The sequence below is a fragment of the Lutra lutra genome, chromosome 5 (assembly GCF_902655055.1).
Source record: "Lutra lutra chromosome 5, mLutLut1.2, whole genome shotgun sequence".
NCBI lineage: Eukaryota > Metazoa > Chordata > Mammalia > Carnivora > Mustelidae > Lutra > Lutra lutra.
Window position 1 is genome coordinate 33,122,587 of NC_062282.1, and position 72,089 is coordinate 33,194,675.

At 38.6% G+C, this 72,089-nt stretch overlaps 1 protein-coding gene across 1 annotated transcript; it reads right to left on the reverse strand.

Annotated features, from left to right (window-relative positions):
* Positions 1-267: 267 nt before the first annotated feature.
* On the reverse strand, positions 268-60,434 carry C6 (complement C6). Its single transcript, XM_047731130.1, has 19 exons — positions 60,286-60,434; positions 59,162-59,227; positions 55,580-55,742; positions 53,478-53,634; positions 51,702-51,846; positions 47,195-47,342; positions 43,110-43,248; positions 37,815-38,015; positions 33,343-33,583; positions 27,765-27,887; positions 22,481-22,647; positions 20,411-20,636; positions 19,160-19,331; positions 18,797-18,908; positions 15,597-15,729; positions 14,468-14,656; positions 8,547-8,637; positions 5,477-5,718; positions 268-814 (listed from the first exon to the last, which is right to left on the reverse strand). The coding sequence occupies exons 2-19, from the start codon at positions 59,187-59,189 to the stop codon at positions 633-635; spliced, it is 2,859 nt and encodes a 952-aa protein (XP_047587086.1). The 5' UTR covers positions 59,190-59,227; positions 60,286-60,434; the 3' UTR covers positions 268-632.
* Between the last annotated feature and the right edge of the window lie 11,655 nt (positions 60,435-72,089).

The window sequence follows — 72,089 nt, forward strand, 5'->3', positions numbered from 1 at the left end:
GGCACAAGATGGTGGAACTCTATCTTCTCTCCTTGCCTTATTTTCTCCATGACAATTGTCATCATCAAAAATACTATATATTTATATGCTTATTTTATTTTTTGTATGTCTTCCTCCACATGACTGTGAGCTTCATGAAGGCAAGGGATTTTGTCTTTTTATTCACTGTTAATTCCCCGGCATCTTAAACAGTACTTGGCACATTGTAGACATTCAGAATTATCTGCTGAATGAGTGCATGAAGGAAGGTTGGGTTTCAAGAATGTGTTTTACAAGTTGTAGGTTTCTGTTTATTTATTAATTGAAGACAATTATGGCTTTTGTTCTCAATTCTATTTCTGAGAATGTTTAATACTACAGGCTTCATAAGGTCCTCAGAAGTCCCATCATTTTAGTGCAACAAGAACAGAAGAATTTACTGGATTAATGTGAAAGCTATTATCTGGGTGTAACTACAGAACATCATGGATTGAAACTGGATGGGAAAGGCTAAGGCAAGGTGAATAATTGTATGAAAATAACACAAAAGAATTTATGTCTAACTTCTGGGTGCACCAGTCTGCTGTTTTGTAGGAGGATGCCCTTTTGTAGGAATTATTTTTAGAGAGTAAATCTGTTTATCAGTAATTGCTTTAGGCTGAACATCTCCCAGGATACAGTATTTCCATTTTCCTGTTGGCACATCGTACAGCTCCTACTTCACAGATGTTCACTGTTTTCTCATTCGTTGATGATCCTATTCTGACACAGTAGAGGTGGCTTCCACCCTTGAAGCATTGAGCAGGCAACAGGCAGACACATTTGGAAATGGAAGCTGAAATGAGAGGGAGACAGTGTGACTGACCACAGACTTCGGGGTTTAATTTTACCTTGTTTGTTCCCAGAGCAGCAAGCACTTTGGTGACAATGTATTAGAAAGCTGGAAAAAAGGCAATGACCCAAAAGACCCAACTGTGCTCGAATGGAGTCATCTGGTTGGAAGAGACCAGAATGCACTAGTAAGCCAGAAAGATTCAGGAGTTGGGCTGTTTCTGGCACCTCCTTCTCACTCAATGCCCACATCCAATTGGTCGCTACATCCTGTCAATCCATTTCGACAATGTCTTCTGTCTCTCCTTGCTGTTATTTCTCATTGGCACCACCCAAGAACATTTAGTTAACTTCTGTTGAGAAGGTGCTATGAACCACATAATAAGCCGAGAGATTTACATTCTTTATTTCATTTAATCCTCACAAAAAACATATGGACTCTATGTTATCATGCTAATTCTACACACAAGCTTGCCACAATTAGTAAATGGTAGAGGCAGGTTTTAGATCATAAATGACCCATAGGCCTTAATTCTTTAACATAACTCTACATCACAGTTACTGATTTCTTTCTAGAATATTTCTGGGTGGATGATTCTTTCATGAGGTCTGGTTTCAAAACTACCCAGTCACTTCATAATTCATATAGATCTTGCATTCATGAAATCATTTAAAAATAATTACTTAAGATAAACTTACCAAAGCCAAGAATATTACAAAAATTTTGAGTAAAGGGATATAGGCTCATTTATATACATGCATATTTTAATCAAAGGTCAAGGTCCTCTACAGTTTGACATCAAAATCCTTTTGCATATTGCCTTCTCTGTTTTCTCCATTCCAGGTAGAGTAAGTCCCTCTGTGCTTCCCAACCAAGACCTCAGTGGTGGTCTAGTTTTTGTACTCCTGCCCATTCTATCCCCTTCTTTTGCTACACTGATGTGCTCCTTCCTACTTTCCTCCACATATCCAGTTTCTACAGGTCTCACTTCCTCCATGAAGCATTTCATAGTCACTTGTCCCATACCAACTAAACGGCAATTAAATTTTTAACTAAACTTTAATAGTGTAAATCCGTAAGTACTATATCTGACATTTGTTAGTACTATATCTGACACTGACATGTCTTTCTCTCAAGACAGTTATAAGTGGTTTATTTGAGAGATCATCTATCTCTATGTCCCATTTACCTCTTACTGAGGTGCTCAATTAATTCAGTTTCATCAGTTGATTTCAGTTCTGAATTTGGGGTACAGGTGTAAGTATTCAAAAAGAAGTGTATTGATAGATCTGGGAAAACTCATGTTGCCAAAATATCTGAGTCAGACTGAGAATCAGCAATGATGTCATTAAGAAGTAGCTTCTTTTAGGCAGATATCGGTTCTTTCCCAATGTAATAAAATGGGGGAAAAGAAGTAGGGAGACACTCATTGACTTCCTGTAGACTTCCTGTCTTTGGTAGAAAACATTTCATGAAAGAGCATGCATTCTCTTGTAAGCCCTCTGTCACCAGCTAGAGAAGATTCTAGTTGGGAAAGGTCTTGCTCATTGTTGTAAACAATAGGGTTTAGTGAAGGACACCTCTGGAGAGGATGTCCATTCCCCAGGCTTTTGGAAAGGCCATGGTCACCATTCCTTTAACATGGTTATGGCTTAAATGCTCTTAGCAAGATTATCTTTAGACTACCAGCACCAAAAGGCCCTTCCCACCACCTCTACTAATGCATTCTCCAACACTCAATTCTCATGGTGCCACCTTATGAAACACTTCCAGGCCAAAAGATTTTTATCTTTCTCACGGTTCTTATTACATACTGGTTTGCATAAGGTTATTCATGCAATTATCATGAAAAGTTACTCCTTTAGCTACTGTGAACAGTTTGAAGGTACAAAACTACTTTATCTTCAGTGTCTTCATCATACCTTTTACAGTGATGTCCACATCTTGACTACTAAATGGATGTGTGCTGAATAAATTTCCCCCTTCAATTAGCCAAGGGTGGATATTTTTGAAATTTAGGCAAAACATTCCACGTCCATAAAAATAGGTTCCTTAAGAAGCCATTCATGTTCTAACTTTTGAAAAGTGAACTTTATGTAATTTTGAAGTTCCATTTTAAACCTTTCTTTATTTCATTTTAGATAGAGAAGGAAAAGTGTAGCAAAGTATGCGATGTATTCAAGAACACAGTTCAACCAAGAAGACCTTCAGTTCAACTCAAAATTAATAATATCCCAACTTGCCATGAGTGGATTGCTAAAAACACATTTTTAGCTTTCTCTTTCTTCATAAATGCTGTGATTTGTACAGTGATGCTCTTCTATAGTGTTAATGAACAGAATTCTCTGTGACATTGACTTTTCCTCACCAATTGAAGAAGACTGACCCAGGAAGACCATATCTTTAGGGGGAAAAATGCTTTCAGTATTCTGATTGTGTATAAAATTAAAGAATCTTTTAAATTACTTAAATCTCTCATTACAAAATATCCATGTATTAGTTTGACTATCCCAGGACATTCTGTTAACTTGAGCAATATTGATTAAATATTCAAACTTTTCTGTGTTCCTTTTTTAGACAAACTCAGACTTCTGAAGACTGTAGGATTTAGATATATGTACAGTGAAGAGCTAATAGTAAAAGCAGATTTTGATGAAATTGTAAGCCAGATATTATTTGTTACTCTGATAGATCTGAAAAGAATAATTTGTGGAAAATAGGAAAAAAAATTAGTTGCTATACAGGGTTCCAGGAAAATCTTTTCTTCATGATAAGTATGGAAGGAGGGAAGCTGACACTAAACACATTCTCAAATACCAGTTCCATCTATTATAGCACAGACCATTTTATCCTGTTTCCTTTTATCTTCAGTGTGCATTCCTGACAATATGTTCCTATGCTACCATTTTCAAAGAAAAAGTTTATATTTTAAATATAAAATGATATTCCATAATACTTTCAGCTCTTTTCTACCACAAATTATCATTTATGAAAGACATGTCAGTTGGGTAATGGTGTTAGTCTGGCAATGAAAAATGAGTAGTGGTGTTTAGCTACAAGATGATTTGATAGTGATCAGAATTGGGCAACTTACAGAAAGTAGAAACATAATGCCACTTCCTGAGTATCAAATTGACAGAGAAATAAAGGAGTAATAACTCCAAGCATTGGTGAAAGTATGGAAGGCAGTCTTAATTATACATTGTAGGTAGGAATATAATATGGTAAAAACATTTCTGGAAAGCAAGTTGATACATAGTACCAACAAAGACTTTATATTTGGAAGTCATGTTTACCTAGGAATTTCATTTTCTAAGGTATATCCTAAGGAAATAATCTTAAAGATTTATCTGTGATAGATTTGTCTATTACAGCACCATTTATAACAGCAAAATATTGGGAAAAATCTAGACACTTAAGATTAGCTAAGTAAATTATAGAATGTCCATATAGGTTTTGACGTGAAAATAGTTTCATGATATATTAAGTGAAAAACAGCAATATATAAAATAAGATGTAAAGGATGATACTTTTTTAAAAAATGCAATGTAATCAGGGCCATCCCTGAGATTTATAAGGCCCTGGGGAATTTTTTATTCTTATTTTATTTTTTGTGAAATTCCTCTCTGTATAAATAATAACAATCACTCTAAATTAGAGTGTTAGCACCATACTAGCAGTCCAATCTCAAGCAATCTTGACAAATACCCTGCTGGTTGGTGGCTCACCAGGCTGCTTTCTGGAAATGAGGTTCTAGCTCTGAGCCACAGATGGCTCTACAGGCATGAGTCCCAGAGCTCCTTGGAGCAGCTGGTTGACCCCATGCATGGTGAGAGAGAAGCAGAATGTCAGAGAATGTTCCACAAGGGAAAAACAGTGCCTGAGCCCATGAGCCAACCCCATCTGGGCCCAGAGTGTCCTACCTGATTAACACTGCCTGCCTTGGCTAGTCCCAGGCACTGCAGGAGGACTTAAAAAAATTTGAAGAAGATGCTTCTAGCAGTTAGTATCCACGAGGAATTTGGTCTAGGCTCAGGGTCCTCTGGCTATGTTGTCCCAGCCAGTCCCAGATGCCAGAGGAAAACTTAGACAATTCTGATGAAAGCTTTCCAAAGCTGGGGGTGGGGAATGGTGCCTGAAGCATGAGACTGGACAGGTGATTCTCTACTGGAGTCTAAGGGTAGTATACTGATTGTATATGCAATGAACAATAATTAGGAAGATTCACTCTAAAACTATGAAAGTGGTTATTTCTAACAATGAGTGGGTTATGTTTTTTTTTTCTTTCTATTTAAATGACTTTATAAAATTTTTTACAAAGTAAAGGAGTTATTTTTGATTAAGGAAAAGTTTTTATTTTGTTTTTAAAAAGAGTATAAATGCAAATAAGATGAACTAGTTGCCAGGCGCCTGGGTGGCTCAGTGGGTTAAAGCCTCTGCCTTCAGCTCAGGTCATGATCCCAGGGTCCTGGGATGGAGCCCCGCATTGGACTCTGCTCGGCGGGGAGCCTGCTTCCCCTTCTCTGTCTGCCTGCCTCTCTGCCTACTTGTGATCTCTCTCTGTCAAATAAATAAATAAATAAATCTTAAAAAAAAAAAGATGAACTAGTTGCGATGAAGATTATGTGTGAGCCTTTCTAGTACGTGGTCATTACTGGAGCTCACCTGAACATTTTTCCCAGTCATAGCAGGTGTCATAGCCACAGGATTCTTTTTTCGTGCTATTGGTTGAAAGTCTTCTCCTTTCAAGACCCCATTCTAGCTGTGGACCATCTTGACAGGAACCAATATGCAGAAAATGGAGTTGCTGATTATTTAAACATTTCTCGGCCAAAAACTTACAAGCAGATGAAGTAAAGTAATGGCTGGTGTCTGTATCAAACACGCAGAGATCTTGTGAATAATGGCTGCCCAAGAGAGGAAAGCAAACATTCGCATAAGAAGATTAGAAAAAAAGAGATGGTAGGCAGTCGATATAATATGTAGACTCACCACCCAGTTTTCTTCCCCAATGCTCCCCCTGTCCCCAGCCTCTCTTCATTTGGTTCTTCATCTCATCTTGCGCGCCCTGTGATTTATCCTTCTAATGTTTCATCTTTATCTTGGTGTTCCTCCCAATTGTCTTCAAATCAAAGTCTGAATTCTTCAATTCTGGTCATCAAGATCTTCAAATTGAGGATCTTGACTCAGTTGGAGTCAATTTGACTCCAATTAACTTTCTACAACTTGACTCCAATTAACCTTCCTTTCTAGAATTGTTTTCTTTTCCTTCCTGATCGCTATCACTTGACAATTATATTGATCATTTTTGAAAATGATAAGATTACTTCTCCTTTGTTGGCATCCCATGTTCTGTTCCATCAGCATTGCATTGCATTGTCTTTCTTCTGTGCCTCTCTGTGTCCAGTTCAATTCCTGGCTGCACTTCTGCCTTCTGCACTTGGAAGCTATCCCTGACCAATCTGACCCTTATAGTCTGGACTGCCTCAGAACTCTATAACACTCAGTATTTGGAACACCAGATATATATATATCAGATATATCAGAGATATATCTATCTATCTATATCGCAGTACAACCACACTTGCAAATATATATATATATATATACACACACACACACATATATATATATTGCAAATATTTGCAATATATATATATGTGTGTGTGTGTGTATATATATATATTTGCAAGTGTGGTTGTACTGAGATTGAGGGCATGAGCTTTTATGTCATTCCTGGGGTAACTTGCTTAATCTTCCTAAGTAGATGCTGGGTCTTCCTCCTGAAACCTAACCAGTGGTCACAGTCCTTCTTTTGCTGAGAGGATAAGAGCTTTTTGATTACTGTCAAGTTGAGTTTCTCCTTGGATGTCAGTTTTAGAGTCCACAATCAGGGCATCAGTGTGTAAATTGATCTCCAGGAATAAAGGCCACTCACTCTCTGTGGGCAGAGAACTTAAGCTGTGGGGCCAGTCACTTCTCACAAATACCTTCAATGCTGTGTAAAGGAGAACTGAGGACTACAGAAAGAGGCTAGAGAGGTAGGGAAGAGCTGAAATTCTGACAGTTCCAGAGTATAGTCTGTGTTCCTGCAACTTGGTATTGCAAAGATTAAGACAGAAGCTCCCTCTGCATTACATGGGCAATATGAAGGTTGCATGTACTCCCCAGGAGGCCATCTGCTGGATGAGGAGACTCCAGCAGCAAGAAGCTACACAGTGGACCATTTCTGGTGAAGATTGGGGTGGGGGGGAAGAGAGGACCACTTTTGTGCTGAATTATATTTGTGGCATTATATGGAAAAATACCCTAGAGTATTCCTAAATAAATAAGAAATCCCTGTAAGTGTTCATTCACCTGTAGCACGGAGGAACATGAGAGCTACTTAGTGTTAAAAGTGAAGGATAGGGGCGCCTGGGTGGCTCAGTGGGTTAAGCCACTGCCTTCGGCTCAGGTCATGATCTCAGGGTCCTGGGATCGAGCCCCGCATCGGGCTCTCTGCTCAGCAGTGAGCCTGCTTCCTCCTCTCTCTCTGCCTGCCTCTCTGCCTGCTTGTGCTCTCTCTCTGTCAAATAAATAAATAAATAAATCTTAAAAAAAAAAAAAAGTGAAGGATAACACCTGGGCACAGCCTATTGGCTTCCTATCCCAATGTTCAGTCTTTCTCCTCTTCAGTCATTTGACTCTAACTTTTATTCATAGGGCCTATGCATCCAGCCAAAGAACTGCACTTCATAGCCTCCCTTGCAAGTACATGTGGCCATATGAATAAGTGAAGGTTAATGAGATGGAAGTGAGTGATGGGTGTTCTAAGAATTCTCCTTAAAAAGAGGGAAAATGTCCATTTTTGGTCTTCTCCCTTCCTGCTTCTACAGAGAGATCTCTGACCATGAAATAACTTTAAGGATGGTAGAACAAGAGCAGGAATGAGCCTCAGTCTTACTGGCAACAAGATAGTCGCCATACTAGCCCTAGAAGGCCTACCTCTGCATTTATTTTGTGAGATAGAGAAACAAAATTTTATCTCCAGCTAACATTGTTTTGAATTAAACTCAGCTGAAAGTAACCCTTAAATTAAGAAGCTCCCTTGATTCTCCTTAGTTTGTTCATGTAAAGAAAAGGCAGTTAGGGGTGACTGGCTGGTAAGTCAGAAGAACATATGACTCTTGATCTCGAGGTTGTGAGTTCAAACCCCACAGTGGGTGTAGAGATTACTTTAAAAAAAGATAAGGCAATTGTAACAACAAAAAGGAAATAGCCATCTAGTCATGGCAGTCAGAGGGAGATACAGCATTTTCCCTCTTCATTCTCTCTACCCCAGCATGAAAAAATAAACTGACAAAGGGGTGTGTTTATGTGTGAAGTCTGTACTCATACCACTTTCTCTATTCTATGCTTTTGGAGTCACAACCTTGCCCCATGCTTAGGAGCAAGAGGAAGGTTTTGAGAATAATTGAGTCTGAAACCCATTATGGACAGGAATAAGTCTTCATAAACAAAACTGCAAGTTTCTTCATAAACAAATGCCATACAAACTTAGAGAATGGGGCTGAGAGATAATTAAGAAAGCTTGCTACCAGCGGGGAAGAAATCAACACAGCAGAGGGGGTATCAGTTATGTGAAAAATTAGTATGTTTCGTGTTTGTGCTTCAAGAAGCTCAGCTTCTCTATCAAGCTGGTTACACTAGACTGGTTTTCCCATTTTCCAAATACAGTCCACAGAGTATCTCTCACCCACAGTCTTCTTCTGGAGACATGCAAATGCATTCAGATCCCAGTTGTTTTTGTCCTGGTTGACAATGGCCCTTTAATTTTGTCAAAAAATCTGAAACAAAAGAAAACAGGTAAAGAGCAGTGCACCGCATGGATTCCTAATGGTAAGTTTGGATGTAGGAGGAAAGGCAGTGGTGAAAAGTTCTCTCTTATCACCTATAGTTAGGGCATTCATTTTGCCTTTTTCCAAATATGTTGTCATGAAATATTCTGTCTGAAAGGTCCTTTCTAGCTCTCATGAGCCGTTATTTTCCCAGCCTAAAGTTGCTGTAAAGTTCATGGAACTGAAGAAAATGGAATTGGTGAAATTTCTGTTCATTTGTTCTTCAAATATTTCCTGGGTGACTATGATACTCTCAGCACTGTGTTAAGTTCTGGACAATAGTGGATTAAGTACAATTTCATACAGAGTCTATGCTCACAGAGCTTAGAGTTTTGTGAGGGCAGACTGACAGTAATCAAACACATGAATACAAATAGAATTGCTCATGTTATTCATGCTAGTAGAGAGAAAGCACATAATCAAGAAAGCTGACATCATGAGGAAGGTTAGGACTGGCAAAATGGAAAGACGAAAGGGAAAGTGTTCATGGCAGAGGAACCATCAGGCATGGAAGTTCGAAAGAGAGGCAGCAAGTGATTTTCCTGGAACTGTGAGAAGGCCTGTGTGGTTTTAGTGCAGAAAAACAAAAGCATGGAGCAAGATGAGGCCAGAGAGGTAAGTGTGTGTCAGGCTGTGTGGGGGCTTACAAGGCTTTTGAAAGATTTTTGCCTCTATTTTATAAACAATGACCAGTCTTCGGTGGGTTTTAAACAGGGGGGTCCTATGACAAAAGCAGGTCTGGATTCTGAAAAAGAAATTAATTCTGGCTTCTGTGTGGAGAATGGATTTGAAGAGGCATGGTGACCCAGAAGGTAGACAATCTACGAGATGATTATAGTAGTTCAGATGAAAGAGGACGGTAATTTGGACCAAAATGTTGAGTTGGAAATGACGAGAAGTAGATAAGCCTGGGACATATTTAGCAGGTTAAATGGATGAAATTGCATATCGTGGGCAAGCTGTGTGAGCTGCAAAGTATGATTCTTAGGTTTCTGGCTTGCATTAGACAATAGGCTTTGGTGCCTTAACGGAAATAGAAAATCTTATAAGATGCTTAATTTTAGGGGGACACCTGGGTGGCTCAGTGGGTTAAGCCTCTGCCTTCAGCTCAGGTCATGATCTCAGAGTCCTGGGATTGAGCCCTGCATCGGGCTCTCCGCTCAGCAGGAAGCCTGCTTTCCCCTCTCTCTCTGCCTGCCTCTCTGCCTACTTATGATCTCTCTCTGTCAAATAAATAAATAAAATCTTAAAAAAAAAAGATGCTTAGTTTTAGGGAGGGAAGGGTAATGACTCAAGAGTTCTTGTCTGCAAATGTTAAATTTGTGGTATCTTTATTTTTTAAAAAGATTTTATTTATTTATTTGAGAGAAAGAGAGAGAGAGAGCACAAACAAGGGGACCAGCAGGCAGAGGAAGAAACAGGCTACTTGCTCTGCAAGGAGCACATTGTGGGACTTGATCCCAGGATCCTGGGATCATGACCTGAGCCACCCAAGCATTCTTAAATTTATGGTGTCTTTTAGACACTCAAACAAACTAGATCAAAATAGGTACATAAAATGTATCTATTTTAGATGTATCTATTAACATGTGGCCATTTGGGTTTAAGCTCAGTGGAGAAGTCTGTGCTAATGAAATAAATTTGTTATTATTATTCTTTGGGGAATCATTGAAGCCATATGTATGGGTATGATTCCCCATTAGGAAAAGGTAGCATAAGGTGAGGGGACAGATATGAGCCTTGAGGAACTCCAACATTTAATGTCCAAGCACAGGCAGGAGGCTGCCAAAAACAGAGAGCACCAGCCAGAGAGGTAGAAGCCAAACAAGATGGTGTTGTATATTGGGAGCCATGGAAAGAAAAGGAAGGTCAACACTGTTGGATGTTCCTAAGAGGTCAAAGGAGATGAGGATCAAAATAATATCCATCACTTTTAGCAGTATAGATGTCAGTGACAATGGTGAAAATTGTTCTTTTGGGGTAATGTCTCAAAAGTCAGATTTTCTTCTAAGAAGAATCCATGGAGAAATGCAACTCCTAATGCAGGTGTTAATCCCTGCGTGATATTCTAGGCACTAGTATGTGATGGCGGGGGAAAAAAAGATAAAAAGAATGAAAACAGAAGTGGTCCCCTTTTTTGCATGAATGTAAAGGACACTATGAAAACAGACATTAATTAAATAATCATAGTAATGAGTTTATATATAAAGGCCATGATAGGTACTTTGTAGAAAGGGAACATAGTTCCAGATATCATATAACAAGAGACCTCAACTGAGAAATACAAGGAACGATCCACAAATAAATGAGGCTTGATCTAAGACAAGCAACTGAACAGTGTGTATGTGAGCAACGGGGATTAAAGCAGAGTGGGTAACACTTGGGTGTATTATATGAAGGGGAAGTCTTGGTTGTCTTAGCTTACATGAAGGGCCATCCAGAGAACCTTTAGACTAGTTGAACTCAACCTAGAGTTGACTTCCTGAGCCTATTGCATGAAACAAACTTCCCAGAACTGAATCTGACTAATCCACAGAACCACAATGGCTTCTGGAAGCAAGTAGTCATCAAAGGATGGCAGTAGGCAGCTAAAGGTAGATATTCTGCCATGTTAAATGACTGAATAGGAGACCAAGCTCACAGATACCCGTTTTACCCTACCAGGCAGAAGGTTTATTGAGGGAAGGAGGTTTATGCTAGAGGCAAAAATAAAGATTTTAAAAATCAATAAAGATTTTAAAAATCAATAAAAATGAATTTCATCATTTCCCACTCTCATTCTCTGTCAGGAACCTTATTCCTTCTGGTGAAATCTGGCCCATAGCTTTCCTGAACATGGAGACCTACAGCTGCTGGGAAGGCCTCAGGTATTGAGCTTTTCCATTGACATGGGATTATTTTTCTTTGTTGTAGAGCTATACCTCTCTGCCCTTCAGAAATAAGTCCACACTTAGGTCAGGGAAGGACTCTGAGCTGTACATTGTTTCCAAAGAGAATCAACTTTCAAGCACTTGGCACTACTGATTCAAAGTTGTCATGATCACACGCAAGGAGTCCGACCCCTCAGTGCGTCAGGTGGAAGTCAGAACTGGCTGTCAGCTGCCCACACTGTGCTGCATAGTTTGTGAAGGACGTGGAACAGAGAACATTGTGATCTTTGGGGGGTTGGCCTTGAGGGGATCTTTGGGAGTGTCAGTTTCTCAGAGGAAGAAAAAGTAACTGTGAAGGCATGTACCATCTCATTTCCTCAGGAAGCCAAACCCTTTTCATGTTGAAATAATTAAAAAATCTTTTCCTAACCAAGGATGGCCTGAAAGCCTCTTTGTCTCACAGTTCCCCGCACATTGAAAGGAAAGTGTTCAGCTTTATTGATGATTTTCTCTCTCTCTCTGACTTCCCTCATTGATCTTTTTGCCAGTGTTGCTGGAGAGAAAATGTATGAGATAGGATGTTTATTTACTTTATCTGGATGTAGAAAAGTTCATTCTCTCAGATTGGATTATAATTTCAATTTCTTCTCCAAACACAGTCATAGGAGTGTGTGTGCGTATGCATGTGTGTATGTGTGTGTGTGTGTGTGTGTGTGTGTGTGTGTGTGAGATAGGGCTGCTGTTTGTAGAGAGAAGATACTACCTAAGACGCCAAGACGATCTTAACCGTCTGAAGCCTGTGGTTCCCTCTCGTATGCGTGATCAGGAGTTAAGTGAAATCCAGCCATATTGTCAACTTGAAGTTCTCACAAATTTCTGTGATATCTCTTTATCAATAGTGTTAAGGTTATTTTAATAGGTTAACTTTTCCCCTTTCGTTCACACATTAGGATAGCCTAGAAGAGGATATGGAAGGCCAGATGGCAGTGAGCTTGGGGAAGGAGTACGTCTGTTGGTCAGTTCCCGTTGACCCAAATTGCCCAACCTTGGCAATGGCCCAAGCAAAATGGACCTGATCATACCTGATCTCAGACACATCTTCCAGGATTCTTTCTTTCTTTCTTTCTTTCTTTCTTTCTTTCTTTCTTTCTTTCTTTCTTTCTTTCTTTCTTTCTTTTTTAAAGATTTTATTTATTTTTTGACAGAGATCACAAGTAGGCAGAGAGGCAGGCAGAGAGAGAGGAGGAAACAGTCTCCCTGCTGAGCAGAAAGCCCCACGTGGGGCTCGATCCCAGGACCCCAGGATCATGACCTGAGCTGAAGGCAAAGGCTTTAACCCACTGAGCCACCCAGGTGCCCCCAGGATTCTTTCAATAAAAATGAGACATGTTTCGAAAAAGCATGCTGAAAAAGTTGGAAGATATTAATTATTAGAAGCCCTTAACCACTCTTCCAAGTTACTGACTCACCAGACTATTTTCTCCTGCCCCTCCATGACAGTTGCCTGATAATTGAACTTCCCAGTTTGTAGGCTCCTCTGGTTAGAGTAGGAAGTTAGATAGTAATGAGCAGGGCAGGGATGGAGCAGAAAGGCACCTGCTAAGCATCAAAAGGGGGTTGAAGCTACCTGTTGTGATGAGGAAATCTTAGGCCAACAGCAAGCTGAGGTTATGTGGTATCTTCAGGTGACTTTTCCCTCATTATAATACCATTTACATTGCAGTTTTGAAAGATCCTTGCCCCTAACTAAAATCACCATGACAGTTCTGCTCAATCCAAATAAGGATTGGTATGTGGATTCCTGGAAAAAAGCAGACTTCCACCCAGAAGTGGAACTACGTCAATGAACATTCCTCCCCTAATTACTCAAAATACAACACAAGCTTGTAAACAGACTACTCTATGTATATCTTGATAGATAGATATAGATGTAGATAAATTTAAAAGCTTTCTCTAGTCAATTTGTTTCCAAAGTGCCTTTAAGTTTTTACCTCTCTTCAAAACAATGGTTCTCAACTCTGCATGGATCTGGTTAGTTGGAAGAGATTTTAAATAAACACCAAATACCAGGCTCTCTGCAGCTCAATGACATCAGAATCATGGGATGGGACCCAAGCAGAGGTGATTTTTAAAAGAAGTGCCCCATCTGGAGTTAAAAAAACACACATTGTTTTAGAGGAATTGATATGCGATAACATAGACGATGAATTATGTATTTGTTTTATTTGAGGAAGAAGTCTTGGAACTCATATCAGAAGACCCTTTAGAAAATAAGATCTTGGTCCTACTTTGGCAAATGGGTGAATAATCGTGCATTTATATATTTTAAATTAAAACAAAATGCTTAGGTAATTAAAAAGTAGTATGCATTACTTTTTTATGGCTCTCCACTTCAAGCACATTTCCAGTTTACCATTAATTCTGATTTTGTTAGGGTGCTTGGGTGGCTCAGTCAGTTCAGCATCTGCCTTTGGCTCAGGTCATGATCCGAGGGTCCTGGGATGGAGCCCTGCATGGGACTCACTGCTCAGTGGAAGCCTGCTTCCCCCTCTCTGTCTGCCACTCCCCTTGTTTGTTCTCTCTCTCTCTCTCTCTGTCAAATAAATAAATAAAATCTTTTAAAACATTCTGATTTTGTTAGACATTAAATTCAAATACTGAAGCATTCGATTGGAAAAGAACATTGACCTCACTCTCTAAAGTCTGAAGATATCTACCCAACTAATAACTTTTATTGCTGCCTGTCTTCATTATGACACAGGTTGAAATATGAAACCCAGCCCATTGCGGAAGCATCCACTTTCTCTTCCCAAAACACACTCAGGAAATAGACCCACTGTGGATGCTATACAACCACTCTTGGTGGGGGGGCATCTTAGCAGACCCCAGAACCCTGAGCTGCTACTCACCTCCTTCACAGGTGAGTGAGTCTGAAATGTGCGGTGTCCAGGAACCCTCACTGCATGTGTACCTTGATGGCCCAGCAACAACAAAGCCTTTGGGGCACGTTAGCTCAATGGAATCGCCAATTTCATACAATTTCTGAAATGGTGAGATCGTCAGACCTTCTTGCGCAACTGGCTTGAGGCACTGTGTCTCTGCAGGCAGAGAAACACTTCAGATTTGCTTAGTGAAGCAGAACACTGAACAAATGTAAGCAGATTTTAGGCAGCCCAAGAGGTGATTTTCATGCTACTTATTGCATGGGTGCAGCTTTAAGGCCGTGTTTTGGTCAGAAAACTGGGGTTCCGGGGTGTGGGCAAAGGATCCCACCCTTCCCCTGAGAGACTCCTCCCCTGAGCCACTCCCTTTAGTTCCATTATCTGAGGTTCCCTTGCTAAGGATGTGGCTCCAGAAACTTTCCACTTTCATTACATTATTGGGACTTTTCCTTTCAAAACATACTTTTTCCCTTCTCCATAGCATGGGTTCCCAAAAGCAAGTCACCACAGTGTGGATGACCAGAGGCAGAAGTCCTAATTGACACTGGTCTCAACTCTGCTTTGGTGGGGTTCCCTAGTAACTCTTTGGGGTTCCTACTTGAGCCTTCTGGAAATCTTATTTTGACTTTCCTGTAGCCTACAAATGGGTAGGCTTCTTCCTCTCTTCCTTAATAAAGGATGCGAACATGCTCCAAGGAGAAATCTGCATGTCACATAAAATCCCTTTTCTGATACATAAGGAATGTAAGTATCATCTTCCTGGGACTCATCAATTTGCATTAATTGGGACATCAGGCAAGGTCCTGGGGTCTGAGGTTCGATGTAGGTAGTGGACTTTCGGGATTTCTTTGCTAAGCACATGCTTTGTAGTCCTGCGTCTAGGAGGCTAAGATACAGCAGCCTGAGAACTGAAATAGGAAGACATTTTGAAATTGAATTTTACCAAATGAATCCTATTTTCTCCTTCACTAGACCTTTTTACCAGAGTTATGTAAAATCGTACGACGTAGTGATCTGACGGTGTGATTTTGCTCTAGGTGTATGGGACACGTTCATTCTTTAGAGCAGTCATGCAAAAAGTCTGCCTGTGTCTCACGTTGGCATTCCACATCTCCTCGCCTCCACGTCCTGTCTGGTAAACATCTGAAGTACTGGTAGCCCACAGTTGTGAATCCAGTAAAGCAGGAGATTTCCACATCTTCCCCAACTGCGTACAGTTTCTTCTCATTCTAGAATTAACACAGAAACCATAAATTATCAATGCCATGATCTCTAAATACCTCGGGGGTAGTCCTGGATTCTTTCCATTCCTTCACTCCTGATCTCTTCAGTCACAGTCCTCTCAGTTTCTACTTTAAACATCTCTCAAAGCTCTCTCCTTTCCTTTGCCACCATCACTGTCTTTGTTCACAGCATTTATGATCTCTTACAAGGACAACTTTCTAACTGGGCCTTCTCCTAAGCCACCTTCCATATTGCTGCTCTAAATTTATATATATATATATATTTTTTTTTTTTCTTAGAAACTTCCTCCCCACTGGATATAGCATGCCCTACCACTGTAAAAGTTAAAAATCTGTATATACTGACCCTAGAGTAGCTATAAACTGAATAAATAATGTATTCTACAGGGATTTGCTGTGGTGGCTAATCAACTACCTATCATTTAAAAGTGTTACTCAGTTCCTAGTAACCCAGGAGTCATTCTATAGTTTCCCAGTTATGTGTAACTAAAGTACAACTACCGTCATGTGGGAGTTCACTAAAATCTTTGCTCCTGTAATACCTACCTCTCACAAAACAAAACCACCTGCCATTCTCTGAACGTGATATTCTCAGTCATGCCACCATGTCTTTATCGGGCTGTTCCCTCCGTGCTCCACACCTTCTGTCTTCCCCTCTCTCAGGACCCAACTCAAATAGAATTTCCTCTGTGAAAACCTTCACTTTCCCAGCTTCATGAGGTGCACCATTCTCTCAGGTCTGGCGGAAAGTCGTACAAAGCCCTATTTTTATAACATGTGCTACACTGCTGCTTCATTCCCGACCCAGGAGTGGCACTTCCACTAACAGATTTCTGCCTCACCTGTCTTTACAAAGGCCTATTAACTCTGCTGAAAGAATGCAAAACACCATTCTTCTGAGGGGGCAGTAATGTAACACTCTTTTTCCTTACTGAGAGGGAGAAAAATGCAAAGAATTGACTAGGAAGTTACTCTCTGAGAACTGAAATCGTGAATTTTGAGGGAAGTGAAAAAAAAAAAAGCTCTATTGTCAACTTTCATTATTACTTGGCCACACGATTCAGCTTGTCTCCTAGAAGATGATTACTTTCCTGACTACAAAAAGATTATTCCACTACGGGTTATTATGGGTGTGTGGCTTTGTCTCTAAGGGAAATGGACTAATGCGTAGCATTCAGGATGTGGCTATTTTATTCAAAGGCTGCACATTTCTTCTTGCATTCCTCCCCAAATAAATATGTGTTCCTGTGCTTCTGTTTATCTTATGAGGCTGGAACCTGTGAGTGTAGGTTGCAACCATCAAACTTCCACCAACACATCTGCTAGACTGACTGAACAAGGGAACTTTACCTAAACCCACTGTTGCTTGCCTACGGGGGTAGGCGATTACCTTCCTGTGCAAGGACATGGTTGCTCTAGCCTAGAAAGAGGTGTAGCTACCTCTCTCTCAGAACAAGGGGTATCTTTCTACGTGGAATCCCAGAAGGCACTCATTAGGAAAAATCAAAATTATATTATGTTTGAGTAAAAACTACTGTCAGTAGAGAGTGGGTCTTTAATAAAGAGCAAAAGAGAACAAAAAGTAGTAAATATATTCATAGGAATGGAAACACATGTCATCTAATTTTATAAAAAGAGTCATTCGAATAATGCATCACTGTTGAAACTCTTTGTGTGCTTTTAAAATTAGAATGTTGATCATTTTAACAGTGTTTGTGAGCAGCTGGCAAAAACAGGTTAAAAATTATTTGGGTATCAGGACCTGACAAAATGTGATTTTGAAGAGTATGTTCTAGGCCAGGGACTAGCACAGCTCCTCGGTAAAGGGCGGGCTACACGGGGTTCGCGGTGACTCCTCAGCTCTCCGTTGTTGCCACCATCGATAATACGTAAATAAACGAGTGTGATTGTATTTCCACACAATTTTGTTTAAAAAAAAGAAGAAATGAAAACAGATGGCCAGCCAGATTTGGGCTGTGGGCCACATTTTGCTGACCCCTGCTTTTGGGGGACTCATTCCCACAGTGTGGCTCTGGACATAGCAGCATCAGTATGACCTGGGAACTCCTTAGACAGGACAGTTTTTGGGCGCTGCCCAAGACCTGTTGAATCAGAAATCCCAGGCAAGAGACCCGGCAATCCGTGTTTTAACAAGCCCTCCAGTGCCCTGTAGCGTTCTCGAATCTCTGTTCTAAGGACTAAATGACATTTATCTCACTCTAAAATATTTCCTCCCCTTACAATCTTTAGGCAGAAGACAAATGAATGCGGAGGGTACATTAGCCCAGACTAGGCTCCGTAGATATTTATTTGCTGGCATTGGAGAATTGAGGGTTATTGATTTTTGATCATAAATATAATACAGTTGGAAAAAGATTAAACGCTTCGCTGAGTTTAAGAAAGCTAAAAATTTTTTTTTGAAGATAAAATTGATTAAGGAGCATGCCTTCTGTGATCCATTTTAAATATTATATGTCTAATTTATATCTCAACCACAGACCTGTCTGACAAACATACTTAGTTATTTTAAATCATAGAAACGTTGCAGCTCAATGAAAAAAAGATAAAATTAAAAGGTATTAAAACTATATTGATTGCTGAAGAATTCTACAGGTTTCTAACCCAAGGCATTACAGGCTCCACACCTCCTGTGATTAAGCTTTCTCTCTGAAAACATGTCTTAGATAGCAGATTAGTTTGCTCAGACTCAGAAATAAACAGTCAGATCTTAGTCTCAGATTCTCACAAGTCATCTGAACTGATATTGTGGCCAAGCTCCACTTTCCATTCACATAATGGACCATTACCTTAGGAGCCAGTAGTGCCAAGAAACGTAGGCGACCTGCTGTCTTTGGTCTAACAACCAGGTGTGGAGGGAGACCTCTCCAGGGAATACAAGACAGAGGCATGGTAGAGTGTTTTTAAGTATTAATTTTTAAAGTCAACAGAAGATGATTAAACTGGGAAAACAATGAGGTTAAATAAAAGAAAATGCCCAGTTTATGTTCTATGGTTTGGATTCCAAAGTCGAAGTGATGGTCAGGATGCTTACCCGGATAAATCCATTTTCCGGAGGAATTGGCCGAGGACACCCTGAATCTGATTCTGTCTCAGGGAGGTCTATTTCTTTCCTGTCTTCATCATCACCGACACATGGCTGTCCACTAAAAGGGGAAAGTAAATATGTGTGTATAATGTAACAAATGTGTGTGTGTGGGTGTATATAGACACCCACATACACACAACCCATTTACATGTGAATGTGTACGCATAGATATAAAGAGAGAAACCAGTAGAGAGAAATGGGTAGCACCAGATCCACCAATACCCCCACTAACACACTGTGTTGGAATAGGTAAAATTCTGATTCTTTACTTAGAGGAAAATAAAAAAAATCCCCGTCGCCCATCCTTACTCGTTCTCCATGATTGAAAACGTGCAGTGCTCCTCTTGCTGCTTCTCCCCCTCACAGTTTTTCCCTCCCATTTGGGGGCTGGGGTTGTTGCATTCTCGGGTTCTGGATCTCTTGTAAGTAGCATCACATGTGCTCCAGGAAGACCAGCAGCTCCAGCTCCCATCCACCGCATCTGGAACACAGGAAGCCCCCGTCATCCTGGTGCACCTGAGACAGCAGGGGGTGTGAAGCCAGCTGACGTGGTCTCCTCACTTTTTAGCTGTGTGATTCTTTGAGGACCGTCACAGGGTTATAGTGAAGATTAAAAGAAATTACCTGTGCAAAGGGCCTGACACCTTGCCTGACTTCCCTTTCCTGTTCCCACAGCCTGAATAAAACGGCCATAATTATGAATCATTTTTGACTATCAACATATCACACACATATGTAGATGCATACATATATGTATAAAGACAAATTTCTGAATAGAATATATATCAAATTATTTTCTTAAAGGTAATAGAATACATTCTTATCCACATGACACATCCCCTTTCTAGGGAGGATTAGAGGTAGCCATGAACGTTTTTTAGCCCTGTATGAAAACTTGGGTGGGGGCTTAATTTATCTCTGATTATAAAGCCATCGTCATTCTACATTATACAACAGAAGAGGCTTATAACAACAGTATCACATACTTTATTTTATAGTATGGTTTATTATTTTATTTATTTTTAATAAATTAACAATTTAATTTTAAATTAATTTAAATTTAAATTATTCAATTAAATTTTAAATGTTAAATTTCTTAAATTAAATTTTAAATTTTTAAATTTTAAGTTAAAGTAAATACATTTATTAAATTAAATTTAAATTAATTAATTTAAAATTGACGATTTAATTTTAATAAATTATTTTATTTATTTATTTATTATTGGCCACAGGTGCCCAGGTTACAGGCACTGTGCTGCCTATTCCATACATATATAAAATCTTCAGGTACATACTGGCATTGTCCCCATTTGATGATGAACAGATTGAGGCAGAGAGGGGTTGGGTGACCTTCCCAAGGCTACCCAGCTGGTAGGTTACAGCAAAGCCTCACTCTCACCAGGGCTGTTTGTTTGACTTTAGAGTCTAATTTTTTACAGGCTTCTTTTCCTTGTGAGTTTGCATAAGGTGAAAAATAAAATTTTTGTTTTCCTTGACCAACCTAGGACACCTTTTGGTGGGGAAGAGGGGCCTCCCCCACAGGAAGTCACGGATACTCACTGGATTTATAGTCTGGGGAGCGTCTCTCACAGTTGTCTCCGTAGGTGCCGCTCTGGCACACACACAGACACTCGGTCCCCGAGAGCGTGGGGCGGCCGTTATTAGGGCATGGAGCGCACCGGCAAGGGTCAAACTTGGCCGCATATTCTCGGAAAGCTTTCTTGAGGTTGCTCCGTCTTGTCACCGCACAGGGGATGTTTCTCACCAAGTCCGTGATGGGAGCAAGCTAAGAGCAGATGGTAGAGAGGCGGTGTGGTCCACCACATTCCTTGGGCATATGCTGCCATCACTGATCAATTCTCATGGACTGAGAGGAAAGGTCTGGAAAATCTCACACTTCAAAGGGATTATTGTGCAATATAGCATATCTGCTTTTTTTTTTTTTTAAAGATTTTATTTACTTATTTGACAGACAGAGATCACAAGTAGGCAGAAAAGCAGGCAGAGAGAGAGGGAGAAGCAGGCTCCCTGCCGAGCAGAGAGCCTGACGCGGGGCTCGATCCCAGGACCCTGGCATCATGACCTGAGATGAAGGCAGAGGCTTTAACCCACTGAGACACCCAGGCGCCCGCATATCTGCTTTTTGAACTAGTGGAGAAAAACTCTCTGCATGAGGGCAGGGGAGTTTCTTTTCTTTCCCTTCTAGGGAGGGTAGAGCAGCTCTCTACAGGATTAGCCGGATTCTCTTGTCCCTGATGTGATGTCTCTGGCACTTACCTTCCCTGGAATTCTGCTAGGAAGGAAGCCTCCTGGGAGGTGTCGCTTATTTGGACTTACACCACATTATTCAGTAAGCAACAAATGCATGCCTCAAGTACACTGAGAGAGGTGATGGAGAGTTGGGTGGTTCACGCATGCTCTGCCAAAATCTCATTAGGTTTGATTTAAGCAGAAAAATCCAGAGAGGGTGAAAAGAGGCTTTCTGTGTTCTTTTTTCCACGGACAGGATTGGCTCTTGGTGGGACCAGATGAGAAACTATGGAGCAGGAGAGATGAACTTGCCCGTAGGATGAATGGAAGAATTACAGTAACAAATAATAGAGCTAACACAAAATCAGGGCTCATTTTATTAACATTTAAAAACCTCAAAGGAATGACTATGTAATGCAGCATATGAGTCACAGGTGCCCAGATGGGCAGCCAGATCTCATTTTCCCATCATAGCCTGTGGAGCTCAATGTATCTTCACGTTGCATGTAAATTATTCTTCTTTCATAATGATTGAACTCCTTTATCTTCATTTAAATGAAATGAGCAGAATAGCTTCTTTGAGGGCTTTAAAAATGTGTTTATGTTTAGTCAAAACTGGTTCTAAATGGCATATGACTGATATGTGGGCAAAGTATTCCATCAATAATAAAAATCACCTTTTTATGTAATCCTAACAAATACAGGACAGGTAATTTTAATCAATGGTGATAGAAATTGAGAGCCAAATGGGTCTACAACCCCATTATCCCACAGAGCTAGACTGAAGATTTAGGCATGCTCATGGAATAAAAAGTTGCAAGAAAGGTACACCAGTCAGATTTATTATGCAGACGGGGCGCTAAAAAGCACCAGTTAAGGCAAGCCTGAGCAGATGTATTCCCCAAATTCCCTTCTTGGGGGCTCCTGGGTGGCTTAGTCAGTTAAGCAGGTAAGCAGCTGCCTTCATCTCAGGTCATGATCTCAGGGTCCTGGGATTGAGCCCCACATGGGGTTCCCCGCTCCAGTTCCCTTCGAGGTGGAGAGCCTGCTTCTTCCTCTCCCTCTGTCTGCCACTCCCTGTACTTGTGCTCCCTTTCTCTCTCTCTGTCAAATAAAAAAATAAAATCTTAAAAAAAATAAATTACCCTTCCTGGTATTTTATGTATACTAAGGATTCCAAATACCGTACCAGAGATCACTCATTTGAAGAGCAAACATAATCGATGTGTAATTTAACATTTAAAAAAAAGAAATGCACACTAAAGAAAGACATTTCCTTTCTCATGTGCAAGGAAAACGGAAAAGGGATTGCATGGTGTGCAGTTTAGGCTGCTAGAGAACCACTGTAGCTCTCTTACCCATAATATTTCTGACTCTTACCTCAAAGTCAATCACAACGGGATTTTCCTTCACGGATTCTAACCACTCCGAAAATTCCTTCTCCGCAGGACCAGAGTTCCCCCTCTCCCACACCAAGGCGGCGGCGTACTTACTCCTCCCACCTCGAGTCAGGGAAATAGATTTCTCTGCTCCCTGCAAAACCGAACCTGCAAGGTGTTTCAAGAAAATGACTCATTTAACTTTACTGCACATTCAAACTTTAAAGAAAAGACTGTTTGCATGGGAGGAGAAGTAGATGGTAGTCATGTAGCTATATTACAAAAGCTAGTGAAAGGCGAGAGAACAGTCTTCCGCCTCAACCCTCCAGGGAGTTCAGTAATAGAAATGATAATGCTGTTAGCTGTTCCCATTTATTAAGCAACTTGTCTATGCCAGGCACTTTGCACTGATTGTCTTAAGTTATTCTCACAACAATCTTGAGAAGTAGATATTATTATAAACACAGGCACTGAAGCTAGAGGTAATTTAGCCTGAACACATGTCCAGTAACTAGGGGTGGCGTAGAGGGAGTAGGCTGGGGCATAGATGCTGCCCAAGTCCAGGCTACTCTGCTCCCAGCTCTTGGAAGCCAGAGCGCCCACATTTGATGTGTATCAGCATATGACTTGGGACTTCAGAATAGCACAAATCACCAGGCTTCTGATATCCAATCGGAGGACTGCCAGGCTGGAGACTTCCATTTAAAGTTGATAGAATGCTTTTAAGCTCAAAGACAGGGGCAAAGGCACACCTAATCAAAGAGGAAGAAAAAGTTAAGCCTCAAGATAAGAGGTGGCACGTTGTTTCTTTAGGAGCAATGATATTTAATGTATAGCACGCAGATCTTTTACGTAGATTTTCAAAAACAATTCCTATGAGCTAATGATGTCTTTAATTAACAAAGGTAGGAACTGAGTAATAGGAAATCATAGTGAGAAATCAAAGCAAATGAAGAGGAGGTTAGTGATCTGGGTGAGAGTTAATGGCATTAATTTTGCATCTATTGTGCAGTACGGATCAGCCATGGCTCCGTTGATTTGAAGTTCAACAGCGAGAATCTAGAACAAGAGCCCAATGGGTGAAGTACTCTCTCTGTGAAGAAAGTCGTATATCCCTTCCAAAGTGAGGTTGTGTAAGATAACACAGAGGGGGTATAAGAAAACATTTTAGAGGTTTTGTATTTATTTTTCATATAAAAAAGGAGAGAAATTAGTATTCGTCAATATATCATGTACCAATTTTCAGTAGCTCTGACACGCTAGTTCACATTTGGCTTGATACCATGTATTTCCTGAATGGATTGACACCAGTAAGAGTTAAATATGATAAGCATGGGGTCCTGAAGAAAGAGTGAGCATTAAGTCTGTTTATACTCCATGAGCTAGCTGGAACAGAACTAACTCTTGCAAGACAATGAGTGGTTTAAAAAGATTCCAGGAAGGAAATGCATATTAAGGATGGTAGTAGAAAGAAGAGCAGATGTTTCTGTTACTTACACAAGCTTCTCGTAAGCCACAACATGAGACTGATACCAAAGCTGCCCAAAACATATCAAAAATTTCAAGGAGTTTTTGATGAAATATTAATTTGTCATAATATGAACAAGACACTGAAAAATTGTTTATTTCATGTAAGCTATCTTTCAAAATTTTCTCTTTTCCATGTCTGTATATATTTTTGTGCATAATATATTTTTAGAATACTACATTTATAAAGTTTGCTAGTATTTTTTAAGTAAGTATATTAGGGATATATAGTAAAAAAAATTTAATGATATCATTACAGATTTTAAAAGTTTGGAGTCCAGTGATTTAATCAAAGGAGCTCAGGATCAGACGTCGACAAAGTATGTTTTCATGTGTGTTTTACTCTTAAGCTTGCTCTGACATTAGGCAAATTTTCATCATGATTAATAAGCATTTGTTGAGAATCTGCTATATGCTAGGTTGAAGACTGAAAGAAATATAAAATATGGCTTTTGTATTTGAAGGACATAGACTCTCAATGAGAAGAAAAAATAGGTACATAAATAGTATTAGCAAAACCACAGAGAACTAAAAAAGGGAAGAAAGAAAGAAGGAAGGAAGGAAGATAAGGGAGGTTAGGGAGGGGGAAAAAAGTGCGCAAAAAACCCAACATTTTGTCTTAGTGTTAGAGAGTGGTACAACAATTCAGGATTCTTGAGTTAGGGGCGTGAAAGAATTCTGTGATTTTAGGCACTTAGGGAGGGTGGTACTAGGAAAGGACTTTGAGGCAAAGCTAAGACATGGTAGGGGGCAATGCCCTCCCAACACGGGTAGAGACCTGGAATGAGGGGCCGATGGTTCCATGTTCTGGAAACACTGCCCAAGGACAACCACTTGAGTTGAAGTTGAAGGTTCAGGTAGGGGAAGAGCAGCAAGACAGAGAGGATCTGGATGGAAAGTCGAGGAGATTGGACTTCATCCTGTAGGGTTAGAAGTGACTACATTCCCTAGAAACATTTTGAGTTAGAGAGTTCACACAATTCAAGAGTATTAGCAATGTGCCACACGGGTAGCAATGGCTAATGGATAAACCAGTATGGACACCATTGTAATACACTCAGATTTTGCAGTGTCCTCACCTCATTCTTACAAGCTGAAAACTGTGGGTCCATATTTGACATTTTCTCATTTCTTTTTTGGATGAATTTTATAACTGATAACAGGGCAGTTTTGGTTTTGGTTTTTTTTTTTTCCAGTAAGTATATTCTCAAAATTCTCTCAGGTTTTGAGATGTCCTCCTATTACCTTTATATAGGAAATTATTTTTTTTCCCTCTCTCAGAAATTTGTGGAAATTATTGTCTTATAGCATTGAATTTAGTTATAGAGAAGTCTGAGGCCAGACGATTTTTTTTTAAATTTTTTTTTTTAAAGATTTTATTTATTTATTTGACAGAGAGAGATCACAAGCAGGCAGAGAGGCAGGTAGAGAGAGAGGAGGAAGCAGGCTCCCTGCTGAGCAGAGAGCCGGATGCGGGGCTCGATCCCAGGACCCTGAGATCATGACCTGAGCTGAAGGCTGAGGCTTAACCCACTGAGCCAACCAGGCACCCTGGCCAGACGATTTTTGTTGTTTTGGCTGTTCTGTGGGAGACTTGTTCCTTCAGTCAAGATAATTGAATAATTCATTTTTAAAATCTTTGTATATAGTAAATTAGTTAGGGTTTGTCTTGAAGTTATATGTTTGAACCATATCTCTGATGCATATAATCAAAACAAATTTGTTCCTTTATTTCAGAGATATATTCATATATATAGGTATTCATATATAGTTGTGTCTTTTTTTTTCTTTTCTTAACAGTTTTCCTCTTTGATTTTTGGGGATCTCTATTGGGAATACAAATTTCGACATCCTAAAATATCTGACAATTATATTAAATTGTATTTGTCATTCCCTTTTCATTAGATTTTTCTTAATAAACGTTAATACCTAAATTTTCTCTGCATTTATTATGAATTATTTTAAATCCTTCTAAATGTGATTAACTTTCTTGGTTTTATTTTCAGGCAATTATATTTTGTTCTTGCAGTATCTAATTTATTTAGAACTATAATGGTGATATTTTTCAATGTTTGTTTGTCTTTGTACCTTAGCTTTGAAATTTGCCTTTTTAATTAATTCTTATAATCTTTTTGTTTCTGAGCACTTGATTTATTGAATTCACATTGTTGTTAATTTTTGCATGAAAAACTGGTATAGAGTCTATATCCATTCTTTGGTTTATATTACTAGGTTATTTGTTTTGCATGTTCTTTTTTTGCTGTAATATGCATGCATAGTTGTCATAATTTACACTGCATGTAAATTATTCTTCTTTCATAATGATTGAACTCCTTTATCTTCATTTAAATGAAATGAGCAGAATAGCTTCTTTGAGGGCTTTAAAAATGTGTTTTATGTTTAGTCAAAATTGGTTTTAAATGGCATATGACTGATATATGGGCAAAGTATTCCACCAATAATAAAAATCACCTTCTTCTTAAATTGCTTATGCTTAACATGGGCATATACATGTAGATCATCTATATGGTTGAATATTCGAAATTATCTATTTATTATTATAGTAAATATTTTTATTTATTCCTTATCTGTCTCCCCAGGAGAATATAAGCTTCATATTTTAGGAGTTTCTATGATTCTGCTTCCTTTTGTTGTTAGCAGAATGAGTAGCTTTCAGTCAGGCAAAGTCAGGAAACAAGAGAACTTTACACAGAGGAAGGAGATATTTATAATGGCAAAGCACAAGAGACAGTATGCCTTATTTAGGAGACTATATAGTTCAGCTAGGCAGAGAGCAGGTGAGAGAGAGAGAGAGAGAGAGAGATACAGGAATTTATCTTTAAGTCTATGTGAAACCATGACGTTTTCTTTTTTTTAAGATTTTATTTATTTGACAGAGAGATATCACAAGTAGAGAGAGAGAGAGAGAGAGGAGGAAGCAGGCTCCCTGCCTAGCAGAGAGCCCGATGTGGGACTCGATCCCAGGACCCTGAGATGATGACCTGAGCTGAAGGCAGAGGCTTAATCCACTGAGCCACCCAGGCAGCCCCCCATGACATGTTTAAGGCATGAAAATTGCACGTTAAAGTTTGCCTTGGAAAAGTCCTGTCACAGGAAATCTGTAGAAGAGATTGGAAGAAGGCATTGGGAAAGACAAGGGGACCAGGACTGGTTAGGAGACTTCTGTGGTAATCCGGATTGGAAATAACGAACACAGCACATGCCCATGGAAACGAAGAGATGGGGGTAACTTGGAGAAGTATCAAGGATGTAGAGTGATTACTCATTGGATGTGGAGGCCAGAAAGAAGGTGAAATTAAAGACAAGACTCAGGTTTTTGGCATGGTTGCTGGAGCCTTACAGACTGATAGACTCTTATTAGCCTATATTTTTAATGGTTGTTTATACGTGTAATTTGTAAGCTCCTTGATAGGAAGGCTGCTTGACACCCATTTTTACATCACAGTGCTTAATACGGAGTTCGGCCCATGGGAAGAATTGATATATGTTAAACAACCTAAGTATAAGATCAAGAAAAACTTAAATATTTCTCTTGTAAGTAGTGCTAATGGTATTTTATTTTCACCTTTTCCCCCACCACACAGAGGGCTCTGAGGTAGATAAATGAAATAAAGGAAAGTTAAAAATAGCACAGTCAAACGTAACGTGGTACCCCTTTCACAGCCACCTGCGGACAAGCTGCTAGCTTGGGACAGCCACTAGCAGACAAGCTGCTAGGAGAGAGGAAGTACCCTTACCTTCGTATTTCTCGGACATCTTGTTTTTGGTGCACCGGTATTCCACTTTTGTTGTCTTAAAAAACAAAAAGCGTTTCTTTGTTTCAAACCGGACACAGTTTTGGATTTCTTCCTCTGTTAAACCTAGGAAATGGGAGTACAAACAGCACATTCTGAGAATACACCCCTGAGAATTCAGAGTAGAAGAGTGTGAGGCTCTGGACACTGGGGAGCTACAAATACTCGGTACTGGCTCCCATCTTCTCCAGTTCCAGTAAACTGGAATGATTCCAGCTTTCATCTCCAGATTCAGTCCTTTACAAGCCCTGGGATGATCCTGAAAGAGGAGTCATTTATGAGTCCCTGCTGTCTCTCCCGTCAGCACTGGCCCTAAGAGGCAAATATAAGGTGTCTGTGGCCCATCCCATGGGGCTCATGCTGGCCTCTCCCTGTGGCCTACGCACAAGGAGCCCCCAAGCTTGCCTGTCCTACTGGCCACAGCCACTCGATAGCCCCACAGATGAAGAGATGAACACATGTTCCATGTGGTGCCCCTGTCAGGCCTACTTTTTGGGCACAGCTAATTCTGTGAGGCCAGAGTCGACCTCATTTATTCCCTGGTCATCACATAGAATGGAAATCTTGTTGCTCGTCCCTTCTTCCCTGAACACTCATTCTCATACTCGTCTCCCTGACTTAGCTGCTCATTCCACCTGTCCTCCCAAAACCCTTTTGTTTTCTCTCAGAAATTCTGACTTGCTGACCTATGAACTCTTCTCAGTGTCCTCACTGACTCTTTTCTTCCTTATCCTCATTCAAGCCTATACTCCTTGTTTCTCTTCATGTCTTGGAGGCAGGGGGATACTGCTTCATTCCCAGCCCTGGAGAGCTGGGGTTGATCTCCTCCTAGCTTCCTGGTGCTGACGTAAGACGGAAATCTTGTCAAAACCCTGGCGCTCCAAGGCTTAGGCCATTCGGTTCTAACATCTTTAGTCTTCATTGTTCTTGCCTTTTACCAAACTTTCAAGCATCATTTGTTGAAGTAATTGACCTCTGAGTCGCTCTTTCACAATCCCATCCTTGCCTGTATTCTCAATGACTTCAAAATCCATGAGACGTCAGGGATTAAGTGGGACACAGTGCAGGGAAATAGGTCTGGCTATTTGTAGGCTGAGTTGGTGCTGCCTATCCGGGGTATTCTGAAGAGAATCAACATTTCCCTTTTTTTAACAGCTACCTAAAGCCTCTTGACCTGCTACCGGAAACAGTAAAATTAGAATCCAGATTTTGGGTTTTGTTTTTAATGGAATTTATTTAAATCGAAGTACAGCTGACACAAGAATTCAGTTTTTTCATTGTTAGTTAAAAGTTGCCTTGCAATAAGAAATAACACGGAGGGGCGCCTGGGTGGCTCAGTGGGTTAAGCCGCTGCCTTCGGCTCAGGTCATGATCTCAGGGTCCTGGGATCGAGGCCCGCATCGGGCTCTCTGCTCGGCAGGGAGCCTGCTTCCCTCTCTCTCTCTCTGCCTGCCTCTCTGTCTACTTGTGATCTCTCTCTGTCAAATAAATAAATAAAATCTTAAAAAAAAAAAAAAAAAGAAATAACACGGAGGACATGGGAGATGGAAAGGAGAAGGGAGTTGAGGGAAATTGGAAGGGGAGATGAACCATGAGAGACTATGGACTCTGAAAAACAATCTGAGGGTTTTGAAAGGGCCGGGGGGGTGGAAAGTTGGGTGAGCCTGGTGGTGGGTATTATGGAGGGTACGTATTCCATGGAGGACTGGGTGTGGTGCATAAATAATGAATTCTGTTACACTGAAAAGAAATTTTAAAAATAATTAATTTTTTTAAAATTGCCTTGCAAAACACGAGCACACAAGAGATAGGGCTGTTAGTATCAGCTCCTAAGCACCTTAAAGCAAAGGAGTTCGTCAAATCCTGATATTTAGGATTATAGATTATAGTCAGCAGAGGAGCGTTTTTAGAGCTTGAGGTGTCGTTTGGGTGTGACGCTGAAACTGAATTCTAAAGACCCAGATTACTGAGAAATGAGGCCAAGTAGAAGGGAATGTGGTCTCCCTACTTCACAGTATTTTCAATTGTTGGACACATTTGAAGAGATGCACTGTAAGTTGGCAGTGAAAAATTCTTAGTTTGGAGCCCTCATGTTTACCAGTTTATCATGAATCTTTAACATTAACCAAAAAAAAAAGTCTGGTTTTCTTTTTTGGTGAGACTGAATAAGTATGAGTCATTTTCTTCTGGTAGTGCTGTTCTAACAAGTAGGTCAGTCAAACGTTGAAGCCGTGTTAGGAATTTAATGTGTCTATAGTGCATAGTTCCCATCCTTTTTAAATTTTTTCATTAGGTTTTTATTATTTATAAATGAAAATTAAATTTTATGCATCCAATTCATTAACTATAACATAATTCATCAACTATCAACTTAGTTAATTTCATTTTCTGAGGGCTAAGGGAGAATCTTGGAAGATTTGAATGATGAATCCCTTGTATGAGCCATGGTATTGGTCACGCAGTGGTCACAATGTCAAGGCTTTATCAGTGAATTTCTATATAAGCCTTTCTTCCCCTGTACTTCCTGTAGCTTGCAGCACTTGGCCTCTTAAACCTGAGTGTCCTTTTGATGTAGCACAGGGACAAGTATTTCAGAAATGTCCTCAGTTGCTCTGATGGGGCAGAGGTCAACAGTGTTAGTCCAAAAACAGTGTTAGTCATATGGATAAATGGTGGGGCCTGTAACTGTTCTCCAGTTTGGAGTAAGAAATGACTTCTCAACAAAAGATGTTTAAAATTACCATCTCGCACATTATGATAGTTTAATTGGTTAATGTTTTTACTGTATTTCTGAAATTCTGTTCACCGAGCACACTGAAGCAATGTCAACTTTTATTCAAGGTTTTAAATTGACTATGGGACATTGAACAATAGAGGAATAAATGAAGGATGTAAATAAAAAGCAATTTAATTTTGTTTTCCTCTTCTTGAGGGAGAAAAGGTACTATGAAATATTCAGGTCATGTTTTTGAAATTAATGACAAGGGATACAATTATTATTAAATAAAGCAAATAAAAACTAAGCCTATACTTTTGTTCCAGCAAAGAGAGAGGAAATGGAAAAAAGTGAGAGGAGGCCAGAGTATATATTCATCTAGAGAGTGGGCAAAAACAGGTAAGCATACCCACTAGAGAAATCTCATTTTATTGAGATTTTCTTCCATCTGGATGTGCTTCATCCTAACCACGATTAAAACTGTGCACCAGCGGGGTGCCTGGGTGGCTCAGTGGGTTAAAGCCTCTGCCTTCAGCTCAGGTCATGATCCCAGAGTCCTGGGATCGACCCCGCATCAGGCTCTCTGCTCAGAGGGAGCCTGCTTCCTCCTCTCTCTCTGCCTGCTTCTTTGCCTGCTTGTGATCTCTGTCAAATAAATAAATAAAATCTTTAAAAAAAAAAACCTGTACACCAGTATCATTATTGTGACTCAGAGAAATATATACATATATATATACTTATTGAATGTAAGAACATGTATTATATATAAGAACATTAAATATAGAAACTGAATAGACATATGTACACTCTAAAGTATATATGATATATCTATATCTATATATAACATTTGTGTATGTGAGTATGTAGGTGTATATGGTCATATATTTCCAGCTTCTTATCACATCTCAAACTCCTTCCTTTCCCTTATTATGTGCACCTGTTTCTACCTCAATTTATAGAGAAAGAGATGGAAGGTGAGGATGTTTCAGTAAGAAAGTATAGTTCATCACTTCATTTTGGTCATGGGTCTTCAACTATTAAAATGCTGAATGGTTGATTAAAGATTCACATAGTTCTTTAACTGACCTGACCTCTAAGCCTTTAGAAGCCTTGCTGTGAATGCATGATGAGTATAGCTGATCAAGTGAGAAATTATTCTCTGGGCTATAGCAGCAAGTGACCAAAATAATTTCATCCCAGGGGTGAGATGAAACCAGTCAAAAGCCAGAGGTTTTCCACAACCATTTTTGCTTAGCATGAATGTGGTATTCTCATGACAGAAGATACCAAATTCATCATACAGACATTGCTCCAGTGGAAAGAATAACAGAAATGGAACATAAGGTTAGGCAATCTGAAGGCCCACCACAGCATAAATCTTTTGGATTTCAGTGACTCTGTCAGGTAAAAATTTTTTAGGCCCTCTTACTGAAAATCCTTCTCAAAAACATTTATCCCATCTTCTTTCTTAGGAAGGTAGATAATGAGGGATAGCTAGTCACTTAAAGTTTGGAATAACTGAGGAGAGCCACATTAAACATTAGTATTTGCCATCATGAGATTTAAGAGAGGGATTGACACTAGAGTGACCTGAAGGTTGGCCTGATGTTGTTTTTTTAAAATAAATTCCTGATTTCTTTTCTTTTCTGTTTTTTTTTTTAAAAGATCTATTTATTTATTTAAGAGAGAGGGAAACAGAAAGAAAGAGAGTGGTGGGGGTGCAGGGAGGAGAGCAGAGGGAGAGAGAGAAAGAGAATCCTGAAGCAGCCTCTAGGCTGAGCATGGAGCCAGTCACAGGGCTCGGTCCCAGGACACTGATATCATGACCTGAGCCCAAACCAAGAGTCAGCTACTCAACCGACTGGCACCACCCAGGCACCACCTGATTTCTTTCATATAAAAGTCACCTGATCAAGAATTCTTATTTATCTGGGGTAATTGGTCAGTTGAGTTCTGGTTACCATAAAGTCTCCCAACCATGTCCTTAAGAGACACATGATAGAATCATCACAAGGGCCCTGTGTCATTTCACAAAAGAGTCTGAAAACAAATTTATCCAACGTGCTTAAGCTGTAATAATAATTACTATTGGCAATTCAAGGTAATAGTTAAAAAACCAAGATTTATTTATAAACCAATGCTTATTTATAAACCAAAGCTTACAGGGAAGCAGAAGGATATCCCTGATTATATCCCAAAATACAAAGTTGCAAACTTTCCTCAAAAAAAAAGTGCTTCTCATCAGGCTTCAAGTTTTATCAACAGTGGGTGCATATCTAGCCCACATTAACTTAGTCCCTTGTCAAGTCCTTAATTGTTCTTTTATCTTATGCCCTTGGCTTTTACTTAAAAATCATTAAAAGAAAAAGAAAGCTAGTGAATTTCCTATAATTATTATTCTATAAAATTACTATCTCCTATAAAAATGCTATAAGTAAATTATCTTTTAGAGTTTAATTCCAGGACAAATTTCATTTTCCTTGAGAAAAATGGCACGCATCTCTCTTTTATGTTATCACCACTGTGTAGCTTATGATATTCCCAGATGTCAGGAAATTCAGAAACAAACCTAATGCCCAGTCAAAGAGGAATGTATATTTATTTTTCCTTCTTTTTTTGGTCCTAATTTTCTATTTTTATTTTATTTGCTTGAGTGTGTACCTTTTGGTTGTTCTTCATACCATTTTGGAAATAAAGTGGAGTCTAGAAGTCGATAAAGAAGAATTAAAATGACAGAGTAAGAGAAAAATGAATTGCAGGCAGTCGAATCAAGTTGAAAAAGAGGGAGAGCTGCAAAAAGCCTACCTGAATTCTTGAGTTCCTCGAGGCTAAACTGGTAGAGAAGGTCATACACGCCGCCCAGGGAGCCGGAGGTGAAATAGTGAGTCCCAAAGTCATCAAATATTCGGCTATACAAAGCAAAGTTGTATTCCAGAGGCAGGTGGTTAAGTGCTTTCAAAAAGACATCAGAAAGCTGCAGATCTTTACTTTTCATTGTGAAGTTTAAAACTTTTATCACTTTATGGATCCTAGTAAAACTAGAATCCTAAATGGAAGAGGAGAAAAGAAGAAAAAAAAGCCAAGATGATTAGATGATTAAAGGTAATGAAAGTTTGAAGTGTCAAGCTTTTAAATGTCGTCCATTTGTCACCAGCTTCATCCCGACCATAGTCTGCTAACAGCTTTACCTCTCTGTGGCATGCTATCACGCACAAAATTAGAATTTTTGTTTTACTTCCCAGGATTTTTTCCTGAAACGTTCAAAGTGCGCAACAGATAAGATTATCTCGGTAATGGGAATTGTGTGGCAGAAGCCTACGTTTGGTAGGTGGATCTACCAAAAAAAACATCCATGATCAGAAAAGTCAATCTTTCATTCTTGATTGTCAATCATGGTTGCGTCCCTACTGAGTATTTAGAATTTCTTGCTAATGCGAAACATTGAAGAAGGATTGCATAAATTTTGAATTGGAAGTTACGCAATTGAGCTCAAGTCCCAAGTTTGTCCTTAACTGGGAAAAGGCATGTACATTCCCCAGGCCCCAGATGTCTGTGAAATGTCACCTGGGGCACAGATGAAGGCTGTGTGACAGGTGACAATACCACACCCCTTTCAAGTCTAACATGCTATGATTCAAAATTACTTAGGGTTAAAATTAAACAACATTATTTATATTCCCTCCTCTACCCATAAACTGGAATATTTGTTTGAGAGGTGTTTTTTTAATCATTTCTTATTATGTCAGGTTAATTTATGATTTGGTGGTTGGTCTTATACCCAAATCTCATTCCATTAAATTGTCTTTCTACATACCCACTGAGTTTTCGAAGTATATCCACATATACTGTTGAAAAAATATTATATATACTTTATGTATCTCTCAATTTTAGCAAAGTGTAGTGTTTGAGTAATAGCAGAGAGAGGAGTGTACTTTAGCAAATTAACTTTATCGTAGCTGTAAACTATTAAATAGTTATTTTCCTGTGTGCTATAATTAAGGCATAAAATGGCTGCTAACGCAAAAGAAAAGAAATAATCACAAAGATTGAAAAAGAGTCACCATTTACACTTTTTCCCTCTCTCTTTCCATTCTCTCTACCCTATTCCTTTCCACCCTGGCTCCCTTCTTGCCTTTAACACATTTCTCTGAAACATTTATAAACCAATTCTGTGAAGCAAATCTTAAAGTTGAGACCGATATATATATATCTATGTCTCTTTCAATATCTCCATTTCCCTGCTCATTATGTACTATATTTTTAAAGCAGTTTTTTCTAATCCTGGATATATTAGAGCCAGCTGGGGGACTTTAAAAAAAAAGGCAGAATCACATGCCCCACCTGATAATCTGAATCAGTAAGTTAAGAGAAGGGCCATGGGATGCATATTTCTACTTCCTAGTCATTCTGATTTTAACTTGTTTTAAGTGTATAATTTGCAAGGGGGAATGGGCTAAATGGGTCGTGGGCATTAATGAGGGTGTATGTTGTGATGGGCACTGGGTGTTATATGTAAGTGATGACTCACTATATTCCACTCTTGAAATGAAGACTATACTACATGTTAACTAACTTGAATTTAAATAAAATCTTGAAAGAAAAAAAATATAATTTGCAATACTCGGCCATAAAAAAGAATGAAATCTTGCCATTTGCAATGACATGGAAAGAGCTAGAAGAGTATAAGGCTAAGCAAAATAAGTCAGTCAGAGAAAGACAAATACCAAATGATTTCACTCATATGTGAAATTTAAGAAACGAAACATATGAACAAAGGGGAAAGAAAGAGAGACAAATCAAAACCAGACTCTTAGAGTGTCTTGGTGATTCAGTTGGTTGAGCATCTGACTTTGGCTCAGGTCATGATCTCAGGGTCCTGGGACTGAGCCTTACAGCCTGCTTACTACTCAGTGGGGAGTCTGCTTATCTCTCTCCCACTCCATTTCCCTCAGCTCCTCCCTCCCGACACATGCTGTCTCTCTCTGTGTCTCTCTCTCAAATTAAAAAAAAAAAAAAGTCTTAAAAAAAAAAACACAGACACACTCTTAATTATAGAGAACAAACATGGTTGGGGTGGATGGGTGAAGTAGGTGATGGGGACTAAGGAGGGCACTTGTGATGAGCACCGGGTGATGTATGGAAGGGTTGAATTACTATATTGTACACCTGAAATGAATAGAACACTGTATGTTAACTAATTGGAATAAAATAAAAACTTAAAAGGAAAAAGAATATAATTTGGTAAATTTGAGGGACACTATGCTACCTATAGCCCATTCTAAAGTGCACTAACAATTTATGTTATAAAAGGAATCTACTCTATTCTCTCTTTTTTCTTTTATGGGTTCATATCACCAGAACTCTACTCTTTTCACAGTCTGTTTAAATTATGAATAAATGAATGAATGAGTAAGCAGATAGCTTGAAGTGTAACATAGTGATATGAAGAGTGCGCAAAAATCAGAAAAAACTGATTTCAATGCCCAACTCTGACATCTACTCTCTGTAAGATCATAGGAACACTTAGCTTCTTGGACTTTAGTGTAGTACATAATACATGGTAGATACCTGATAAATATTTCTTGGGTTAAAAATAAATGTATGGACTTTAATTTACTCATCTGTAAAATGTTATTAGAAATATTTACTCTGATTCCTTCTTAGTGTTCTTTTGAAAATAAATGAAGTGCCTAGGAAAATTATCTATAAAGTGTTATAAAATCTCTTCTTTATGTAAGTGTATGAATGGGTGAATAAATAAAAATATGAGAGGCACTATGGTAAAGACAGGAGGAGCCATAAAATGGTGCCCTCCAGCCGCTGATCCCATCTGTTCCAGTGTTGGTAACTCTTTTCACCTCTCCCCTCAGGTTCTGTGATTCAGGGCTCAGTCTTCCCATTCATCTCTTTGGGAAAAAAAATAGTACACAGTAGTGGTTGTAGTGAGGAACAGATACTATTTTAAAATACATTTGTAAATGTCTAAAAATGTCTAGTATAAATCTATCACCTAAATTGGAAAATGTGTCCCAGAGTTTTCATATACAAATAATCAAAGAAAAAGCAACAGAAGAAGAAAGGTTAATGGATGAAAATGTTTCTTTACATATTGAAAGAGTTTCATTGGTTCCTGGCAAGATTAATGGAAGAAGTCTAATACTTACTTACAACCTAAATTCTAAACAACAATAAAAACTATAAATTTCCAGATAGAGAAAATAAAAGAAAGAAAATCAGCTCTGCATGTGATTTTTCCTATGCAACAATGAAAAGTAGAAGATAGTGGAATATCCAACAATTACCAAGAAAAGAAGACTATGATCCAATATTCCAATATTCCTGTATTTGGCCAAGATATTCCTTTATTGCTCAGGAAAAATGTAAGCATATTAGATCTATAAGGACTTAGGGAGTAAATGTATAGACACACACACACACATACAATATATAAAATATAACACAAATATAAAATACAGACTATGAACTTTATAAATGTTATTGAGGAATCTTTAAATAGAGAATATAAGAGTCAGAATAAAATACAAACTAACATATGTAATATAAAAATGAACACAAAACAATTCTAAGAAAGGGAACACAAAGGTTTTGAACTATCTCAGTAAAACTGAGGTTTAGTGTGGGGGGACCAGAAAGGTAAAGAAAATAGTGGGGGTGGGGTATAGAGAAGTAAAACATCTTTTGGGAACTACAGATATTACTTCATGTGATAAAAGAAAAACACAGGTTTAATTATGCTTGTTAATTAAAGAAAGAGAACCACGAGCAGAATTTAAAAGTTTAGTAGCACTTCCAAAATGATCAAAAGGACAAGAAGCAGTAAACAGAAATGAGACAAAGATAGCAAAATTAAAGAAATAAGAAACAGCAACAAAACAAAATGAGTAAGAAAAATTAAAAAGGAAGAAATATAATCTAGTATTTCAGTGGGTATATTAAATCAAAGAAGATGAAATTTCCCTAGCAAAGACCTGTCAGATTAAAAAAGCAAAGTTCTGTTACATGTGGTTTATAAAAAATATACCTAAAACAGTAAGACAAAGAGAACACAACCATAAATACAGCCAAATATATGCATCATTATATGTATCACCTCTATAATTTCTGAAATCAGATATAACAAGGTAAATCTATTTAAATTTGTGTTAGAAATCTTACTGATTTGATGCCCAAAACTCTCCCCTCCTCATTGGAAGGTTGCTGGAATTGGCATTAATTTTTCAAAAAAGAATAAACAGATTGGGAACCATTTTGGTTACCTTTCTGTGAGAGGCTTCTATGGCTTGTTTGAAGGCATACTTATGGGTGGTGCTTTGAGTTTTCTTTGAAGAATAAAAAATTGGTACATAAACACCTTTTAGGTATCCCTCTGAAGATGAAACTTGTTGATCTTTGTTACTTGTAAGAGTAATTAAGTCCTTGTAGAAATCTGTTTCAAAATCATCTTCTTCAGTTTTTACCTGGAGAAAAAATCCATATGAAATAAGACATAACTTAGGAAATATTACACCTCTTGTTAAGATCTAATGAAATGAACCTTCATTCCCTTATGCATTCAATGATTATTTGTCGAAGACCCATTTTGCTAGAAATAAAGGAAAAATTAGTTCCTGTCCTCAGGGAGTCAATAGTAGTTAGGGAGAAAAACAATCACCCACACTTAATTCAATGTGGGAAGTGTTGTGCTGCTAATGGGATTGGCATAAATAACCCTAAAACCCAGAGAGGCCCCTCCAGGTAAATCTTCATCAAGCAAACTACTCCTAAACTGAGACTGAACAGTTTAGCAACAAGGGTTATTTTTAGTCTGCTTGTGAATTTTGATGCTCTTTGCAATCTAATTGAAGGTATCTCCCAGAACACTGAGGCCTATAAAAGGGGAGGGCAGATTCTGTCCTACCCTATTCTACTTCCATTCCCACCTACTTAGTCTCCTCCAGATGTTGGGCATCAGCGCTCTACTGGCTATGTCTGCGGGGCAGAGGCCAGATAATTGATTGGTTCTGCCTGGCAGCTGGTTCTCAGCCTTCGCTGACTGAGTCTGGAAGAGGAGAAAGACACTACCCCTGGAACTTGACTTGAACTAGGAGTGGAGCAGGAATTTTCCAAGTACAAGTTAAATCCCTGTTATGGTTATGCCGCTACAAGGAGACAGTGGATGAATTAAAAAAACAAAGTTGCAAAATAAATTGATTGAAGAGTATTTTATGTTAAATATGCTCTTCTGGTTTGCAGTGGGAAAGTTTCTGGTTTTAAAATATTCAGTATTAAGGGGTGCCTCGGTGGCTCAGTGGGTTAAAGCCTCTGCCTTCAGCTCAGGTCATGATCCCAGGGTCCTGGGAGCCCCGCAACGGGCTCTCTGCTCAGCAGGGAACCTGCCTCCTCCTCTCTCTCTGCCTGCCTCTCTGTACTTGTGATCTCTGTCTGTCAAATAAATAAATAAAAATCTTTTAAAAAATATTCAGTATTAAAGTGCACTGTGAGACAAACCGCATATCACAATCAAATAGCTTGTACAATTAGTGAAGGAAAGACAAAATAACCCAGCTGCAAAAGAGTCTTGCTCAACAGTAAGACACAGTCAGAAGTTCAGTGCTACTTTCAGATACTCCAATGCATGCTAGTTAGCATTTAAAGGGCCCACAAATGAAGCTCTTTAGTTAGCGATGAAGCAATACAATCATATTTAAATATAGCCGCTGACATTTCTTTACCATTTCTCTAAAAAGCTCAGAATACAAATATTTTGTTTTATGAATTAAGCTCTTATGCAAGAAAAGACGTATCAGCATAAAGGGAAAAAAATATTAGCGTGGAAGGAGGAGGGCTCAGGTACCCTGGGCAAAAGCTCAGGGAAACTCTGCCCATGTATATTAACTTGCTGGAAGGACAGGTTTATGGGTGAGCAGGACTGAAAAATTAGGTTGAACTGGGAAACTGGGGCGGGGCTTACATGGCCTGAGAAAGTATTTGGATTGACTTCTAAATGAAGGTTTTGCATATAACAGGTTCTTTAAAAATGTGAATTGAATGAATGAAATATTGAGAGTGTTACCATCACTTTTGTGTTTTACAAAGATCATGTTAACTATAGTCAATAAAGTGGAGGCCAGGGAAGTGGTTGCAAAAACTGTTGCAATAAGCCACATGAGATGGGATAATGGCCAAGTCTAGGGCAGTGGTGGTTAGGTAGAGAGAAAACTGGGGCATTTGAAAGAGGAGTTGAGTTCACAGAAGTTGTTGACCAAGGAGCTATGGGGAGGGAGGACAGAGAGAGCATGAGAGAGAGAGAGATGATGGAAATGCTGTTCCATGAAAGGGAATATAGAAAGCCAAGGCAACTTTTGGAAGTATGGATTTTCCCAGGAAGAGATGGTACCCAAACTCTGGGGAAAGGTTTTAATCCTCATTTACCTATCGTTACATACATCGATGAGCCCATCCATCCTCACTGTCTGTAGATCCAGTGGGCTGATGACATAGGACTCTATGTGCGTCGACACTTTTACTTTTGAGTTTAAAGAAAGATGGGTTTGTAGAAAGGAGGAGAGGAGAGATAAGCGGGACTGCAGGAATAGAGAGGACTGGGTAGCACCTGGTTTCCTGTGCCTTGAGGGTTAGAGACAGGACCTGAAGTTGTGGATTTCACAAGGGATTTGGGGAGGACTTGAAGGTTTTCATAGCTCTGGGATGCAGCAAGGGGCCATGCCTAAATAGGGCAATGTATTGTTAAGAATCAGAGTCCAGTGGCGACCACACTCTGCACTTTGCTGCTGACAGCAAATGCTTAGCATACAACCAGTAGTGAAGCAGCACCACCTAGAAAAAGAGAGGAGTCTTCCTGAGTAAGTGGTACAACTCTGGGGGCTGGTGCAGGAATTATATGGTGATTGAGTTCTGCAGTTAGCAGCTGGGGGATCCCTAAGGGGCAGAATTCTTCCAGTGGTCTTCTAATCTGACTTCCTATCTAATGTCTTCCCTTCCTTTCCTTTCAAGAGCCTCTCTCATCTGTATCAGCCAACCTGTTATTTCATTTATCTTAATGAACCCCAGTACTAGAGAAGAAGGGAAGTCAGGTGTCTGCTGAATTTCTCCTCTATGTTTTCATTAAAGCATAGCTTAGATTTGCACAGCTGCCTGCTAACAACATGAACAAAGCAATATAGAGATCGGTGAAGAGTCAACCGGTCTCTTTTGACCTTGGATCTGGTTATTGACCTTCCTCAGTAGTTGAATATTACCTAAAAATCAATGACATATAGTTAGACATCAACTCAGGTAGCTTCTTAAGTAAGGTTCAACAGTGTTTAATCTACACTGATAATGAAAGGAGTCTCTTATTCTGAATGAGGAATTTTGGGCTGTATTTCCTGATGTAACTAGCCACCCAGACTTGTGTTACCAAGTTATGTGGGTGGACCCAGTGGTCTGCTGGTAACTGTTTAAAAACCTACTCTCTGGGAGTGGGAAAACCTGTGACTTACTACAGCACTTGCCCTTGGTTATGGTGTATATATTCCTACCATACCTGATTCAAGCTACCTGTGTGGTGTCTCTTAATTCAAACCTGTAAAGAGATGTACGACAACAAATTATTATATAGCATTTTCATTACATTGATACGATAGATGTACGTAACCTCAAGAGCATAGATGGGAATATGTAGCAAAATAATAGAGAGTTGATAAATTTTGAATAATTATTACCTAGGTTTTTAATATTTTTATGTGATTGTAAGATTCTGTACTTAATATTTAGTAGTGGCTATGTTTATAAACTGGCTTGCAAAGTTCCCAAAAATTTAACAATTCACTCTTGTAAACTGGAAGAGGTCACTCTAACACACCCTTGGTGAACCTCCCAGGTGATACCTTTTATAAACGACAGTTTATGAAGGGTACACAACCCTGGCACATATTACATGGTTGTTAATGTCTTTCTTGCTATTACTGTCAAGGTCTCACCTAGCTCAAGCAGCGCTGCACTAGGAGCCAGGAGTTCTCCTTTGCATGTGCCATTTACTTGTTGCATAACTCCAAGAAAGTTGTTAGCGCCTTCAGATCTTGGATCTTCTATGGGTACAATGGACATAAACAATCTTCTATTTCTCTGGGAAGATTGTTATAGGAATTGAGTAAAACAATGTAAGCAAATACTTCCAGCAAGTACTTTCAAAACTGTAAGTATTGTTTAGATATGTTTAGATAACAAATTCGTCCAAATTTGCCCTCATCCCATGAGCTCAGTTTAACATGTTCCTTGTAAAACTGCGTGAAATAGATGCTTGCTGAGAATATAGGAAGTATTTGCAGGGGGAGGATTGTTGTATTTTAAAAGTAAGCATATGGATGGGTTGTTTAGTGCTAGAAGACATCCTCCAACATAACAGTATTATATGTAAATATTTGGGTGTTAGCTCTGTCTTTAAAGCTTACTTCATCCCCTCAAGAATAATGCTGTAATTGACAGAATTTCTTTGGAACAATGTCTCTTCTGAGTTCCTATTTAGCATACCACCTCAGTTGGTGGTGGTGGTGGACCCTCTGGGATTAGTATCTGGATGGGTGGGGAGATAATGGGCAGTTTCTTTACTTGGTCAGAGGTCAATTGTTACCCTTGTCACTTCTATCTCCAGGCAGAGATCTCTCCCAGAAGGTGTCTGAATTTGGCATTTGGGCCCCAAGGGCATTCCCTATGTCCATTAGTGCATATCACGTGGCTTTAAATTAAGCTGATTAAATTGGAAAACTGCTTGTATTTATATATATGTGAAAGGTTTTCTAGAGGAAGGATTAAATCACTTTTGCTGAGCTTATACTATCCATAAAGCAGTCTCAGAAATCAATGGAGCCTCTGAAATTCTCTCTAACATGTCGAATTTGTATGCCTGGATATTACTATTAAAATCCTGTCTTTCCTGTTTCTCTTATCATAAATTAAAAGAAATGGATGGTTTATTTTAGCTTAAGAATTTTGGAGCACTTGTGTGTAAGGCACTGGGGTTGGTTCTGGGAGTATGTAGTATAACTCTCATTACACTTAGGAAAACAAACAGAAAACCAAATCAACTAATAAAATAGGAAGAAAGGTAAGAAGAACTACCCCTGTAACACTTAGCTTCATCTTGATTTTTTAAGAAGCCAGGCACTCTTTTATATAACCACAACGCTTTTGTGGTTACCTGAGAGAACTAGCTATGGTGCGAGGAAATTTGGAATCAAGCAAACTGTTTATTTATCTGTGTGGGAGAAGGTACAGCTAAATGTTCACTGGACTCTGGAGTTTGGGAAACCTGACCTTAAATCACTAACCCCTGACTTATGAGATGCTCGACTATGGGCAAATTGGGTTACATTCGTTTTTTATCTGTAAAGCGATGACAATAACACTGACCTCACTGGGTTGTGGAAGGATTAAACACCAACCCACAATACATGATTTAAAATGTTCATTACCCTGGTATTCTGTCCCTTCCTTCATCACTAATTCTTCATTGGAAGTTTAGCTTTTAATCACCATCAGCATTGGAGGGCCGCCATGATAGGCTGTCATACCTCAAAGTTGACATTTTCCAAATTGGCTGGAACACGGTATGGATTACTTGCTTTACTGCTTTTGGCAGTTTTACATATTCCTCCAGTGAAAGAGTTATCAAGGACCTCTCCTCTGGGCTCTCCTGCTAGAAAATGATACCTGCAAACAAAGTAATTTTCAAAAATTCAATAGATGTGGAACAATCTTTAAAATTTAGCAGACTTCTATGGAAGAAATTCCTTTCTTAGACATTTTTGACTCTTGAAGAATGACTTGAAAAAAAGCCCATTTTTTTTTCTAGCTTATGGTGAAGCAGCCAGAAAGGTCTGGAAGCCAAAACTTTGCCCCTCTGGCTCTGTTAGATTCTCCATATTCCACTCACTTAAATATTCTGGGCTTTCAGCATGAACTAAAATTTAGGTTTATTTTTGTTTCATGACTTACCACATCAGTGCAAACTTTGGAAGCAGATTATGAAAGAAATTATTACATAATTAATGCCATTCTGAGTTTACTTCCTTTAGTATGATACATAAAGGAATTCTTATAGACAGCCAATAATTAAATAGTAACAGCAGTATTTTTTTTTTAAAGATTTTTATTTATTTATTTATTTGACAGACAGATCACAAGTAGGCAGAGAGGCAGGCAGAGAGAGAGAGGAGGAAGCAGGTTCCCTGCTGAGCAGAGAGCCCGATGCGGGACTCGATCCCAGGACCCTGAGATCATGACCTGAGCCCAAGGCAGAGGCTTTAACCCACTGAGCCACCCAGGCACCCGTAATAGCAGTATTTTAATAAAATTATAATATTATCATTCTTACTAATAACTAAAAATATTTAAATTTATTTAAAAATGCTTACAAATATTCATTATATGTATATTTTATACATAATTTACTATTTGTATATTTACATAATTATATATAATATACATACATATTTACTATCTGTATAAAGTAAATATATACATATATTTATACATATACATATATCAAGCTCTGGTTGATCTATATTTAATGTTACTATTATATATATTTAATATTTATGATAACCATGTGATGTAGATAAGGATACAATTATTTCACCTATTTTACAAATGAGGAAATTGAAGGTCATTAGCTTAGCACAAGTCAGATATTTAAAAAATTATGGAAATTAAAAAAACCTAAACCTCCTAAAACCCTTGTAGCTTCCTAAGTGATAAGAGCACTAAGAACATCTTTTGTTCTAATATTTGGTCTTTGACCCTAATTTCTGACACAGAGCTCCTAAATCCCTTAGAATTTCTTGCGTGTCTTTTGTTCAAATGAGACGACTCTTGGTAGGCTTCTCTATGGGGACCTGTCACCAGAAAGACCAACCCATGTTAAAAGCTTGAAATATTCAGCCTTATCTTCCATCTCTAGAGAGGGGAGAGGGACTGGAAACGGAGTCAATGATCAATTATGCCTACATGATTGATATAAAAATCCCACAAGTATGGGGTTCAGTTTGCTTCTCAGTTGGTAAACACATGGAAGTGCTGGGAGAATGGTGTGCCTTGGGGGGGGGGGCATGGACGCTCCATGCCCCTCCCCACATACCTTGCCTTACTTAGGTCTACCAACTGGAGTTTCATCTGTATTCTTTTTTACATCGTTTTATAATAAACTGGTAGCCAGTATTTTAAAAAAGAAAGAAACAGCAAAATGGAGTCACTTGGGCTAAGATTCATGTCAGCAAACAAATCCTTAATGCCTCACCTAAATGCAGTTCTTGATTGCCTCTCCCAAGAAAGTGACCTTTAATCAGCCATAGGGAATTATCTGGTCAGCACTAGTGAGGCCTGATCAACACTTGCCTTCCCTCAAAGGAAGGTGACCTTGCTTGAAATAATCCACTCTTTTCAGAAACTTCCTTGCTCTGCATCCTTCTGCCCATAAAAGTCTTCCATTTTGTATAGATCCTTGGAGCTCATTTCTACCTGCTAGATGGGATGCTGCCTGATTCACAAATCATTGAATAAAGCCAATTAGATCTTAACTTATTCAGTTGAATTTTGTTTTTTAGCAATGTAAATAAATTGTTTTACCTCATGAGTTCTGTGAGCCATTCTAGCAAATAAAGCAAAGAGGAGGGGGTCCTGAAAACCTCGTAGGTGTCAGAATCACAGGTGATATTTGGTCTTGTGATTAGCATCAGAGAGGTCTGGTCTTGTGGGACTGAGCCCTGAACCTGTGGCATTAACTGAGTTAAACTGCAGGACACCCAGTTGGTGTCACAGAGATTGACTTGGGGGAAAACACCTACACTTCTGGTGTCAGAGCACTGTGAGAAGGGTGATCATGTGAGAGGAAAAGAGGTACACAGGCGGTGAACTGGTATGTGAATTGTACCTCAATAAAGCTGTTAAAAAAAAATACGTGGTTCCTGTGGGTTTTGTAAGATGCACCTCATACTCAAATAGCTACAAACACAATTTGAGGTTCATTCTCATCCCTACTTGAATTCGTATCAATGGATATTTGAGGGAGAAAGCATTAGGAGTTGGTCAGGGAAAAATGTTCCAAACTACTTATGGGAGCATGACAAACACGGGTGTTTTCAGACTCATTCATTTTTGTTTTCTGAGTTGAGAGGGATCGATGACGTTAAAAAAAAACTGCTGACCTTATATGTGTTCTACAATGTACTTATGACTTTGTCAAACAAGAAAGGGCTTGAGAAAAATGGCTCCTAGGTCATAAGGAATTTATGAAGGTAGCAGAGAGCCCAAAGATAGTTTTCTGGAGGTGGCTTTGTCAGGGCACGCCTGAGGAGTCTGTCAGCAATTAAGTCAACTGCGTTGCAATTTTCAACTTTATTCTTTCTTCTCTCCTCTGTGGTATTTAAGTTAAGTTTAAATATTTTGGTCTTTCAAATATATTATGGTCTTTCATATTTTAAGTTTTTAAAGTGTTTTTAAAATCTAATTTGGCTTTATACATCATATTTTATGACTTTTAAAATTTCATTTAAAATTACACACACACATACACACACATAAATCTGCATGTGTGTGCCTCTATGTATATGTGTGTATGCATTTGTACCTTGGTTGAGCCTGAGAAAAAACAAATGGCATGCTGTTATTGCCTGATTCTTGCTTTAGGTTTAAGACCTGGTGACTGGCACTGGCAATCTAAGAACGTTGGTTGTCTTGTTAAATTCTTTCTTGGAGAGATGCTACTTAAAAAGAGGGACAGCTACCCAGGAGGCTACAGTTTTTGGGTAGAAATGTGCTAGAGAGGGGGGCAGAGATTCTAAGGTTAGCAGATTAGAAAGAATTCCAGTAAGCAGCTCTTAAAATTCTCAGTCCCTGGAGAGGCGGGGAGAGGACTGGCTGTCCCTGAGCCAGCAGGTTTTGCTCATTTCTGAGAAACCTTGGGATAACAACTCTGGTTGGCAGAGGGCCACATGGTCCTTCTGCCAAAGTACACATAGCATGTGGTCCTCCCCATCTGTAACTCTAGAAGCTAGATCTGTTGAGCAAGGGATGAGTTTGTAATGTCACCCCTCATCAATCAGAACATTAGGAAATGTGATTATCAGTGGGAATTTTGAACTGAGGTTTTCTTCCAGGGAAACCATTTCTGTCCATTGATAAGAAGATGCTGTTGGAACATTCTCATTGAAATCAACTCTAATTAGGAATTCTTAGGACAGAACTTCAAATCCATTTGTAGTCATCCAACATACAGTTGAGGAAACTGCATTTCTGTCTGATTACTGGCCCATTCAAGACCGAGCCCCAGGAATCCACCCGGCACCAGCTGGCCTGATTCACTGCAGAGCTGTCAGAAGGATAGATGGGAATGGAAACAAGCGATGTTTATGAACTGCGCCTAACATTGCCAAGTACAGACTAAGGGTGAAAATGCCGAGTTCTTTTATTCCCCATGAGTGAGGATCCTGGCCACATGCTACCTGAGCGGGGCAGCCATGTGTGGGAGAAAGGGCTGATGGGAGTCATGAGGTTACTGAGGAAAGCCGACAAACATGGGTCTCATCCCTTCACTGCTGCTTCCAGCTCATTCCTCCTGAGATGCCTTTACTCCCGCCAATGACGAAGAGACATCACTTACCCAGCACCCATCAGCTGTACGCTGGGGATGGGAAGATGCTGCTTCTTCCCCGGGCACACTGATTTTATTCTTCCACAGTCCCTTTCATCTGAATTGTCCCCACAGTCATTTTCTCCGTTGCATTCTAACTTGCTGGCAATGCAGCGGCCTGGTCAAGGAAAGCAAACAACGTTAACGACACGCTTGATTATTTGAGAAGGTATTTATTGATTTGAAGCAAGTTAGTGCTTTAAATGTCAAGGGAGAGTGGTGAGGGAAAGTTCTCATTATTTTTTATACAGATTTAGGAAATATGGAAATGGATGCCAAACTGATATTTTCCCCTTATTTTTGTAGGATAACAAGAGTCATTGTAGAATTATTTAGTCACCATTGGGCTGCTTGTCTTAAATAAGAGAGGTAATTCTAGAATCCCATTCCCATTACAGTGAGCTTGCTGCATAAATCATATTCTGTAGGAGAAAATCAACAGTAGTTTCAGACTTTTGTTTTGATTCAGTACAACAAAATCAAGGTCACTGTTTTTTTTTTTTAATTATTTTTATTAGAATATAATGAATTATTTGCCCCAGGGGTACAGGTCTGTGAATCACCAGGCTTACACATTTCACAGCACTCACCATAGTACATGTCACTATTTTTATTTAGAAAAAAAAAACCCTATAATTTAATATATATATACACACACACACATACACATGTACACATGATACTATCACTATATCTCTAAAATTTTCTGTTGAGTAAAAGAAGCCAGACACATAAGAGTCATGCTATATGATTTTTTTAAAATCTTGTGTTCTAGGACATAAAATTTATTTTATGTAATTGTTTTTTGAACAAGTTAAAAAGAAACAATTTTTTTAAACTACTATGTACTACAGTGTTAGGTACCAGGTTAAGTGAGTGAATTTACAAAATAACACCAAGCCCATTTACTTGGATAATTCCCTTCCTTTTTAAATTTGCTGAATTTCATAAAGATCCTTAGGATCAATGGATATTGATAAATTGCAGAAATTGAAATGACTTATGTACAGTGACAGCCCCTCTCCTGTCCCTCAGCCTCTTGTTATAATCAGAGATGCTGGCATCTGTACAATTATGTACAGGTCTCCCTGACAAGGAGACTGAATTAAATGTTCTACTCAAGATTATTGGGTTAAGTACTCTAAGTTGTGATTAACATCTCACTGCAGCTATGCATTACTAACTAACTGAAATGCTTGGAGAAATTGGGTATTCTGTTGAATTAAATTTTTTTATTAATAGAAATTTTCCCAGAAAGCAGTTAGTTTCAAACCTTTTGGTAAATAGGGGAGCCTGGGGGGCTCAGTCATTGAGCGTCTGCCTTCGGTTCAGGTCATGATCCCAGGGTCCTGGGATGGAGCCCTGCATTGGGCTCTCCCCCTTGGTGGTGAGCCTGCTTCTCCCTCTCCCTCTGCCTGCTGTTCCCCCTACTTGTGCTCTCTCTCTTTGTGTCAAGTAAATAAATAAAAAATCTTAAAAAAAATATTTTGGTAAATAATCTTCATTAAGAAGGTAGAGAAAAACGAAAGTAACTAAGGTTCCTTCTTTAATTATTCAAAATTTTGTATTGTATCTAGACCATAATTATAAAGAATTATAGTTATATGAGCACCATGGTCAAACAAGACTGAATATATTGAGGGAATTGGATGTCTGTGAGTCCAAAGATAAAACCTGAAAGATGGTCTGTTTTTAAAATAGCACATCTCTCTAGTGTTTGTTTGCTTGCTTTTTTAAGGGCAGAAAAGAATGTGTAATTTAGTTTGAAATATAGATGCTTTTTCCAAAGGAAGAAAAACAATGAATATCACATTTTTAAAAAGTTTTGATACCCTTACTTATAAATTTGAGCAACTCTAAGTTTTGATACTGTTGCACTTTAATAAAAAGGAAATCCCATTTTATCAGGAAGAGGTAGGGTCATACGTGCAAGGTATAGTTCTCATTAGCCTAGCTTTGTGAGCAACGTACCAGATATGCTTGAATATAAGAATTTCAATGGACTTAGTACTTTTGGAGATATGGAAGAGGACCTATTAGCAAGGGTAGGGATGAAGGCAAGAGGACTTCTTCTGAAGGATGTTTAGGAATGGGTGGCAAGAGTGATATTGGTCTGATAGGACACATCTGAGAATGGTTCCTGGCCACAGAAACTCAATGGAATAAGAAATACAAGGGGAGGGATCTAGAAAGCTGTAAATATATCCCATACGGGAGAAGGAATGGGAAAGGTGAAGAAGGGTAGTTTGGATAGTGCAGGATTTACAGAATTCAGCATGCTTTAGCCAATGCATGCATTATATGTACTTATATCTGGAGCTATGTATCATTTAGAAACTGTACATGTTTTTCCCATTACTTGAACTGCTTTGTGTTACTGCAATGGTATAGTATATGTATAAGGAGCTACAAATTCTCTAGTCTTTATGATTAAAATTAGGACTTTGAGAAAGGAGTTGGCATAGTGCACGTGGGGATTATTAGCCTTATGGGTAATTCTCAAAGATCCATGTATGCATTTAAATCACAAATTTAGTCTGGGGAACCAGAACAGTAATCATGAGGGAGGAAGAGGAAGAGAGAAACTCTCTTTAGGATAAATGGTTCTTATTAATTGAGGGCCAAACATCCTACTGAGCCAAATAATGGTCCATCCAACCTTTAATGCCTTTTGAGAGTGGCATTAATGGGTGATTTTAGAGGAGCAAAGTAGTCTATAATCTTCAGTGGAATACTGAACAATCAATAGATCATGGCAGCACCCAGTCAAAATGGATGCCAACCACATCTGTGCCAGGGATCAACTACTTAGTGGCTGGATCACGGGAAGATCTACGGTTTCCTGGTGAAGGGATCTGGACAGCAGAGCAGAAGTCACTAAGAGAGCTCAGGATAGCAGCTACTTAACACACATTGCATACACATTTCAATAGTCAGTTTTTTTTTTTTTTTCTTAATCACTTGCTGTGGATATATTGCTGATGAACTAGAGTCACCTGTCCTTACACCACTAGCTTTCCTTAAGATGCTCATTATGAATGGTTGGGCTATGGATGTATCTAGAGCCTTCTCAAACTTATGAATATTTTTGGTTAACAAAACCCTTCTGTAGTAAATTTCACAGATTTAACATCCATTGTATGTGTTCTTTCTGGTAATTGGTCCCAAAACTATTCTTCAAGCTTCCAATAGTTGCCCTCAGTTCTAAACCTTTATCTTCATATTCTGGATTTAATCCACTCAGCCATTGCCAGTAAGACTGTTTGCATAGTTCCTCTTTTTTCAGCTTTTGACATGACCTTATGCATGTAACTATGAAATGTAGCCACCCATGGGCCACCATCATATCCTGGGTTTGGGGGCCACAGAGGGAAAATCCTGACACCAGCATTCCCATCTGACTTTCAGCAAAAGTTGGCATAGCTGAAGGCAGGAAGCAGGAGCAAGAGGAGAGAAACAATACGCCTAAGGTCTGCAGTCAATTTTATTATGGAATTTGAAATCTGCTGTTTAGCTATAAATACTTTACTTTTCATTGTATTCCAGAGTATACAAAAATGGTATGAATTTTATTCATCTGAGTTCCAATTTTAACATCAAATTGACTATTTGGAGAAGAGGTTAGTGACCAATGGCTGAAGGCAGAAAGCAGGGCCCAACCTCACCCGCTGCCTGTTTTTGTATGGAACATGTGATGGGAACACAGCCATGCCCACTTGTTGATAGACTGTCTGTGGCAGCTTTGAAGCTATAGGGCCAGATTTGAGCAGTTGCTATAAAGAACGTATGGCCAAAAAGCCTAAAAGTTTGCAGAAATCAGATTTAGAGAGTTCAAAATGGTGGTAATAAGCAAGAGAATACATATGATTAAGTAGTATATTCAGGTATATTCATTCATAATCTAATAAAATGTAAATATCTGAATGAGTAATGACTTGAAGGGAGTGTTGCCACTGTTTAAAGCATTTTCAATCTTCCCTTTGGAATTACCTTTGGAACCATTCAATGGACCACCCAAGAAAGTCTGTTACATTATCTCTAGCTATTTCCTTGACATAATATCTTAATCTTAATATTCTCATCTTAGTAAATGATACTGAATATCTTTTAAATCTGTCACTCCTTTTCAGCTGCTGGTTCTGATTACAGGTTTGTACTTATTAATAGCTGATATTTACCAGTGTCTGCCTTTTCTTCTTTTTCCTGTTGCTTTTGCATCATCCTTCTTTATCACAGTGTAGGGACCTGAGCACCAATAGCAATTGGATCAGGTACATTGTCAAGATGATTATAGCTTGAAAGCTATAATTTCATACATGAATGGCTTGGCAATTGGTACCATAACACCTTTGTCTCCCTATACTTAACATAAGGTGGGACTTCTCTGTCATGGCTTTGAGTGGTAGTCAGCTAAAATGACTTTATCTAGTCAAGTCATTTTTTTACTGGAGACTGGACATCTTCTAGTGTACATTACCACTGTCACAGCGGAACTTATTCCTGCAGTCGACCTCTTCAATTTTGCAGAGCTTAGATGGAATGCATGGTCGAAAAGTCACCAGGGGCTCAGTACATGGTTGTCCTCCAAACTGACCAGGGCGCAAGATGGATCTAACCTTAAACTGAAAGGAAAGTAGAGAAAGGTGAGGCACTTGGAAGCAGGGTCAAAGCCAAAATGTATCTAAGAAAACTGGACTTCTTAATCATCACAGTGACTCTTCCTCCAGCAATGTTTCCTAAATTAACTAATGAGTTTTCCAATTCTATTATTGTGTGCCCTTAGAGAAGTCAGCACCTCTCTGGGCCTCAGTTTTCTAAACTGTAAAATGAGAAAGCAGGACAATAGATTTCTAAGACTTTGTACACTGAAACCATATGAAAATAAATTAAATCAAATGCACAAATATTTGCTGAGTATCCTGCATGCAGAATATCTTCCAAGTAGTAACAATAGCACTTTTAAAGATTTATTTACTTATTTGAGAGAGAGAGAGAGAAAGCACAAGCATAGAGAGCAGAGGGAGACAGCAAATTTCAAGCAGACTCTGTGAGTGCAGAGCCTGACGTGGGCCTGGAGCCCATGACCTTGAGATCATGACCTGACCTGAAACCAAGAGTCAGAGACTTAACTGACTGCACCACCCAGGTGCCCCACAATAGCACTTTCATATTCAGAGGGAGTGTGAAGTGATCAATTTGAAAGGATTCGGGGGTTCTTCTGTGTGAGGAAGTCAGCATGGAAACCAGGGTTGACATATTCTCCACATTTTAAAGGATTTTAAAATGTGAGTAGTAAAACAGGGAGTCAGAGAAGGATAGGAATAGGACAGGATCAAAAAGTACTGACTTGGGGCGCCTGGGTGGCTCAGTGGGTTAAAGCCTCTGCCTTCGGCTCAGGTCATGATCCCAGGGTCCTGAGATCGAGCCCCGTATCAGGCTCTCTGCTTGGCCGGGAGCCTGCTTCCCTTCCTCTCTCTCTGCCTCTCTCTCTGCCTACTTGTGATCTCTGTCTGTCAAATAAATAAATAAAATTTTAAAAAAAAGTACTGACTTTGAAGTCAGAAAAATCCAAGTTCAAAATATAGCACTCTATTCATCAGAGGTACATTCTTGGGAAAATTACTGATTCCCCAATGAGTTATAAATTCCCCATCTGTCAATGGGGTAGGAGAACACACTCTGATGTGAAGTTTGAATAAGAGGATATAAGGGCTTAGAACAGTTTCCCTCTGAGTGGGTGCTCCATAAATCAGTTCCTCTTTTCCCCCTAATGTGTGAATGCTCAGCACTGCTGTGATGACTATAGTTTATGTGGGCCAATGCCCTCATAGGAATGAGTTAAGGTGAGTAAACATTACAGCTTGGAAAAATAAACAAATCGAGGGACTTTTCTGTGTGGAGAGGGAAATTAGAGGAAGGGTCAGGAGTCAGTCATTTGATTAATATCTTTACTTTTTGTCTGATTTTAAACCTTGGACTGAAATCCCCACTTTCTAGCATCTGCTTTTACTTTCTGAGCTCCTTTCTGAGCTCCTTTTGGAGCTCATATGATAGTAAAACATGTAAATGAGTCCTCTTCCCCCTACTCCCAACAACAACAACAACAAAAAAAAAAATTGCTAAATGGAATTTTCCCTCAGTGGAAGCTGGGATTGTTTATTTTCAGAAATTGAAGAAATTGAGCATTCCTGCCAAGTTTTCCAAGTCTTTCATTGTGATTAGGATTTCCAGAAGATGCCCATGGGTCACCTACCTGCTTTTCAACACAAGGGTCGCAGTCTGACCACGGTCCATAATCTCCCAGGAGGCAGTTGATAGGACAGTGTTGCCAGTTACATTCTCTGGTCTCCAGTTTTTTGCAAATCTGGTCACAAAAGTTACCCACATAGTACTGATCAACCACTATTTTTCTGTCATAGTAAGGAGAAAGCTGTTTAGAATGAATATATTCACTGTGGTTCCAGCCCCATAAGAAAAATATCATTGAATATTAACCACAATGAGTAAAAGAAAGTTTTTCTTTTATTATTATTATTATATTATTATTATTATTATTAACATATAATGTATTATTTGCTTCAGGGGTACAGGTCTGTGATTCATCAGTCTCACACAAGTCACAGCACTGTCCATAGCACATACCCTCCCCAATGTCCATCCCCCAGCCACCCCATCCATCCCACCCTCTTTCACTCCAGCCGCCCTCAGTTTATTTCCTGAGATTAAGAGTCTCTTATGGTTTGTCTCCCTCTCTGATTTCATCTTGTTTCATTTTTCCCTCCCTTCTCCTATGATCCTCTGTCTTGTTTCTCAAATTCCTCATACAGTGAGATTATACGATAATTGTCTTTCTTTGATTGACTTATTTCGCTTAGCATAATACCCTCTAGTTCCATCCACATCTTGGCAAATAGGAAGATTTTATTTTTTGATTGCTGCATAATATTCCATTGTATATATACCACATCTTTTTAACCCATTCATCTGTTAGTGGACATCTAGGCTCAGAAAGAAGGTTTTCATGGGAAATCAGGCAGGTTGGTGTCTGTGCAGTTCTTACCACTTAATGGAACTTGGGACTGGATTCATAATTTGTGTGGCACAGGGCAAAATGAGCATGAGGGGCCTCTTGTTAAAAAATTATTAAAAATTTTAAGACACTACTGGCAGAGCATTAAGCCAAGCATGGAGCCCTTCTTGGTGTGGTCTTATGTGACTGCATAGGTCACATATCCATGAAACTGGCCCTCGGGGAATTCCTGGAAGGGACTGGATGGAAAAGAAAAGAAAAAAATTCCTGCAAATTTCTTAAAATATGACAACACTGTTTGGTAAGTATCATGATTAAGACAGAGTCAGAGTACTATGGGGTCAAAGATTCAAAGAGAAAATAATAGAGGAGATACATCTTGAAAAATTCATGTGACTCCTCTAGGCACCAAAGGGAAGGCACGTGAAAGGGAAGGGGTATGCCAAGATTAGAGGTGGAGGAGCATGACATATTCCTGGTAGGGCTTATGGGATGGGCCAGGGCATTGCTGGCTAAGAGGAGTCTGAATGATTGCTGTGTTTTATTTGGTGGGCAATAGAAAGCTATGGAGGTTCTTTTGAGGGAAGGAGTCTGAAAATCTTTAACATACTTGGTGGATGGTTTATTGAGGGAGTCAGCTGGTGTCAGCTGGTGATTTTAATGAGACTTGTACTGAGCATGTAAAAATGTTTTTCTATAATAGGTCTCTAAAAAGCTATAATAATTAAAACACATTAAATATATGTTTTTATTCCCAAGTTATGTGAGCATCTCTATGCAACAGAGACATCTAACAGAGTTAAAGAAGCTATGGGGGATAAGTAGGGTGAATCCATGAGAAGACTGAATTATTAAATGTTATCAAGTAAACACGTTCTCTTCCCTTCTTATACTTGCCAACAATCAAGCTAATAGCTAATAGTGCTGCTCAATTGAGGTCGTGTTAGACTCAGTTTAATGAGTAGAAAATTCTCTATAATTAACTCACTAACTGTAGGCAAGCAGAGTTATACACTGCAAAAAGGCTTGAGTAGTAATTCTTAGTAAGTTAAATAGTCAACAGAAAATATTGCACATATTCTTAATTAAAGTTCTTTGAAGCTCCTTGATTTTATGGAGTGAACCAACATAGACTGCATTTCAACCTTATGTGGAAAAGACTTAAATTCCATCCAAATCAAATTCTATGATTTCTTACTTTGATACACACACACACACACACATATTTCCCCTCCCTCCTTTGCTTAGTGTGGCATTTTTGATATTACTAAGTCTATCTGTGAGGTTTCCTGTGACACAAAGACAATCTACAGAGCTCACGCCACCTTTGTCTGCTCTGGATTCCATAATTGCAGCTTTTTGAGCAGGGGGACCACTGACTCCATGGGTAGTGATCACAGTAACAGGGTTGGCACTTGTCAATCAGAGCACTCAGGAGGATGAAATACAAGATGGAGTGTCCAGCCATGCCTTGAAAGCCTCTAAGCCCTGAAGAGGAATTATAGAATACATATCAAATACTTGTTGAGAGTAAAACTTTACAAACCATTCTCAGTTAAGAAATCAAATACGATGTTAGGAAACAGTTGCATTTCCCTGCCTTCCTTAAGGCTGGTTAATACCTATAAATTTACATACTCATGACAACAAATCCTACTTTTACATATTTTTTCAGTGAATGTTCCCAGAGTTACAACTCTCAGTTCTAGTAAGTTTCTCCAAACTGTTTGGGATAGGCTCTAAGACAAAGTACTACAGTATATGTTTGTAGCACATTTCATTCCAAAATGGAAATTCTTATGTAATCTTAACACTTTTCTTTTAAAAAAATTAAAAAAAGATTTATGTATTTGAGAGAGAGAGAGAGAGCACACGAGTGGGAGGAGGAGCACAGAGGGAGGGAGAGGGACAAGCCGACTCTGCGCTGAGCGTTGGAGCCCATTGCCAGGCTCCGTGTGAGGCTCCATGTGGGGCTTGACCTCATGACTCAAGATCATGACCTGAGCTGAAATTGAGAGTTGGACGCACAACCAGCTGAGCCACCCAGGCACCCTTACCTTACATTTTTTGAAACAGTTGCTCATTTTCGTGGACAATACCCTTGATTACATTGCAGTTTTTCATACTTTTCAGGGACTGGGGAAGGAGTTTGGAGCATTTTTCTGGAAGCTCTATTTAGTTCCCTGGTATCCTAGAAACTGCTAATGAGAAAGTTCAATGCCCAAGTATATCTACTTATGGAGTCATAGAAGTTAGAGCTGAAATGAACCTTGAGATGTCCAGGTTAAACCCCCTCCTTTTATGAATGATGAAACTGGGGCTTAAGGTCGGGAAATAATGTTGAGGCTTCCTGACAACTAAGCGTCCAGGACTCTTCATTCTTGGATGAGGTGCATTCCTTCATTGAATTTCTGATCATACTAATGATTGCATTACTGCAGCATCTAGATGCCTTGAACTCTGCTCCAACTCTCCCCGTGCCCCCACACACAGGCCACAAGAGGATTTCATCCCGACGAAGCTGAATGCCAGAGAAAACTTCGACCAGCTGTTCTCCTCTGTGTGCTATGGAGCCTTGGGGATCTGTGAGCAATGAAAGGAATTTGCAAAACTACCTCTGTCCCCACTGTTGCTATTTTGATCCTTTTATCTCTAACGAAACATGCAACATGATTAAATATATAGAGAAAATGCTGCTGTAATTAATAGAGTAACTTTCATTTAAAGAGATAAAACCCCATTCACTTAATTTTTTCTTCCTTTTTTTTTTAAAGATTTATTTATTTATTTTAGAGTGGCAGGGGGTGAGGGGAGCTGAGGGAGAGGGACATGGGGCTCCATCCCACAACCTTGAGATTATGACCTGAGCTAAAACCAAGAGTTGGACACTTAACTGACTGAGTTACCCAGAAGGCCCACCATTCACTTAATTTCTGTGTCTCAGTTTCATTATCTATAAAACAGCGGTTACACTCTACCTTCTTCATAAGGCTTTTGTTAGAATTCAGTAAGAAAATTCATGCAAAGTGCTTAGAACAATCCTTGGCATGGAATCATCACTCAATAAAAATTAGTTTCACAAGTTAGTAATAACATTTAAAAGTGTTACAGGTTTAATTGTAGCTGTTGCTCATGCATTTTTCAAAATCAGGGGCTCCTCTATTGAAGTAAGGATCATATGAAGGCCAAAAATATGTTTAGATATTAAATAAGGCTATTCACATTCAAAAAGATTGAGAAATATGGTGTTAATTGCTTTTCATCTTACAAATAAAATCAGATCTCTGACCATTTTATTTGAAATTGCAATTTCCCACCAGTGTTTCCTATGCCCTTTCCCTGCTTTATTTTTCTTTGTTATATATCCCCTTTTGATATATAAATGACTACTTAAGTTTAAATAAATAGCTCCTCTTCCCTCTTTCCTTCTTCATTAGACTATAAACACAGTGGTGCCTGATCTCTTTTGTCTGTTTTATTCATTTCAGCATTTAGAAGAATGAGAGCAAGCATAGCATATAATGAATAAATATTTTTGAATTGAGTCTAGGAAATATTTTGGAAATGGGTTTTTACGACATATGAATACCATAACATGAGTCCGTAATTACAGCCACTTTTGTAATACTATTCTTAAAATTTCTGCCAAATTAAGAATATTTCATAGACTTTAGAAATTGTCTCCCACTTTTTTAGCAAGACTGATAGTTTGCAGTATAACTTAGCTTTGTTATAATAGTTGACTGAAATTAAAAAAACTACAACTTTTGAGATTCAGAATTCTTTTTAAAACACCTGTAATTTAGTTAGTCCACCTCTATTTCTTTGATAACATTTATTAAGTTCTAAACTGTATCAAGATGTATGAAGAAGAAAAAAAAAGATGTATGAAGAAGAAAATTAAGATGGCTTATAATTTAATCAACCAGAAGATTTCTGCTGACATTCAAAAAAAGTTAAAATAACACATGCCTATATTTGAAATTTTTAAACAGAACACAAGGAAAAAATATAAGGCTGGAGTTCTCTTCTACTTGTAGCCAGAAAACACATCATCACATAATCAGCCTAATACACTTTGAAGATCTTTCGTATTGATGGATGCATACTTACTTCATCCTTTCAATGGCTGCATAGTTTATACCATATGGATGTATTACATCGGATTTAACTATTATTCTAATTTTAAAAATTCAGTATATACACACACACTACAATAAACATCTTTGTATTATATCTTCGTATACTTTTGTTGTATATCCTTGGGATCAGTGTGTGTGTTCCCAGCAGTAGATGGCTTAGTCAAGGGATATGAAATTTAAAATATTAATAGGTATTGCCAAATAGCCCTACTGAAATATGGCTCCCTCAAATGTTTCAGAGGGTAACTTTCTGATTATATTTTAATGTGGTCATTTTATGTTTCATAGTTGTGGTTAAAAAAATACTTCAGAAAAAATCTTCATTCAAACCAAGAGTATGAGATCAAATATAAAAATTGTTTCTCCAATACGCTCAGACTTAGCAGCATTTCTTCTTAATAAATCAGTGAGATTTTTGCACTTCCCTGCCAACTCAGAGAAAAATGCTAGAATAAAAGCAACCCAAACCACTGAGCATGTGACTGAATGTCCTTCAATTTAAAATTGGAATTGACATACATTTGAGTATCCATTGTGTACTGCTACGAGTTAAGTGAGATGCAGAGAATAGAATCCGTTATCACTGCCTGGGGAGGGTAGACAGAAACTGAACATTCTTCCCAAGCTTTTTATCCAAGCTTTTTAAATGCAACTCATAGATAAGCCACTACTTATCTATAAACTGCTACTGCCCTGGGCTATTTGCATCATAAAAATTAAAGATTGCTGCACTTGCCTGCTGATCCATGCTCACTGATAACTCACCTTTCCTAGTTTTCCTGAGCAGAGCCATAGGACATTGAGACAAACGGTGTCCAGACAGAATTTAGCCTGTAATCAGACAGAATATCGTGTCTTAAACATCAGACCCAAGCTCCAGATTGGGTGGTTTTTCACTGGCTTCAGGGTTGGTTCAGGAGTTGAGGCTCCTAGACAATGTGACGTTTCCTGGTAAACAGTCACTAGACCAACCACCTCCCTACCCTCCAACCCCCCAAACTGGGATCTTCTCATATAGGAACTGCTAACAAGGAAGCCTAAACTGGAGAGGGTTTTGTTGTTGTTGTTTATTTATTTATTTATTTTTCTGATTAGATTTTGAAGAGATCGTTTTTTCCTCCAGGATAGCTCCTTCAATTGTAAAGAAAACGAACTCTTGAAGTATTTTGCTGAACCAGTATGTCGATGATTAGGGGAACTTGAATTACAAGAGATTACCAGTTCTCAGTTCTCAGCAAACAGTATCTGTTTCCATGTCCAAAAGCTTGAAAAGCATAGACAGACTTTATTCCAGCTAACAGCAAAAACTGCAAGAACAGAACCCTTACAAAATTATTCTGATCTCCTCTCTGGCTCTAAGTATTTTGAGGTGATTTAGAAAATGCTATAAATTAAAATGGTGACGTCAAAGCTTCTTGTTTGAGGAGATGCTAATAAAAGAACTCATTGGTATCTTCACCTTTTATAAGATTTGACTGTTAGGAGGATAATTTTCATTCAAATAAAGGTAACTATTTCTCTGATTTTGTTATTACCACAGCCCAGCATATATCAAATGTTTCCTTACTTATTAATTTTCAACATCTCTAGGCTTTTGGATATACCTACAATGACAGGTGGACATTTTAGCCATTACCATACAATTTTCTTAGAAACATGAAACAGAATAGGAAGAATCTTCTGTTGGGGTGTCATCATGGAAGGGCAGTGATTGTGCAGCTCTTTCGGACCCTAAAAATCAGTGATACCACTGAACCACTGAGGATAGATTTGTGAGCATTTAGAGAACTCTAGTGTAGAGTGAAGTCCATCTCATTCTGATCTGTCACCGTCTGGTGTACTTGCCTCACAGGAACCATCTGTCTATAGGGCCATTCGGCATAACTTACCCAACAGTTCAGAGGATGCTCTCATTTACCCCCAGCTGTAGGTACTTCCTTTCCATCTCCTTGTACATTTCTTGAATCTCTTTATTTTATATTATTTTTAAAATTCTGCACATGCCCCAGAATCTCAAGAAATGACATGTACTGTTGTTAGGACAGGTTGGGAAGTGCAGGCACATGACACATTTTTTGGTTAAAGGGTATGTTTGCTTTACTTGTTAACTCTAGTTTAACTCATAGAAAAAAAACTTGATCTCAGCAAGGGAGTTCTCGGGCGGGATAATTCTTTAAGAAACATGAACCTTTAGTTCTTTTGAGATTTAAGCAAAGTAGTTATTTCCTTTTTTAAGAGAAAGGCAAATAAATTGCTATAGTCTGAGTTGTTTATTTTCATGCACAAAAGGGTAAGGTTGTTGGAAACATGATCCTCAGCTTTGAAATATTAAGATTGTGAATGAAATCACTATATCAGTCATCTTTAAACAAAATCTTCGCTGCAGATGACTGAAAAACCAAAAGGTCCCTCCTCACAATGAAAACGGTTTACATGATAATCCAAACAAGCTTTCCCCCTCCTATTGCTAACACATGACCCTATCTTAGAGATCTAACAATACCTGCAGTGTTGTCAAAATAAACACTCTGTGGAAACTCTGGGTTTCACAAATGATTACTTCAATCAGCAGTAACCCTGAAACTCCAAGTGAGGTACTATACAGAGTCCTCAGTTTTCAATGATTTTTCCCATTAAAGGGATTGTAATAGGTATTGCTCTCGAAAAAGAAATCTCTGACTCCATTTTTAAAAACCATTTAGAATAAATTGCTCAAAATTGTCTTCCCCCAGACGCCTGGGTGGCTCAGTCATTAAGCATCTGCCTTCAGCTCAGGTCATGATATCAGGGTTCCAGCTCAGCATCCGGCTCCCTGATTGGCAGGAAGTCTGCTTCTCCCTCTCCCACACCCTCTGCTTGCATTCCCTCTCTCACTGTGTCTCTGTCAAGTAAATAAATAAAATATATTTTTTTAAATTTTGTTGGGGCGCCTCGGTGGCTCAGTTGGTCAAGCCACTGCCTTTGACTTGGGTCATGATCCTGCAGTTCCAATCCAGTCCCATTTCAGGCTTCCCCTGCTCTGCAGTGAGCCTGCTTCTCCCTTTCCTTCTGCCTGCCACTCCCCTTGATTGTGCCCTCTCTCTTTCTCTCTCTCTGTCAAATAAATAAATAAAATCTTTTAAAAAAATTGTCTTCCCCTTTAGGTATGAAAGATAAAATATCTATTGATTCTTTTTTTTTTTTTTTTTTTTGAGAGAGAGAGAGAGAGAGAGAGGGGAAAAAGAGAAGGGGGGAGGCAGAAGAAGAGGGAGAGAGAGAGAGAGAATCTTAATTCCATGCCCAGCCCCCATGTGGGGCTCCATCTCACAGCCCTAAGATCATGACCTGAGGTAAAGTCAAGAGTCGGGACACTTAACCAGCTGAGCTACCCAGGCACCCCCAAATATGTATTGATTCTTTTTTTTTTTCTGATTATAGAATATTCATTGAGGAAGACTTAGAAAATATGGAAAAGTGTGAAGAGGAAGATTAAAATCATTTTTAATAAGCAGACAATAATCACTCCAATATTCTAAGTAAATACTCATTCTTTTCAATATCGTACTAGAGATCCTATAGTATTACTTACAGACAACATGATTCTATGTGTAGAAAATTCAAAAGAATCTGTGGAGATATATTGAAATTAATAAATGAATTTATAAGATTACTGGATGTGGTTTATTATAGAAATGTTTATTATAGAAAAAATGTTTCTATAAACCAGCAAAAGCAAACAAACTGGAAAGATTTAAAACAGCCTCAGCAAGTGCACTCTTTACATCTGATGATGATTATACTTCTATGAGAGGTTCACAGTATAGTTTGAGGTGGGCTAATATGGATATTGTGCTAAGGTGAAGCAGGAAAAAAATAGTGCAATGAAAAAAGAATGTGGAGACTTCTATTTTCCTCTTGATTCTTTGGTAACCAACTATGTGTTCTTCAGCAAATCCCTTTACTTCATTGAAATTGTTTTCTCTTTTGAGAGTAAGTATTTTTCAAACTTATTTCTAAATATTTTCAAAAATATTAATTATATCTCTAATATGGAAAACAGCTAAAATAAATATTCCTCAAATAACTTGTATTTTCACTATGTGGTGGGAAATAACTATCTGAGCAGGTCTAAAGATTCTTGGAAGTACAGCAGGGAGACCACTGCTCCAAGGTGACATGCTTTAACATGCATGGCAGTAACTTATCCCACACGAGTCAGCTGGAACCAGAATACAGGAACCTGGTTCAGTCTGTTCGCTTTCTCCTGTACTGTGTTGAGACTTTAAATATTGAGATATCAGGCTAAGAAGGAAAACAGAGTGGTATGCTGAAGACCACCGTTGAAGACACTTTGGGGGTGTGGTACAGGAGTTTCACTGTTCAGTGTCTGGGAAGATAAACAGGAGAAAAAAATATATGGTGACTGGGCAAGAAAATACACCATTTAAGTATATACACTTCTTTATCTAGTTGGTTCTTTGAGGCCCTAAAATTAAATACATTTTTCCTATGGTCATTTGGAGCAAAGGGCAAATGCCAGCATTCATAACTTAGAGAGATAAAAGTCAGAAGGAAATAGGATGAGCTTAAGTAGGGTTGTTAAGTAATGTGGACAGAGAAATGAGAAGGTCATGTGTCATGGCACAGGAAAGCACAGGTGGTGAGAGATAAATGGGGTAAGGAGGAATGCTTGAGATGGAGTGCAAATAGCTGTGATTCAAATACTAGAGCTGACCTGGCATCAACAGAGAAGCTGGTAGCTTCTCAATGATGTTCATGGGTTCTCCATCTTGAGTCTCTATGGATGCCTAAATGACACATCCCACTCAAGGTCTTTTTCTAGAGTGGTTATTGGCAAACTAGAGCCAGGGAGGTGGATCTAGCTTGCTACCTATTTTGCAGATGAAGTTTTATTGGAAAAGAGTCACATAATTAGTCATTGTCGAAAGGTCTCTTTGTACTACAACAGTAGAGTCATTGCAAAAGACACTATACAGCCTGCAAAGACTAAAGTATTTACTATGTGGCCCCTTACAGAAAGTTTTCTGAACCCTGAAACCCAGAGGGAGAGATTTCTGGCCTGATCAATACAACCACAACTAGCTTTGAGAAGTAGAAGTAGAAATAGGTTTTTTGTTTTGTTTTGTTTTTTAACTGATGAATGGGTGATTATTCAAGCACTATGAACTGGTTGTGTGCAAAGATGCTTAGGTAGGCCTCTGTGCAAGAATCTGAGTGCTCTCTAAACGGTATTTGGACACATGATGCTGAGAAACAAAGCGCATTATGAAATTAACCAGCTGAACAGTTTCAGCAGCTGCAGGCCTTCTACAGTGTTGGCTGGTTGGGCTCCTGGGTGGCTCAGTGGGTTAAGCCTCTGCCTTCAGCTCAGGTCATGATCCCAGAGTCCTGGGATTGAGTCCTGCATTGGGTTCTTTGCTCAGCGGAGAGCCTGCTTCCTCCTCTCTCTCTGCCCGCCTCTCTGCCTACTTGTGATCTCTGTCTGTCAAATAAATAAATAAAATCTTTAAAAAAATAAAGTGTTGACTGGTGACACAGAATACATTTTTCAATAAAATGCTCCAAATCTGTATAAAACAGAAAGTTGCTACTGAGCTTAAATGTGTAGACTGACCAGCAGAAAATGCCTTTATCGTGAAGGAACAGAAGGGTGTAGAGGAAATTAGAGCCAGGACATGGAAAGTTGAAATGGAACGATTATAATTTTTCCACAAGGAGAATATGTATTCTGTTAAAAATCTTTACTCCTTTCTTAATGATAATAGATTCACAGTCAAATGATATTTTCTGCCAAGAAAATAACCCCAAAACATAAGATAATGAACAGTGGAAGCTGCTATCTGAAGGCTTTTTCATATGCTAACTATTCACATGCCAACTTATCATTATAGAAAAAATACTATAATTTCTTATTAGAGCCAAGGCTAATGACCCCATCTATTTTCTCAGCCCTTTCGAGTGCACTTTGTCAGTCCATGTGTGAGTAGATAAAGTAAAATTACAAATTGAATTATTTCACTCAGAGAATCAGAAATCAAGACTCTCAAATGGAGGAAAGAGAAGTTTGCTTTGGACCTCAGGCTACCACTCTCTTTTTGTCTTTTATTACTAAAATTATTTCAGGGACCATCTAAATTGACTATTTAATTTCTTAATGGCTCTTCTTCATTAACTTCACTCTTTGCAACTAGAGTTACAAATACAACAGCCTACCCAAAGTATTCACTCAGTAACCACCAGGAACCTCCTAACTGTCAAACCCAAGGACCACCTTTCAATCTGCTATTGGCTTCTCGGATATCTTACCATCCACGTTTTTCTCAGGAAATTCCTCTCTTTCTTCCTGTGGTTCTTTTCTTACTCCTTTCTGGAATTCTATCCTCAGTCTCTTTTCTTTCATCGGATATTTCATCTACGTCCACGGATTTATCCTTTACCTTTGTGTTGATTACTTCTTAGCCCACCGATCTGTGTACAACTGACCCTTGAACAACATGGGAATTAGGTATGTCGATCTCCCATGCAGTCAAAAATCTATGTATAACTTCCGAGGCCCTAAAAATGAAACGTCTACTATTGACTGGAAACCTTACTGATAACACAAATAATGAACACATATTTTGTATGTTGTATGTATTAGACAGTGTTTTCTTATAACGAAGTAAGTTGGAGGAAAAATGTTACTGACAAAATCATAAGGAAGAGAAAGGACATTTACAGTACTGTACTGTAAAAAAATCCACATAGAATGGACCCATGCAGTTGAAACCCATGCAGTTCAAAGGTCAACTATATTCAAGTGTTCACTAATAGTATCCAAACAGAACACCACATCACAGTGATGGCATCCTTTCTCCCCTACTTCCTCTATTCTACTGGAGGTTAAATCCTGTGCTGTACTCTCTGAAGTGTCTCTTGTCTATGCACTTTCATATTTTCTACCTCTTCCCCGTGTATATAGCCACAGCTCTGCTTCCATGAACGGATGAACTCAAAACTGGAAGATCCCTTCAGTGGTTTCCGTGGTGCTATTGTTCCTCCTAAACGACTCTTCCTGGTTAGTCCGTCTAGAGCTCACCTCTCAGTGGCACAACTCTACTCAGAATGTAGATGGTGCTCTTTTCTGAAGACCACTGAATTAGGAACAGAGTTCTAACGCCTGATATTTGAAACCCTGAACAATTTTGTCCTATATTACTGTTTTAGACTTACTTTCTCTCCTTCCTTTTGCACACTCTGTTAGCCAACCAAATTGGACAATTTGCTCAAAATGGGCTATGGAATCTCCTGACAGTGTTCTTCTTTCTTGAAACTTTTTCTTCCATAGTTTTGTATTCTGAAATATTAGTGTATTATGTATTTGTTCTTCAAGGGCCACTTCAAGTATATTTTCTTCTTAAACCTTTCTGTATTTCATGAACACTTTCACTCTTATGATCAGAAACTACATGATTCCTCTATCCTTTAAGCTTACATAACTTTTTTTTTTTTTAACCTCTTGTATGGAAGGTATTACTGCTAGGCCTTATGATTATTTACTTGCTGTATTATCACCTGCTCTCTCTTACTCCATGTGATATGTTCAAATTTCCTTAATAACAGAGACTGAATAATATAGTCATCTTTAAAACTGAGTAAAAAAGAAGTTAAATAAATGTTGATTGAATGGAGTTGTCCATACACAATGAATTTGCAAGAAAACTGCTGAATTTTTCATTATGTCTATACATATATGCCCTTAGCTAGAATCCCACTATGCAGGTTCTCATTAATCTGGCATAAGAGACAGCAGTCTTCCTACAGTAGAGGGCTTCAAAAATTGTTTTTACTTACATGGTTACTGACTTGTTGAGCAATGCATAATGATGTTATTAAATTGAGTAAACCCTTTGATGATTCTTTGGAATGCAAAGAAAATGAACTACTATTTAGACTCAATCTAAAACTCACTTAATATAGATAGGAATAGAAATATAGTTTGAGATAAAACAAGTCAAACCTCTGCAAGATTTTGCCCCTCCTAGGGTTATAGAGAAATCTGGACTTGGTTTTTAATTCAGGACTTTTGGAGAAAAGGCAAGAAAAAAAGTTACTGAGGTCAAAGGAGTCTTGCACAAATTCTTGAATTGGCTTCCTAGTTTGCTCCTTGTCTCATGTATCTTGAACACTATTACCAAGTTTTCGGTCTTAATCTGTTCTGGCTGCTGAAACAAAAATGCCATGGACTGAGTGGCTTCACAGCAGCAGAGATTAATTCTGCACAGTTCTGGAGGCTGGGAAGTCCAAGGTCAGGGTGCTGACAGATGCGAAATCTGGTGAGGGGCCAATTCCTGGTTCATAGACGACAGAAGGGGCAAGAGAGCTCTCCAAGATCTCTTTTATCTTTTAAGGCACTAATCCTATTCATTGGGCTCGGCTCTTACAACCTAATCACCACCCAAATCCCCACCTCCAAATGCCATCACACTGGGCATTAGGTTTCAACGTATGAATTTGGGGAGATGTAACCACTCACTCGAAATCTCCACCATAATGAAAATAACAGTTTAATATTTGGGGAGCATTTTATGGCTTGCTAAACACTTTTCAAAATGCCATAGGCTCAGTGATATCTATTTGCCCAATCAATATTATGATCAATACATAAATTGATCAAAATTAAGATCAATATATAAATACTCACCTAGCACCTGTTACAAACCAGATATTATGTTGAAACTTAAAGAGAAAAAGATGGGTGAATTTGGTGAATTTTTCAAGAACTTTAGATAAAAGATAATAGTTGGATGGAAAAAATGAATATGAGCATACTGCAATTATAAGAAACTTATCAAAGAAATCATATCCTCTCATGTGCATGTAACCACTTATTCTCGTTTCTTTGGCTTACATTTATTATAATTGCCATTATCATTATTTAAAGCCTTTTGTTCACTCTTTTAGCAAAAATTTACTATAAGGCACTGTTCTAGGCACCAGACAGGGAAAAACATCCTGTCTTCATGGAATTTATAATTATTGGGCAGAAAAGAGTGAAAACAAACTAAATGAGCAAATAATAGTTTTTTTAGTAGCATTTCTTTAATATGGTTAAAATATTAAATACTTCTAAAAATGCAGGTCATTCTCCTGCCCTTATGCTTTCTTAGAGGAAATCTGCCCAGTCTGGGCTCAGAAAATCTAATCCTATAGAACCTGTTGCAGGGCTCATGATTCTACCTCTTGGGCAAGACTGATGGACCAGGATAGGGCACGAGGAGTCAATTGGACTTTATGTGCCCAGGTTACGGAGGGGAACTTCAGTGAGACATAATGTGAACCTTACTTTAGCCATATGCAAGGAGAAGCAGAGAACACCTCTCCACAGAGGAACAGAAGAATGAAGTGGGGACTTGAAGGAATGTACCCAGAGAGTATAAATGTTGTCCCTCACGAGGCTCAGCTACACTTCCTTCCCTTGAATCCCATAAGGTACACCTGTTCCCTTTCCATAGCACCTAGCAGCCATTTTTCTACTCTCTGCTTCTAAGAGTTTGACTTTGTCTTTTTACTCCACATATAAGTGATACCATGTAGTATTTGTCTTTATCTGGTTTATTTCACTTAACATAATGCCATCAAGTTTCATCCATGTCATCACATGACAGGAGTTCCTTCTTTCTCATGGCTGAATAATATTTCATCACACACACATACACACACACACACACACACACACCCCACTTTATTCGTTTATCTGTTGATGGACACAGGTTGTTTCCACATGTTCGCTATTGTGAATAATGCTGCAAAGAATATGAGAGTGGCAACATCTCTTCAAGATTCTGTTTTGTTTCCTTTGGATATATAACCTGTAGGGGAATTACTGGATCATAGCGTAGTTCTATTTTTAATTTTTTGAGGAACCTCCATACCGTTTTCTAGAATGACTGTACCAGTTTACGTTCCCACCAACAGTGCACTAGGCTTCCCTTTTCTCCACATCTTTGCCAATAGTTGTCATCTCTTGTCTTTTTGATAATAGCCATTCTGACAGGTGTGAGGTAATAGCTTGCTGTGGTTTGGATTTGCATTTCCCTGATGTTGAGTGATGTTGAGCAACTTTTTTTTTTTTTTTTAGCATCTTTTCATGTGTCTGTTGGCCATTTGTACAGCCTTCATTTTTATGCAGGTAAAGTACATTAATAAAGGAGAATCTGGGCGCCTGGGTGGCTCAGTGGGTTAAAGCCTCTGCCTTCGGCTCAGGTCATGATCCCAGGGTCCTGGGATCGAGCCCCGCATCAGGCTCTCTGCTCAGCAGGGAGCCTGCTTCCTCCTCTCTCTCTGCCTGCCTCTCTGCCTATTGTGATCTCTGTCTGTCAAATAAATAAATAAAAATCTTAAAAAAAAAATAAAGGAGAATCTAAGTCTCTGGGTACATTAGTGGTTAGCCAAGTTACTGCAACAAATCAATGGTAAAGGGGGAATTAGAGGTCTTCTGCTGTCTAGTGGAACTTGTTTCACTTCGTTTTTTATTAGCTTTCAGCACTCCCATGGCCACCCCAAACCATTCTGTAAAGCTTATTTTACTTTAATAGACTGCTAATGTTTTGAGTGTAATCAGAAAAAAGGCTTTCTATAAACTAGATCTAAAAAAAGAGCCAAGGACCTAATAAGCACTCTTGGCAGTTTAATTTTAATATTTAGTTAAAGTATTTTCTTTACTTTATTAAAGTAACCTATTTATATTGTTAAAAAAAAAAACAGAATTCAGTTTTAAGGCAGCAAAACAATGCCACTACTTTAGCCTGTCTTACTTCCTTGTCTTCTTTCTAGGACCAGTCACTTTCAATTAGAGCTGGTTTGTTTTTCTTTTCTTTCCTTTTCTTCTCTTTTTTGTTTTTTATCTTTGTGTTTCTTAGTACTAGTACCCATAAAACTCCATTTATCCCAGGCCCAGGTCTCTGTTATAGCTTTCATGTTCACTCCATTACACACCATTATAATTTATGCCGTAAACTACGCATTCATAAGAAGGCTAACATTGCCCTCAAGAGGATGAAAATTGATTGTTAGTGGGAGTGGTGAAAAATTCTTAGATATTACAATAGTCTGTAGCCCTGTAAAGGTTAACCACACCCAGTAGAACTTTATTCCTTAGAATTTAACTTCTCTCATTGTTTTTTTGTTTGTTTGTTTGTTTTAAGGAATCATGTAAGCAGCACTGACATCGAGTTTATGGAAGAGTTGCAGAATGTATACAAGATCAGTGCTTAAGTCAATGGTGAGCAGGTGACTTCTTTTCTTTGATTGTTTGCTCTGTTTTGAGGCATATTACAAGAGGAGGCATAATCATGAGATGTTTGTGTGGGATCCTGTTTTTATGTGTGACTTGGGCCTTACGAATGAAATAAAAATAGGTTTATGCTTTTTATTCAATTCTATAAGTTATTCAGTCTATTGTATTAAGTGCTGAAAAGAAAAAAATGTTGACAATATCCAAATGAATATCTAGCAGTTATTTAAAAGTCATTTTCTCATATTAAGCAAAAGCTAAAAGTTGAGTTCCCTAGAAATAATTTTTAAGCAACTTAATTTTTAAATTACAGCTAACTCTTGAGTAATATAGCTTCGAACTACATGAGTCCATGTATATGCAAATTTTTTTGATAAGTACAGCGCAGTACTATAAATGTGTTCTCTCTTCCTTATGATTTTCTTAATTACATTTCCTCTCCTCTAATTTACTTTATTGTAAGAATACAGTATAAAATACATATACAAAATATCTGTTAATCGAATATTTATGTTATTGGTAAGGTTTCTGGTCAGCGATAGGCTACTAGTAGTTAATTTTAGGGGAATCAAAAATTATCCCTGGATTTTTTACTGTGCAAGGGGTTAACATCCTTGACCCTTGCATTGTTCAAGAGCCAACTGTAAATTACTTAAAAAAAATAAGTTTCAAAACCTCTTATTACTGTGTGCTGTGTATGTTGATAATTTGCATATTAATTTCATACATTATAATTTATGGAACTAAATACGTTACATTAAAATTTACCACACAAAAATCACACAGTTATGAAGTTGTTACATGACACTAACTTTTTAATATTCTAACTTTTAAAATTGTAGTCATTTTGAAACCTGTGTCGAACAAAAAGAGTAAACTTTATTTTTTTCTTTTTATGTATAAAGTACAGATACTCATACGACATATAAGTAGGTATACAATGTATCACGAATACTAGCATTTCATTGCAGGGGATGAGTAATTAGGAAAAAAAGGTCAAAAAAGTTTCTTAGGGAGTGATAATGAAAAAAAGATTGTGAAGCTGATTTATTTTTATTTTTATTTTATTTTTTTTTTAAAGATATTTTTTATTTATTTGACAGAGAGAGAGAGAGAGGGTCACAAGTAGACAGAGAAACAGTCAGAGAGAGAGGAGGAAGCAGGCTCCCCGCCAAGCAGAGAGCCCGACGCGGGGCTCGATCTCAGGACTCCGGGATCATAACCTGAGCCGAAGACAGAGGCTTTAACCCACTGAGCCACCCAGGTGCCCCTGTGAAGCTGATTTAAACTATCATATGTATTTCTAAGAAATTAAAAGAAAAAAAATAATTGCTTCTTTATGTACATCCACAATTTTATCATTTCTGATCTTCGATCTGTGTGTAAGATTTGATTTTCCAGACCTAGTGTCTCCTGCAGGAGAAGATGCGGAGGTGGTTGATTTTCTTGAATGAGGTAACCTGATGCCTCCAAGTCCTTTGCAGGTTAAAAAGTGACTGTTCAGTATTCACTCCACGTGCCTTTTAGCATAAGTGCCTTTAGCATATAGCTTGCTCTAAGTCAGACACTATTTTTCCATCTGCTTTCTGTTTCCAAAAGTTACTGAAATATTATGTCTACCGACATCTCTGTTCTTTTCCTTTTGGATTTACAACATTTTATTTCTTTCCTATTATAACGGAGATGGATGAAATAAGTTTATATGGCCAATTGCTATGTCCAGTGGAAATTCATGTAGCTTCCTAGATGGGAATAAACATAATGTTTTAACCATATTCATTTAACCAGATACTCCCCCATCCTCCCTCCCCGTCCTAAAAAAAAAAAAAAAAAAAAAAAAAAAATTAACATGCATAAATCTTTTTGAATTTCTTCTGTAAATTAAGCTTTGCAATCCGTTTTGATAACAGATATAAAGAATACAATTCATGAGGCTGTGAAGGAAAAATTTGTATTCAGCTCTGAGCTGAACTTGCCTGGGGTACTATTTATGATAGATGAATGCTGCGGCTTTATGGTTTCTCCTGAAACTGACATTTAGGGATTAAGAGGTATTGTTACCCCACTGGGCACTGGGGAGATATATGCCAGAGGAGGCAGGAAAACAAAGAGGGTAGCAGAGAATTAGTTACAAAACTGTGGTGATTTCATTATTCTAGGAGGACTAGATAGTTGAATGAAACTGTGCTTGAATAAAAGTGATTTTTCTGCTCTTCTTTCCAGTGATACTAGAGGAAATCAGTCGGGGACAACAGTTACAAAATGGGCTGGATGAATGAACAATCTCCAGTGTTAGCTCACCACGCAAAAACCTCAAGACGGTGTGGACATAGCCCTACCCTCCAGGAAAAGAGACCTCAAAAACCTTTTATTGACACCATGGGATATGCCAGTCAACCTCTTGAGTGATTACATTAG

Bases quoted from the DNA above. Each gene is read 5' to 3' on its own strand.
- C6 (XM_047731130.1), bottom strand. From the start codon at position 59,189: ATGGCTCTGCTCAGGAAAACTAGGAAAG. The intron at 51,847-53,477 runs GTAGGTGACCCA...CTTTCCTTTCAG, and splicing joins ACCCTTGTGTTGAAAAGCAG to TTTAAGGTTAGATCCATCTT. The intron at 38,016-43,109 runs GTATGACAGCCT...TTTTTTCTCCAG, and splicing joins TGGAAAATGTCAACTTTGAG to GTAAAAACTGAAGAAGATGA.